This window comes from Ascaphus truei, chromosome 5 (genome assembly GCF_040206685.1).
Source record: "Ascaphus truei isolate aAscTru1 chromosome 5, aAscTru1.hap1, whole genome shotgun sequence".
NCBI classification, from domain to species: domain Eukaryota; kingdom Metazoa; phylum Chordata; class Amphibia; order Anura; family Ascaphidae; genus Ascaphus; species Ascaphus truei.
This window is the reverse complement of record NC_134487.1, coordinates 131,266,892-131,338,980: the sequence shown is the minus strand read 5'-3', so window position 1 is coordinate 131,338,980 and position 72,089 is coordinate 131,266,892. Positions and strand designations below refer to the sequence as shown.

At 45.4% G+C, this 72,089-nt stretch overlaps 1 protein-coding gene across 1 annotated transcript; it reads right to left on the bottom strand.

Annotated features, from left to right (window-relative positions):
* Positions 1 to 36,230: 36,230 nt before the first annotated feature.
* Positions 36,231 to 54,105, bottom strand: FGFR4 (fibroblast growth factor receptor 4). Its single transcript, XM_075600813.1, has 18 exons — positions 53,354 to 54,105; positions 50,687 to 50,857; positions 49,021 to 49,284; positions 48,608 to 48,703; positions 47,275 to 47,441; positions 46,771 to 46,894; positions 45,308 to 45,498; positions 45,034 to 45,172; positions 44,343 to 44,536; positions 43,733 to 43,878; positions 43,521 to 43,642; positions 42,159 to 42,269; positions 41,714 to 41,904; positions 41,148 to 41,270; positions 40,510 to 40,580; positions 38,492 to 38,629; positions 38,012 to 38,117; positions 36,231 to 37,383 (listed from the first exon to the last, which is right to left on the bottom strand). Exons 2-18 carry the CDS (start codon positions 50,823 to 50,825, stop codon positions 37,222 to 37,224), a joined length of 2,484 nt encoding a protein of 827 aa, XP_075456928.1. The 5' UTR covers positions 50,826 to 50,857; positions 53,354 to 54,105; the 3' UTR covers positions 36,231 to 37,221.
* Between the last annotated feature and the right edge of the window lie 17,984 nt (positions 54,106 to 72,089).

Sequence of the window (72,089 nt, the reverse complement as noted above, 5' to 3'; positions counted from 1 at the left end):
GGAATAAGTGCAACAAGTAAAGGACAACCTAAGGCAAAAGCTCCAAAGAGCTTACAATCTAAGTAAGTCTATTCATAATGACAACAATCTCATGATCCCCGGGGTGTATCTGTCTGGCAGTCAGAACGTACGTGCGCTCCACTAACATTCCATGGATTTCTCCAAAGGAATGAGATATACTTTAAACATTCTCCTAGAAACTCAAAACTGAAAGTTAGGTGATATATAAATATATCCGCATATGTAACAAGAAATCCAAACAGGGACAAATAGCCGTATTCATTTAAAAAGGCTTTAAAAGAAGCATTTCTTCATTTTATCCATTTGGCTGAAGAATTAAGTATACTAATCAGTTTGGTCGCATGTTGTATGAAGAGTTTATGAATGTCCCATCTAATCACTAGTGAAGTATGTTTAATGCCCAGTGACTAACCACGGGCTCCCAGTGATATTCGTGGAAGTGGAGGGGGATTCACTTATCTTCTGATTGCGTTGAATGTTTCGATTAAGCAATGAATGCGATCTCCCCCTAAAAGACCAGCATTAATTGGGCCCCATGAACGCAGAGAACATCATAAGGGAACCTACGGGTCACACACAGTTACATTTGTTTACGGAAGACAAGGAAACTGTTGCATTCTTTACAAAAAGTTTGTTTTCTTTTTGCTAGGTATCAGGGATTGCACCTGCATTGATTGGATTGATATTCTGCATTGATTTTTTTTATTTTATTTTTACTTTTTAAGTAATGTTCTGTGATTGCTAAAAGCAATGCCTTGCAGGTGGATTATTTCAGCTATGCTCTGCAGTGATTAATGGAGCAAGGCTCTGCAGAATGATTATAAATGTAGTGTCCGGGACTGATAACTGAAGCAATGAGTCAGTATTGAAGTGATCCTGTCTGCAATAATCATTATTAATTCATTACTATTATTATCTCCAGTAGTTATTAAAACAATAATCTGCATTGATAAATGGAGTGATGTTCTGAGCATCCCTTTAGCAGTGAAAAAGGGGATTTTGTCACTGCAGGGGTCAGCAGTGGTGAGGCGAGGAGGAGGGAGTCTTCACGCTTGCCAACCTCTTGCTCTGCCCATGTTCTTGTGGCGAGGGGAGGGTGGGCTTTGGGGAGTGGGAGCAGGTGGTTTGTGACATAGCTGGGGGTGCATTATTTGTCTTGCACATGGTGTTAGTGAAATCTGAAATCTTTTCCCATCCTTGAAGCGGTCACAGCTGTGGGATCAGTTACAGGTCTGTGCTGCTAGCAGAGGTCATGGTTACTTACTGTAACAGGGGGACTAACTCACAACAGATGTGCTGTAATACACACACTGTGGGCCTGTGCAGAATGTGATACACGGGAACATAATGTAGCAAGGGCTGTGTGTGTGTGTGTGTGCGTGGTGGCATGTGTATCTGGCACGAAACTAATATCAATCTGTGTGGCAACCTCATTAGTCCAGTCGCATATGTTAAACAACAAGTATGCGCCGATAAAATAACATTCAACCATGAATGAAAACAAATATATATATTTCTGGGATCAAATTGTATGCACAAACACACAGTGACATAGATATAAGGCTTATAAGGTTTGATCCACAAATGTATTTGCTTTGCATTTTGAAATTCTACAGGGGTTGGGTATTGAACTATGATAGTGCTAATTGGGGCACTATCGCACAGAAACTCCAGTTGACGTCAGTGGGAGTTTGCGCGGTACTGCCCCAACCCAAACTGGCACTATCATAGTTTAATGAATAACTCCTAGATGTCTGCCGTGTGGAGATGATCTGAGCTGTAAATTTAATGCAACAACATTGTAAAAGTCTATATTTTGTATAAAGTAGGGACTTTTAGGGACTTTTTCTAACATTATGATGTGGAATGTTGTTGTTTTTGTCTTTTTAACACAAAAAGGGCCTCTGAGCCTGCAGAATACAAGACTTCACATGCATATTTTTATTTTGTGTAATTACAGAGTTAGCACCATTTTGGAAAATGGCAAAGCACCACATTTAACCTGCAGCAGTTGCTTCTAAGCAGAAATGCTTTTAAGTAGAAATCTTTAAAGTAGTGTGGAAGTTTTTTTTTTTTTTTTTAAACTTTGATTTTATTGGGTGCAGAGATTTCGGGCTTCCGTTCTCCCAGTTCTCCTGGTGATTGTGCTGCTCCTTGGGAATTCCGTGGGTTTATATGTATATGCCCCTCTGCCCAGCGCTCTGTGGCTCTATTTGATCCTTCCCTGTTTCTTATTATGGCCGTTGACTGGCGCTTTCACGCCCTCTCCCCCTGTTCTACTGTCTTTCTCTTGTCATGGATCACTTTCGTTACCGGAGAACGCCTTTCTCAGCTATCATTGCAATATTGTGGCACTATCTATTCCCGGGATGTCCGTCTGTTCCAGCCAGGGCGACCAGACTTTTAGATAATTTTGGCCGGTGTCGTTAACCATACTTGTTAGCTGTTCCATCCGGCAAACAAACCAAATTCTATTTCTAATCTTGGGGATGTTTGGGAGTGTTGGTTGCTTCCATAATGCTGCAATCTCGCACCTGGTGGCGGTTGCCAAAGTGTAATTAGCTTATTAGTAGTGTGGAAGTTTAAAAAAGGAAGTTCAAAAAGAAGTGGAAAAATGGACACCATCTACTGCTTTTGATTCCTGCATGTGAACTACGCTGGAAAGGAGTATATCATCCCACACTGCACATCTCAACATATTGCTGTGATGCCGCCTTTACTTTTTATATTTGCTGTAACCTCACTTATTTTCAAATTATGCACTTCCTTCCACCAGCCTCATCATGTCTCTAACTCTATTCATATTTCGCCATCTCTCCTTACTTCACCACTTCTCAGTTCACATGAACTCCTCTCTTACCTGCGCCCTCTGTCACCATACAGCTATACCTCCTGCACTAAAACACACCCCTACAAATCATCCTCACACATTCTCTTTCTGTACATGCTTCTCCTCCTCGCTTCTGGGGATATCTCTCCCAATCCTGGTCCCTGCCTTATTTCTACTTGCTCTCGTCCTTGCCTTCCACATGCAACTTCTACTCCTTCTGGTGTAAACCCCTCCAACCTCATACCCATCCCCTGCCACCCTCCCGCCTCTCTCCCTTTCTCCTGTGCCCTTTGGAATGCTCGCTCCCTCTCTAACAAGTTCCTCTCTGTGCATGACTTCTTTCTCTCTCACTCCCTGCTTCTCTTTGCTATAACTGAGACCTGGCTCACTCAGTCTGACTCTGCTCTGGAAGCTGCCCTCTCTTATGGTGGCCTTTCCTTCTCCCACACTCCGCGCCCTGATGGCAGGGGTGGAGGCGTGGGGCTCCTGCTCTCCTCTCTCTGCCCCTACCGAACCGTTCCTATTCCTCCCTCTCTTGCTTTTCCCTCCTTTGAGGTTCACACAGTCCAGATCTTCTCTCATCTCCCGGTCCATGTGGTGGTCATCTATCGCCCACCTTCCTTTACTCGTCCCCCTTCTGCCTTTCTCTCTCACTTTGAATCCTGGCTCTCTTTCTTTCTCTCCTCAGACTCCCCTGTTCTTCTCCTTGGGGACTTCAATTGCCACATTGATGACCCCTCTCTTCCTTGGGCTTCCCGCTTTCTTTCTCTAACCTCTTCTTTTGGCCTTCAACAGTGGACTGAAGCCAGCACCCACAAGGATGGACACTACCTAGACCTGGTTTTCACTAAAAACTTCTCTATCTCCGATTTCTCCATTTCCCCTTTTCCTCTCTCTGACCATCACCTCATCTCATTTTCGCTCTCTCGCTTCTCTCCATCTCCATCTCCAAATCACCCTCGTTTTTGCAGAAACCTTCGCTCTATTAACCTACCAGCTCTTGATTCCACTTTACGCTCCTCCCTCTCTTCTTTCAGTTCTGCTTCAGACCCTGACAACCTGGTCAGGAACTACAACTCTGCCTTATCTTCCTCTCTTGATCTTCATGCCCCGCTTTCTCTCTGCCGTCCTCGCCCTTCTAACCCCAGACCCTGGCTAAACTCCCACACACGCATGCTGCGTTCCTCCACTCGTTCCTCTGAACGCCTCTGGAGGAAATCTCATACGCTCGCAGACTTCATTCACTACAAATTTATGCTATCCTGTTTCAACTCTGCCCTCTCTCAGGCTAAACAAACCTACTTTTCATCACTAATCAACACACACAAGTCTAACCCACGCCGTCTCTTTTCTGTCTTTGACTCTCTACTCAGACCACCCTCAGCTGCCTCCTCTTCTTCCTCCATCTCACCTCAGGACTTTATAATAATACAAAAGTGGAATAAATACCTGGCGCATACAAATGGTGATAATATTAACAATACATATGTTAATATTAATAATAATAAATAATTAATGTAAAGGATATATCAGTGAAGTGAAGTCTTTTTCAAAGTCTATGAGTGAAATGGACTCTGTCCTTGACTTGGGTAGAATAAAGTCACTCTCCTGCAGCAAGTTATATTCCTATTGATTGAGACAAGAACAGAGACACCACATTGTGCAGTATTGACTTAACAGCAAATGAAGTTCTCCCTTGTATGCCTCTAAATGAAATGCCCACTTACTAGATATAAAGTGGGTCTCATGCAGTTGAGAGAATCTGTATCCTTGTTTCTTCAAATCCAGACGTTCACAGGTTAACCCGAACCCCACGTGTTGATTCTGTCTCCCCTGGATCCTTGAAGAAACTCCGTCTCTGGAAAGTGCTTTCTCCTTCTGTGCTGCTCTCCTGTATGTGCCTCCAGCATAGGGGTATACAAAATGGCGTCCCGGCAAGATCCGCGGGAAGAGCTGAGGAAGAAGCGCCAATTCAGAATGGCGGATGCAGTTTGGGCGCGAAAGCTGGGAGCTCCGGGCAGCTCCACCCCCGAGACACACCTCCTTCTTCAGCTGCGCGCAGGCGGTTATGCGCACTAGATCCGGCGGATGTCAGGAGGCGGTCCTTCGCTGAGCCCCGTCGCAGGGGAACTGACGTCAGAGACAGCGCCTTCTAGCTGTAATCTCTGCAGCATTTCAGTCCTGTCTCCTGACCAGCCAGCCTCTTTTGTCTAGCGCTAATTTAAGTTATCTTTGTTAACACTATACTCACCTCAGGACTTTGCTGACTTTTTTAAGGAAAAGGTGGAATCCATAAGGCAGAACATCCCATCTGTTGCCTCCTCCCATCCCACAATGCTTCCCAACTCGCCTCCTGCCTTTCTTGACTCTTTTTCCGCTATCTCGGAGGAGGATTTATCACTGCTGATCTCCTCTTCTCCCTCTACCACTTGCCCTCTTGATCCCATTCCCTCCCATCTCCTAAAACCTCTTGCTCCTTCTATAATCCCTATGCTCACACAGATCTTTAACTCTTCCCTCTACTCTGGTACCTTTCCATCCTCCTTCAAGCATGCAACCGTTATACCATTACTCAAAAACAGCAAGCTTGACCCTACCTGTCCTTCTAACTATCGACCTGTCTCCCTCCTGCCTTTTGCCTCCAAACTCCTTGAACGTCTTGTATTCTCTCGATTGCTACACTTTTTCAACACCTAATTCTCTCCTAGACCCTCTACAATCTGGCTTCCGCACTGCTCACTCTACTGAAACAGCCTTCACTAAAATAATTGACGACCTCCATGCTGCCAAAGACAGAGGTCATTACACTCTGCTCATATTACTCGACCTCTCTGCAGCATTCGACACCGTGGACCACCCTCTTCTCCTTCACATTCTCCATACTCTTGGTATTCGGAATAAAGCTTTATCCTGGATCTCCTCTTACCTCTCCCATCGTACTTTCAGTGTCTCTTTTGCCAACACCTCCTCCTCCTCTATTGATCTCTCTGTGGGGGTACCCCAGGGCTCTGTCCTGGGACCCCTTCTCTTTTCTCTTTACACACTCTCTTTAGGTGACCTAATCACATCTTTTGGGTTTAAATATCACCTCTATGCTGACAACACACAAATTTACCTTTCAACCCCTGACCTTACACCTGCTATACAGACCAAAGTTTCTGAATGCCTCTCTGGAATATCATCCTGGATGGCCATCCGCCGACTGAAACTTAACATGGCAAAAACAGAGCTCCTTATACTTCCTCCCAAACCTGGCCCTACAACCTCCTTCCACATTGCTATTGGAAATACGATCATTCACCCAGTATCCCAAGCACGCTGCCTAGGGGTTACACTTGATTCCTCTCTCTAATTCTCCTCTCATATTCAAAACGTTTCTAAAACTTGTCGCTTTTTCCTCCGCAATATCACAAAGATACGCCCTTTCCTCTGTTACTCAACTGCTAAAACTCTGACTCAGGCCCTCATTCTCTCACGTCTCGATTACTGCAACCTCCTGCTGTCCGGCCTTCCTGCCTCTCACCTGTCTCCCCTACAATCTATCCTAAACGCTGCTGCCAGAATCACTCTACTCTTTCCTAAATCTGTCTCCGCATCTCCCCTCCTGAAATCCCTCTCCTGGCTTCCGATCAAATCCCATATCTCACACTCAATTCTCCTGCTCACTTTTAAAGCTTTACATTCTTCTGCCCCTCCTTACATCTCAGCCCTAATTTCTCGCTATGCACCATCCCGACTCTTGCGATCTTCTCAAGGATGTCTTCTTTCTACCCCCTTTGTATCTAAAGCTCTCTCCCGCCTTAAACCTTTCTCACTTTCTGCCCCACACCTCTGGAATTCCCTTCCCCTCAATACCCGACTAGCCCCCTTGCTATCCACCTTTAAGACTCACCTTAAGACACATCTGCTTAAAGAAGCATATGAATAGCACTGGATAATCATGGACACATGATACATAGAGCTTGGCCCCCTGCAGACGCACTTACTAGAATTCCCTCCTACTGTCTCTGTTCGGTCTCCCTACCTACCAATTAGATTGTAAGCTCCTCGGAGCAGGGACTCCTTCCTTAATGTTACTTTTACAGTATGTCTGAAGCACTTATTCGCATGATCTGTTATTTATATCATTTGTTATTTATATGATATGTATTACTACTATGAAGCGCTATGTACATTTATGGCGCTATATAAATAAAGACATACAATACAATACAATACAATTTACAGAGATATCAACTTTCGGGGCTAAAATGAGTGAGATTTGGGGATTTTATATGTTTAAAAAAGTGTTTTCAGGGAAATGTGTGTTTTTTTTATCAGTGGGGCGCTACTGATGCCTATGAAAGCACTGGTGTCAGTAAGGCTCATAGAAAGTCAGTGGGAGTTGACAGGTCTGTATTAATATATAAATCTAATATTGATAAAGGAGACAATCTCAGTTTCCGATTGTCCTTCATTATCATTGTCAAGACTTTCGCTTTAACATGTCGCTAATGCTTCAACATAAAATAAAATATCATGGTCGCTGGATTATTTAAAGCTTTAGCCATCACCGAACACATGGAGGAAACACATCATTTATCTGCTTGCAAAGTTGTAGATTGGCCACATAAATAACAGTGAATGAGGCTCCTATAGTTAAATAGAAAAAATGATCGGAAGGGGGTGCACTGCTAGGTGATAGTATTTAGACTACCAAACGCAACTTGATGAAAAAAGCCAATTTATTAAACATAAACAGAGGTACACATGCACAAACGAAACTCTGACGCTTTTCGCTCTGGTAGTAACTTTGTCAAAGAGTGTTATGGCTAAGTGCTCAGCTGATCCTCTAAATAGCTCACCCTATTCTCTGATAGGGTCAAATCTGATAGGTGTGTGCTCTTAGGCTGCACTTAAAGTCCCGGCGACAGCGAAGCGACGTCGCATCAAAACAAATGCATTGCCGCCGTCTCGTGCGCTTATAATAAGCGCGGCGCTACGGCTTGGTCGCGATCGCTGGAAGTCATCTCAATTTGATTTTTCCAGCGACCGCAGCCTGACGTCGCCGTCGCTGGCACTATAAGCGCAGCCTTAACACACACCTGACGCTTAATATATTATGTCTCTGCTGCTAAGAGAAGAGGAGGATTGTAATTTAGAGGATCTCAAAGAGCACAACAAACATATAAAAGATACAAAGCAAACCACAAACAAGTAACTATTGTGTCAAACTGCAAAACACAGTGATACCAACAATTGCTAAATAGCAACATTAACCTGGATACACAATAATAAATAAAACCAAAAGAACCTTGATATGTATAGAAAAGCAATAATTGACTATAACCAAAAATCTAATATCAGAAATATAATAATATTGATAAATGTAACTAGAGATATAAAATCCAGATAAATAAATCTCAAATGGACTTATAAAAGCAAGAATATAAAGTATGAAAATATATATAAAAAAAATAATAATCTAATAAACCAATCCTATAAAAGCATATAAATATAGATAGCAAAATAAAAATACCATTATTACCACAGCCAACCTCTCCACATCGAAATATTATGACCATGCATAATAGACTATCATATAATAATATGAATAACCATATTTCTTGGTGCACAAATTGAAGTGCATAACTATCTTAATATCTACACATGGTTATAAGATGTATGAGAAAGTGGCAGGTAATTGTATATAAGAGCATGAATAGACAGAATCCTGAATTGAAAACATTATTTGTCCAAGATATAATAATCATAATTAATTCAATCAATCATGTATAAACAAAATGTGCAAGTTTAATAAAAAAAAGAGTCCACCTTATAAGAAATGTATTGCAAATAATCGCATCTTAAAAGTCCTGTGTAAGGGAAACTCAATCTGTTAGAAAATGCTTGCGTTCCCAATCAGTATTAATTCCGAAAGGGCTAAGGGTATAAATCCAATACATCTCTTTTTTGTTTAAAATATTTAATCTATCCCTCGTGGATGAGGTGGAATATGTTCGATCCCAATGAATGAACATTTTTCAATGCCTCCCTGAGGACAAGATGAAAAGTGATGAGAGACAGGAAGTGAGGTGTCTGTTACGCCGATGCTCGCCACAAACCGGGACCGGACCGCGGGGCTGAGGTGGGGTTATATAATCACCGACCTTAGTCCACGCAGACTGATCCGGAGTGCGCAGTTCGTAGTCGTACATCGCAGGGTCAGGATTGGAGAAGGCAGCATCGTCGTTAATGAAGCAGGCGTTTGGCAACAGGAAGTCAGGAGTTCCCCGCTTCAGCTTAGGAGCGTGAGCGCGGGGTGGCTTCTGCGCAAAGAGCGGCCTCGGCCCATGACGCCGATCTCAGCAGGAGGAGACAGCAGGCTGGCCGAAGTTCACCGCAGGGCAGCGTCGGGAAGAACCAACGCTTCAGCGCAGAAGTCCAAGGCAGGCCACTGCAAGAGGATAGCCTCAGGCCGCAGGAAAGGAAGGGTAGCCACTGCTAGGAGGGAATGCAGCAGGTACCAGTGCTGGCAACAACGCTTCAGCACAGACGTTCAGGACAGGCCACTGCAGGGGAATAGCAGCAGGCCGCAGGAACAGAAAGGGTAGCCACTGCTAGGAGGGAATGCAGCAGGTACCAGTGCTGGCAACAACGCTTCAGCACAGACATCCAGGGCAGGCCACTGCAAGGAGATAGCAGCAGGCCGCAGGAAAGGAAGGGTAGCCACTGCTAGGAGGGAATGCAGCAGGTACCAGTGCTGGCAACAACGCTTCAGCACGGACGTCCAGGAACAGGCCTCTGGATACTCAGGAACTTGGAAGGTAAGAACACTAGGAGAGAGGCCTGGGTTGGTTTGTGGCAGAGACAGTAACATAGAGGTAGGAATGGTTATGCTCGGCACTGGTTCAGTGCCGACGCCTAGAATATAAAGGGTGGAGATCCAATCACAGGAGGAGGGTGTGTGAGTATTCCTCCAATGAAGTAGCACAGGGCAGAAGCTGCAATGAGAGGCAGCACATGTGCCTTAGATTGCCAGGGGAAGCTTGCAACTGCATGATTCTGCAAGGCTATAGTCAAAGCCAGTAGTGGATTCCTTACAGTACCCCCCCCCCCCCTTCAGGTGAGACCTCCGGACGAACAGGAACCATCACAGATTTGGGGGACATGGAATTGTTCCTAAACCTCCTTAGGCGAGAGGTGGCGTTGAAAGCCCATAGTTTGTTGGGATTCCTTACAGTACCCCCACCACTGGGTGAGAAGCCTGGGTGGACAGGACAATTCATAGGTCTGGGAGACATTGAGTTGTTCCTGAAGTGTCTCCGGCGAGAATTAGGTCCACAATCCAGGTGTACATTGGCGAGTGCCATAAAAGACAGCGGTGGCACTGCAGTTCTTGGTACATGGACAATGGGACCTGAGGGCTCCGGAATGGGAACATCAGAAGGACAGTAGCCAGGTGTCCGGTGCATAGTAATAGTCCAAGAGTACGGGACACAGGACACAGATTGTCGGACAAAATTGGCAGAGGGATCTTCAGAGAAGGCAATGTCTTTAGTGAAATCAGCACGGAGGAAGTTGAGAAAGTCTTTAGCTTCCAAGGAAATCCGGGTGATGGTTAGCGAGGGAATGGGGCGGGAGGGTTCACTACACACTATTGCAGCGGTACTTTTGATACAAAACAGGGTTGCTATTCTAGGCAATTTGCAAGAGTCTGTAGCAGTGTGTATGCAACCCGTGGTCATGGTACTGGCAGTTGAAGAAGGATCCGCTTCCTTTGGTTTGTGATCTTTAGAGAGAATCAACTCCGAAATTGTGGCCTTGGTGAAGGACATAATAAGCATGTCTATACCCATAATGGACCCATAGAGAATAGGGACGGACGCTTCAGGTAAAGCGACGAGGTCCAGTAAGGGTATCCTCGTTTTAGAGAAAGGCCAAATGCCATCCAGAAAGGGTACTTTGGGCACCGCACAGAGACCTGCGTGTAAGGAGTCTGTTTGAAAGGTGAGAAAACAGATCTTATCCAAAAAAAAAGGCAGGCGGTTAAATGGTGCATCAGCCTTAGGGAAAAAAGTCTTGGGGTTAAAACTGGGTACCTCCAACACAGAGAAAGAAGACAGAGAACTAGAGCTTGGCTTCGGAGTGGAGGTCCCAGGTACCCAGGTTTCACAAGATACTGTGGGAGAAGCAATGCAAATTGTTACTGTTTTAAACATAGGGTTTTTAACATCGGTAGCTCCAGGCACCTTCTTGAGAGGTAACCCTAGTTTTGGGACAGGACAGTCAATAGCAAGTACCCCAAGTATTGTGGAAGACACAGAGAAATATAAGTCCATCTTAAAGACAGGATCTTTTGAAAAAAGGGAAAGTTCCAAATGCGATACCCCTGAGTTCGTGGTAGTAGATATACAGTGAGTAGTGGATACCCCGAATACTGTGGGTGAATCAGCGTGAAACAGTATTATTACAGGAGTGGGCATCCCAGACTTAAAGTCATTTTTAATGATCCCGGAGGCTGTGGCATGATCCGTGAGAGAAACTGAGGTAGACTTTCCAATAGAAACAAGGGACATCTTGCTTGTAATGAAAACAGAAAACATAGCGCTTGTTTCAGAATTGGGTCACAGAGAATCCCTAGTGAGGGCATCAGACTCCATGGGAAACTTAGTGACAGGGTTTTCGGAACCAATTAAAGAAATTGCAGGTATCACAGAGTTAATAGGAGAAATACCTTGCAAAACAGAAATTTTAGTAAAGGTGATAGGCATCACAGAAAGGACAGACAGAAGTAAGCTAGGCAAGATTGCTTCTATAACAGAAGTTTTTGCAGCGGCAGAGCTTAACTCAGCGGCTGCTTGAGAACCTTTAACTACAGTGAGAAGGGACTGCAGGTTTACAAAATCAGGGATAAAGGGAGTTTTACATTTGAAAACTTGATCCTTCAAAAAGGGGAACCCTGACTGCAATTGTTCAAAGGGAGCAACAGCAGATATGCTGATCTCAGAAGGGGTCACTTGGAAAGGGACATAATATGTACTGTTCACTTTAAACCCTAGGATTTGAGAAAAGGGAACCACAGACAGTGCAAGTGGGGCAACCACGACTGTGCTGGTCTCTGAAGTGGGTATTTTGGAAAGAGTGTCTGGGACATCAGAAACGACAACAGATTCCACGAAAAGGGGTCTATGCTCAGAAGCAGGGGTTTCAGCTTTCTGAGTGACAGACGGGGTCAGTGAAATACCTAGGAGTAGGGATTCTGTGAACAGACTTAGAGAAACAAACGGCTCCAAAATACTCTTAACTGGAGCCAATATTATTGCCGAAAGTTCAGGGGGGGTAGCCCCGAGAATTTTAGCCGAGTCAGAGGACATAAGGGGTTTATCCTCTGAAGCTAAGGAGGTGTCCTTGACTGACGAACTATAGGAATTTAACAAGGGAGGTTCATAAGGCTGACCTGTAGGGGTTAAATTACTCTGTACCTGAGAATCAGAGAAATAGAAGCTAGTCTCTGAAAGTGGGGTCATAGGGGGTTCTGCTTCTTGCCCTAGGGACCTAACATTAGACTGCGGAATACTAGGGTTAGCAGTAGGAACCTCACAGAGCAGACTAGCAGGGGTTAATACAGAAAAAACCTCGGAAACAGAGCTTAGAATCTTTGGTTTAGAAAAAGAGGGCAAACAGGATTCATTCTCTGGTGCTAGGGAAGACACACTGACCTGGAGAATGCAGGGATTTACAGTGGGGGACTCATAGGCCTGACTAGCAGGGGTTAAGACCGGAATAACCTTGGGGACAGAACCCAGGGAGGTTAACTCAGGATTAGGGAGCGTGGCAGCTTCTTCCTTAGCGGGTAGCGACAGAGAGATGGTTTGACCATTCTTAGGAGAGGGAGGTACCCCTACAGGTTTAGCAACAGGACTGGCAGCATAGAGAATCTGCCAAGCAGCAGCGTAGCTGGCAAGGAGGGGATCCTGTTCTATTATGTGAATGTCTAATGTTGAGGAAAGTACATGGAGTGTATCTTGAGACTGAGCCAACATGAGGAGGGTGCCCTGTTCTACTAGGTGAATGTCCAGTGATGAGGCCAGAAGGTAGAGTGCCTCTTGGGCGTCGGCCAGTTCCATAGGGTACACGTTATCCCAGGATAAAGGGGAATCAGGGGAGCGAATACAAGCGGCCAGAGACTGTTTTAAGTTCAGGATGCAGTAAGCCTTAATAAAGAGATCACAACGGCATTGTCTTTGCAAAGGGGTTAAACCTTCATAGGTAAACATTTCATCCATCAGGGGTATTACTTCACACAAATACTGGCCTTCAGAGTGGGACTGGTGCGCAGGCCGGGACATAACTTCAGTTGGTAAATTGCCATCCCCCGCCACGGCGCGGTCCGGTTTTAAAGGGCCGAGCATACTGTTACGCCGATGCTCGCCACAAACCGGGACCGGACCGCGGGGCTGAGGTGGGGTTATATAATCACCGACCTTAGTCCACGCAGACTGATCCGGAGTGCGCAGTACGTAGTCGTACATCGCAGGGTCAGGATTGGAGAAGGCAGCATCGTCGTTAATGAAGCAGGAGTTCGGCAACAGGAAGTCAGGAGTTCCCCGCTTCAGCTTAGGAGCGTGAGCGCGGGGGTGGCTTCTGCGCAAGGAGCGGCCTCGGCCCATGACGCCGATCTCAGCAGGAGGAGACAGCAGGCTGGCCGAAGTTCACCGCAGGGCAGCGTCAGGAAGAACCAACGCTTCAGCGCAGAAGTCCAAGGCAGGCCACTGCAAGAGGATAGCAGCAGGCCGCAGGAAAGGAAAGGTAGCCACTGCTAGGAGGGAATGCAGCAGGTACCAGTGCTGGCAACAACGCTTCAGCACAGACATTCAGGATAGGCCACTGCAGGGGAATAGCAGCAGGCCGCAGGAACAGAAAGGGTAGCCACTGCTAGGAGGGAATGCAGCAGGTACCAGTGCTGGCAACAACGCTTCAGCACAGACGTCCAGGGGAGGCCACTGCAAGGAGATAGCAGCAGGCCGCAGGAAAGGAAGGGTAGCCACTGCTAGGAGGGAATGCAGCAGGTACCAGTGCTGGCAACAACGCTTCAGCACAGATGTCCAGGGCAGGCCACTGCAAGGAGATAGCAGCAGGCCGCAGGAAAGGAAGGGTAGCCACTGCTAGGAGGGAATGCTGCAGGTACCAGTGCTGGCAACAACGCTTCAGCACGGACGTCCAGGAACAGGCCTCTGGATACTCAGGAACTTGGAAGGTAAGAACACTAGGAGAGAGGCCTGGGTTGGTTTGTGGCAGAGACAGTAACATAGAGGTAGGAATGGTTATGCTCGGCACTGGTTCAGTGCCGACGCCTAGAATATAAAGGGCGGAGATCCAATCATAGGAGGAGGGTGTGTGAGTATTCCTCCAATGAAGTAGCACAGGGCAGAAGCTGCAATGAGAGGCAGCACATGTGCCTTAGATTGCCTGGGGAAGCTTGCAACCGCATGATTCTGCAAGGCTATAGTCAAAGCCAGTAGTGGATTCCTTACAGTGTCTTTCTTTTTGAGAAGGCGTACATGTTCAATAATTCTTGACCGTAAAGGTCTTATAGTATGTCCAATGTACTTCATGTGACAACCGCACACTAAAAGGAAACTATTAATGCGGTAACTGGATATGCAAAGTTTGATACATTTAGTAGATCTGGAATATTGACACATGGAACATCTACCCCAGATAAAGAAGCCTTTAAGTATCCCTTGGATTTTATTGCATGAACCTCTGGAGACAAACAAACTGGGTGTTTAATGGGTAGCTAATGTTTTTTTTTTTTTTCCAAATTTTTTTATTAGGCAAATACTTATTTCACAATGTACATGTCATATATGTTAATACAGCCTAATACAAGTTTTCTCCATTTTTTGGTTAAAGAAACCAGAGAGAAAGAGGAAAGCTCATCGCCCTCCTGGCCCTCCTGGGGTTGTGAGGGGGGCGCGAGTATGGAAACAGAGAGTAAGAGTATGAAAAGGGGGGGAAGGGAAGGTGGGGAGGTGGGGAGGGGGGGAGGGGGGGATACTTGTTGCTTATTACGTCCTCAGAGTATTTCTACTGGAGTTTCTAGACTCGTTCTTTTTACTTTTCATCTTTGGGTTAGGGACGTGGGGGTGCCATATGGGTTAGCCACGGGTCCCATGTTTTATTAAAGGAGTCCGTGGATCTTTTCAAAAAAGCAGATAGTTTCTCCATGTTCATTACCTCTTGTATCCTATTTTTTATCGTTTGTTTTGAGGGGGGAGACACTTTCTTCCAGGCGGCTGCCACTGCACATCTAGCCGCTGTTAGGATGAAGGAGATTAATTTACCTGTTGGTCGGTCCACATTTTCTAGGGGCCTGGCCAACAGGTAGGTCAGCGGGTCGACAGGGATTTTGAGGCCGGTGACCTCTTCTATTAATTTTTGAGTGGTTCCCCAGTATTTTTGAATTTCCGGACATGTCCACCAAATGTGTGCCATGTCCCCCTTTTGACCGCAACCTCTCCAGCATAGATCGGACGCCTGGGGGTAGATTTGGTTTATTCTAACTGGGGTAAGATACCAGCGGAACAGTATTTTATATATATTTTCTTTGATTGTGGTACATATGGAAGTTCCTGAGGCATTCTCCCAAATTCTTTCCCAGTCCTCTCGGTCTATAACTATGCCCAATTCTGCTGCCCAATGCAGCATATAGTCATGGGTGGGGGCTTCTATAGCCCTTTCTAATACTGCGTAAATTTGTGTTATAAGACCTTTCTGGTGGCCTGTGGGTAGCTAATGTTTTAGTCTTCCTAAACAAATGTAGGACCCTCTTGTATAACCGAAGAAATATCTTTGTCTAAGGACAAGGTATTCCAATGTTTGCGTATGATGGCTCTGATCTCTTGTGCCTGTCGATTAAATGTAGTTATGAACATAGGGCAATTGGCATCATCCTTCCCATATTGATGTATTCTAGTTTTACATTTAGAACATCTCTGTGCCTGGTGTATAAGATCCATCCTATTCAAAGAATCTGCATACATAAGGGCTTCTCGAACATCTTGGAGCCTGTAACCTCTTTCAATGAAGCGTCGTGTCATTTCCCGGGATTGTATATCAAAGGATTCCTTATCTGAACATAGTGAGTAGAAAATATTGGGGTAGAGCCCCAAAAATAACTAGTGCTACAGAGCATATACCCTTGGGTTCAAAGGGAATATATTGTTGAATTCACTGCAAACCGGAACACATAATGTCCTTTGTGCATGCTTGGAGCTTAGGCATTAACCCCTAGATGAACCACGGTTTAGCAGGGGTAAAGAGAGTTGTATGGGGGATATCCTAGGACCCCCCCCAAACCTCTAATGTACACCCTGAACACAATATACCGATGGTATTGGGGCAGCTCACTTTAAAGCTTATATATATAGCACTTTTGACGAAAACCACTGTTGCCTTGTAGTAAAAACACTGACCTCTAAAGGGGAAAAATCGGTGCCCACTCCCCTTGTAACCTTGGACAACTCAGTTTATTTTTCTGGGCCATATTGGCCTGTCAGACTGCAAACTCTGTTCATTGTAACCTCTGCTACCCACTATATAAAACATATTATCTCCAGGGCACTGAGCACTGTGAGCAATTCCTGATAAAGAATTCTCTAATAAGGACTTGATGTTGAAAATGATTTGTCTTCTTATCAGTCTACATTCATTCCTTTACATGCTAAAGTCCAAGTGATGTTTCAAATATCAAGGTAGCATACCACAGTAGCACAGACATTAACACTTTCAGAGCATTGCTTCACCTTTTCACTGCCAGAGGTTTACTATTAGTTATTATTATTATTGTTCATTTGTAAAGTGCCAACATATTCAGCAGCGCGGTACAATGGGGGGAGGGGAGGTGTAAAGAAAGATGTCAATTACATAAACATGCACAAACAGATACAAAAGGCAATGAAGATCCTGTTCGTGAGAGTTTAAAATCTTATATACTGTATGTGGACCTCCTGTCCATTAGAATCTCTGCCAGTATATCTCCTACATGATGGTGTGAGTAGGTATACTGGCTAGGCACTTCTTTAACCCAAGCAGTTCTGAAACGCTGTGTAATGTGGCAGGCATAAGCTTATAGGGATCCATGTTAAAATGGACCAGAAGTAAAAAGGTGACACTGTGTGCTCATTTGCATGTCATTACCCAGAATCCCTGGCTGCAGTGGAAGCACTGTTTGCTGAGCGATAATGGGGAAAGACAGGTTTGCAGACCTGTCTGAGACATGCAAATGCACCACAAGTTGTATTTTCATTTGCTGTACACTGTATGGTGGAGGGTTTTTGTCACTTTTTGTTACCCATCATATCTTATTTCATGTCTGGCTAAATGATGGAGTACTTCCTGACCAGACTGAAGGAACAGCATCAGCCAGTGTGTTTTTTTTACTCTGCTGTATAATCTCTCCAACCAAACTCCATGTCACTACGAGATTGTAGTCCAGTCCTTGACCTTTAAACGTTTAGATCCATAGCAATGCAGGACTATTGTCAGCAGGAAATAGTAACAATATACAGTGTTCGACAATCCTATACATTTACACGCCCGGGGCGAGTGGATTTAACCCCCGGGCGAGTAAATATTGGCCCAAGCAGCACACGTGTTTGTTTTTTTAAATTTCCCTGCTCGCGCTGGCTGAAAAAAAAAAAAAATCCCCCTACCTGACTGCTGATTGGCGCGCGCTTCCAGGCTTTGTGGGCCCGCCCCCAACGAGCGGCCATTTTTTCTGGCCGGAAATATGTTAGAGAGTAAGTACTCTCTAATCCTCCATCCTGCGGCCCCTCTGCTCCTTCCCTGCCTCCTAGGTGTTCCCTCTTAATCCCCGCTTCTCTCCTTCTCTCCCCGGTCCCCGTGCCACTTCCCGCCGATACCCATGCGGGGCGGAGGTGTTCCTCCTTAATCCCCGCTTCCCACCGATACCCGCGCCGCGGGGTGGGTGATGGTAGTGGGGGTGTTCCCCTGCTTCTCTCCCCAGTCCCCACGCCACTTCCTGCTTCCCCCGATACCCGCACCGTGGGTGATGGTTGTGGGGGGGTGCCCCCCTTCGCTATCCGGTCCCCGCACCACTTCCTGCTTCCCCCGATACCCGCGCGGGGCGGAGGTGTTCCCCCTTAATCCCCGCTTCCCACCGATACCCGCGCCACTTCCTGCTTCCCCCCGATCCCCGCGCGGGGCGGAGGTGTTCCCCCTTAATCCCCGCTTCCCACCGATACCCGCGCCACTTCCTGCTTCCCCCCGATCCCCGCATGGGGCGGAGGTGTTCCCCCTTAATCCCCGCTTCCCACCGATACCCGCGCCACTTCCTGCTTCCCCCCGATCCCCGCGCGGGGCTGGAGATGGTAGCGGGGGTGTTCCCCCCTTAACTCCTTGGTTTCCGCTTCCCCACGGTCCCGTGGCTGCCCACGCAGGGTGGGAGATGGTCGCGGGGGGGCGAGCGGGGCAGTGGTGGTGCTCGGTCTCGCGACCTTTCCTCTTCTTCCCCCTGTTGTGTGTGTGTGTGTGTATGGGAGAGTGTGTGTGTATATGTGTGTGAGAGTGTGTGTGTGTGTATGGGAGAGAGTGTGTGTGTGTGTGTATGGGAGAGTGTGTGTGTGTATGGGAGAGTGTGTGTGTGTATGGGAGAGTGTGTGTGTGCATGGGAGAGTGTGTATGTGTGCATGTGAGTGCATGGGAGTGCATGGGAGAGTGTGCGTGTATGTGTATGTGTGTGCATGGGAGAGTGTGTGTGTGTGTATGCATGCATGGGAGAGTGTGTGTGTGTGTAGGATACCAGAAGTGTCACGTCAACCCGTCACCCCGTCACCCAATCACTCCGTCACCCAATCACTCCGTCACCCAATCAAGCCCTCTGTCTCTCGCCCCCTGTCTCTCGCCCCGTCTCTCGCCCTCTCACCCTCTCTCTCCATCTCCATCTCTCTCACCCTCTCTCTCTCTCTCACCCTCTCTCCCTCTCACCCCCTCTCTCTCTCTCTCTCACCCCCCTCTCTCTCACCCTCTCTCTCTCACCCTTCTCTCTCTCTCTCTCACCCCCTCTCTCTCTCTCTCTCTCACCCTCCCTCTCTCACCCTCTCTCTGTGTCTATCTCACACTCTGTTTCTGGATCTCTTATTTACCCTATATATCTTAACTGCCCTATACTACACCGAAATAACCTATACTGCTTTCTGCCAGATCTGACTCAAGCTTCACATGGAAGACAGGTAGGGAACACATCCCCTCCAATGTATAACATTGCGGGAATGAGGGTACCTGGACAGTGAGGGACTGCGGATCAGGTAAGATCCCAGGCGGGATTGCTGCTTTAGATATTGTGAAGCGGGGACATCCAGACACTGGTTAAGGGGTTCAGGAAACTAGTCATTCACACCTGGCTTTTATTTCTAGATCCGACATTTACACACACACACGTAACATGGACTAATTGTAGTATAATGTAATACAATAAATACATTTATGTCAAAAACGAATGTTGTTCTGACTAGGAATTTATTAAATGTATTTTATTTATATATTTTATTTTAAGGCGGGGTTGGGGGCGGGACTAGGTGATGAGTAGATTTTTTGGTTGGGCGAGTAGATTTTTGGGTGATTTGTCGAACACTGACAATATATATAGTATCACTGTTAGAATTTAGCAGTCTCCGATACCCAAGCTGAAATCGTAAGAAACCTGAAGAAGACTGGTATGCTATCTAAGAAGTGGTGGGCAGTCGTAACACAGATGCAGTCAGCTTTATCTCCGCCCTGCCGTGTGCTTGGGGGTGAACCGTGGCCCAAGTGCGGCCTGATCACTGACAACTGCAGAGCAGGGAATTTTCCATCAGGATTAAGGCTGCATCCACGCTAGCGCTGAGCGCACAACGCTTGCCCAGTTTACTTATTGCAATATTAATCCTCACGTTCCCACTCACGCGGCTCGTGTGCATCCACGTAAGTTCTCCCAAGCTTGGTGCTTGGGGAGACAGTTCAATTTGATTTTGGAGCGCAGAGCAGGGTCACATGACCCTGCTCTGATCAATGGGGAGAGAGAGGGAGTATAGGCTGAGCGGAGAGAGGTGGAGGGGGGGGGAGGTGGAAGATGGGGAGAGGGGGAGAGAGGGGAGCGAGAGGGGCAGGGGTGATGGAGAGGGGTGCAGGGGGGAGAGAAGGGGTGAAGGAGAGAGAGGGGAAAGGGGGGAATGGAGGGAAGGGGGAAAGAATGGAGGGGGGTGGGGAGAGAGAATGGAGGGGAGGGGGGGTGAGAATGGAGGGAAGAGGGGATGGAGGGACACACACACAGAGACACACAGACCCAGACACACAAACCTAGACATACACACTCACAGACACACAGTCCCGATCCAGCCAATGACACACCCCCTCCCTTAATAGCCATGCCCCCGCTCCTGCTCAAATCATTGCAGGACAGCGATCGTTCATGCTTGGAAAGTTGGTAACGTCACTGCTCTCAAGCATGAGCGAGGTCAGCAGCAGCGTGGCCGCAGCCTAATACAGTGGGGGTCCCTGCTTCTGAATGGGATGCACATTTCGTTAATCCTATCGGCACGCCGCAGTCTGGAAGATCTGCGCAGTGAGAGAGAAGGAATCAGTCCCCCTCCCGGCACAGCTCTAACAGGCGATCACGCTGTTCTTATTTTATTTTAATAACAAAGTATTGAAGCAGGGGGTCGGTCTCCAGAGCTGAACCGCATTAATTTCAGGTCTGGGGACCACTTGCTTCCCGAGTTACAGGCCCCGGCATGGGGAGCCGGTACCTCCTGCAAGTTTAATTCTCCCGCATCACGGCCCATGTGACCGGGACATTTAAACTTACAGGAGATAATGGCTCCCCATACCGGGGCCTGTAACTCGGAAAGCAGGGTTTCCCTGGACCTGAAATTAATGCGGTTCAGCCCCGGAGACCCCCTGCTTCAATACTATGTTATTCAAATAAAATAAAAGCAGCGCGATTGCCAGTTAGAGCTGTACCGGGCGAGCATTGTGAAGGAAAGCCGACCACGCATGTGCAAGCGGCAAACGCTGTCTCCCTCCCCCACAGGGTTCCTGCAGATTGGAGATGGCTGTTGCCTGCAGTTCGACTTTCTGGAGCATAGCAAGGTCGTTATCGTCATCAGCACTAGTGCGTCCGCCCACAGCTTTGAACTTACCGTCCGGTCAGTGGACACGTCCATGCTGAGAGTCCTGAATATGAGCAGGGGTGCCGGAGGCTTGCCTGGCAGATTCCTGGCCCAGATCCGGTCTGGGATGCCTGACATGGCACCTCCCTTCCATTCCTGTTCTGCTCCCCCTCTTCCATTCCTGTGCTGCTCTCCCTCTTCCATTCCTGTGCTGCTCCCCCTCTACCATTCCTGTGCTGCTCCCCTTTTCAATTCCTGTGCTGCTCTCCCTCTTCCATTACCGTGCTGCTCTCCCTCATCCATTGCCGTGCTGCTCTCCCTCATCCATTGCCGTGCTGCTCCGCCTCTTTAATTCCTGTGCTTCTTCTTTCTTCATTCGTGTGCTGCTCCTTCTCTTCCATTCCCGTGCTGCTCTCCCTCTTCATTCGTGTGCTGCCCCCCCCCTCCCTGCTGACCCCATGTGCTCTGAGGGCCTTGTGACTGCTGGTTGATGTCTGACTTTGGGTTGGGTTTTGCATATAGAGAGGGTGTTTATTTAGCCCCCCAATCTGCTTGCCCTGTAATCTAAAGTCTGTGTGCAGGAAGTGGGGGAGAACACACACACACACACACAAACGTACACACCCCATCACACTTCATGTATCTATATGTGTCCAGAAACTTCTCTGTATCTTTGTTTTCCCTGTTCTGAAGCAGCCATTACTCAGTGTAATGTTGTTACATTGTTGCTTCCCTTTGGCTTCCCAGCCTGTTGCCCTGGCAACCCCCCTGCATGCATTTCTTAGTCAGGTAAACTGTTCCTGGCTCCCCCTGCTAGTTGGCATACTCCTTGCCTTATTTCCTGTTAGCCCAGGCCAGCATGCTACCTCTTTAGTTCCAGCAGCCATCTTGAGCAGTCACTTCTCCTATCTACTTTGGTAAAGTGATTGCAATTGACCTATCCCTGCTATTAAGCCATCCCATTTCCTAGCCTTTTCCCACTCCCTTTCTAGCTCCCTTTCCCCTCCATTGCTCCCATGCCCCAGTGTTTTTCCCTCAGTACCTTTTCGCCTTTTTATTTGTATTGTTGTTGCCCCTAAATAAACACTTCAGCAAATAAGAAGATTATTTTGCTTGGTGTATGGGATTGAGTTAAGCTGCCTGTCTCTACTCACTTGCCACAGTGAGCTTGAGTCAGAACAATATGTGCACACACACTATTCTGTATGTGTCCATTCGCACACATGGCTCTGTATGTGTCTATATGCACACACACACACACTGCTCTGTATGTGTCTATAGGTGCACACATACATACAATGCTCTGTATGTCTATATGTACACAAACACACACACGCAAATTGTGTGTGTTACCATACATCTGTATATTTGTGGCTTTTTGAATTGAGGTCGCCGTCCTGGAGGAATTTTGAAATGTATAAAAACATCCGGAATGTCCGACCGCGCATGCGTGAGCGATGAGCACCGACCACGCAAACACGACGGTTGTCCCGGTTTGGTGCCCTCTTTTTTGAATGGTAACCCTAACATACAACATAATGTCATAATGGACACCAGGTCCAAGTTGTAAGAAGCTTACAATATAAAAGAAATGGGAGAGTGATGACACAAGGATTGGTGGGAGTATACGGGCTGCTCAGCATGGTATTGAGCATAGAGTTGTCGGAAGGATGTTGAGGAGGAGAAGCAATTCACACTGCATTAGGCATGGGTCATGGGGATATTGAAAATGTTGACATTGTAATAGTGGGGTGAGAGCACATAGGAGGAGTAAGGGATACAGTAGAGGCAGAGAGAAAGAGAATTGATAAGAGAACAGTAAGGGGGCAATATATGTGAGCGATACCAGGACTTATTGTTTAAAGTTCTAGAGCCAAATACTTTCCAGTGCAAAAAGTTACTGGTAGCAAACAGTTGCCACCAAAGGCTGCCACTAAGCATGGCCAGGGTGGATTAGGAGAGGCACCTGTTAGGGTGCTGTGCTGCAATCAGTGTCTATACTTTGCATTTTCTTATTATGATTGTACACCACATTGTGAAACCCTGCTGTAACTTGTCATTTTAGATCAATATTTATTTACAAATACATTTTAGGGGGCTTTTTAAAGTGGCCTCCATTAGTCTGCATAGAATTGGGATTTTTTAGAAAAAGCTAAAAAAAAAAAGAATCAGAATCCCATTTCAAAGACTGATATAGCGACCCCTGTACACAGTTATATCTATGAAAAAGGTATCACAAGTTACAGCTACTCTACATTTCCTGAGAACCAGTGCAGCTCGTAGAACTTTGCATTAATGTGAAACTAAAGTAGAAAACCAAAATGCTAAATATCTTTGAGTCTTTTAATTCCCAGTGGTTATCTCTGCCATATCTTATTTGGGTGGGGGAGAGATTGCACCTTTGAAAGACCCTTCATTGCCAGGGCGGCAGCGGGTCATACCCAACGCACCAGCGGGAGAAGCGGACATTGTTTTGAATCAGCTGCGCGAGAAGACGGGACGGGACGGGCTATCTCTCCATTCCACTCGTGGGAGCGCCCCACGTGTTGCAATAACATTGGCTACATCTGTCATGTTGCAGGTACAAGTGGCAGCAAAGAGGTTGAAGTCATTACACTGTGGGGACATTTCTAAAGAAACGGTCCACCCAGAGTTGGCAAAGCCAGATGCAGCCTCTGTCCTGCACCAGTCCAGCGCCCGATTCTCTGCAGCTGGATACTGGAATCCTATTCAGCTCGAGATGTTGGGGGGGGGGGGGGCGGGGGGATTTCTGTAATTGTTGTGTAATGATCAGGATTAGGGGAAAGGCCTCGCTCTGCTCCTCCAATTACAAACATGATCCCTTTTGAAAGGTCCACCTGATTCTTATCTCGGTGGGACAGGAAGGAAGGGAGTGAGTGAGGGGGAGGGGGCTTTGTTTGTCCCTGTCTCACACAGAGCAGACTGGGGCTCAGGCTGTGTGCGCGCGCGCGCTTGATACACAGATCTGGGATTAAAGTGCATTACTTCTTTCTCTTGTGGCAAATAAATGTATTTAAAGGAGAAATGCTCATTTACTGTCTCCATACTATGGAACCTGAATATCTCTGCAAGTTTAAATAAAAGCTTCAAAGCTGCTCATAGCAAAAATACACAGGACATTGTATGTTTACACTGTAAGCTGCTCGGAAACAAATTCCTCTCTCTAAATATATATGGCGGCATTTAGGCTGATCCGACATCCATATTGTTCTCCTGGACGACAATAAAATATTGTGAAATATAAATGTTAGTGTGTCATGAAACATTAATGTTAGTGTGTCGTGAAACATAAATATTAGTGTGTCGGGAAACAGGGGGTTCCTGGAGCTCACAATAATATGTGTTGTGTCTGGGTGTCTTTGTTTTTCTCCCCAGTTGCAAAACCAGTGCAAAATACAGCACCAGACTTCTTAAACAAAACAAATCCCTGTGAAAGTAGTTGGAGTTGCCCTCTGATAAATCTGGTGCAATTATTTCCCACTAGTTTTGCCTGAGTTTGCAGCCAGAAGACTTTAGTAAATAACCCCCATGCGTGACTCAAAACTGAATAGATTCAAGTTGACTTTTCCTGCACAATGTATGCATGGTATCTCAAACCCTGTCACGGGAGACTACAATGTAAAGCTTTGCAGGACAGTGGCTTGCGTGTGCCATAGAGAGAAAACAAAAACACAGCTATTCACGTCATCCTGTTGACGTGTATATGCCGGGGGAGGAGTGACTCACACGATGAGGCACTGCATGGGGTCAAGGCTCTCTCTACATGTGACCTAGGGCATGGCCTTATATCTCCCGTGTGGTAGATACCAAAATGAGATATTAGATTGCAAATTCTCTAAGGTTAATAGCGTCCTGGCTGGAAGTATCTGCCACATATTATTGGCTAGCCCTGATTTTTCTGCCTTGTACAGATGGATATACAGTTCTTGTGACACTCTTAAAATAAATCTGTTCTGTACTATGAGAAAATATTTTTTTTTAAACTCTGAATTACATTTTTAACGTATTTTAATGTAACAAGAATTTTTTGCTCTATAGCAACCATTTACAAAGTCACATCCCCTTCTCTTCTGAAACAGGTTCTGACACACCCCTTTTTGAGTCCTGTCCTCTCTCTAGCAGTGCACCAATTGTATCTTGTGGCGGCCTGGTCACATGATCTTCCCCACAGAACTTTGCATCTTTGGTCCTCTTCTGCTGCACTGACATTTAGTGAACCCCGAGTGAAATCTTTGCTGATTGATCACAGGAAAACGGATCGATCGGCAACTTAGCTAATTACTTATCAGTGTGTGGATTGTATTCATAGACATATTAAAGGGGAAAAGTAAAGTAAAAAAAACCGGCAATTTAGACTGCTGCTTTAAGGACACACATGGATCACCAGGTATCCCCTGAAGTCACATAGGTGTCACCACGTAATACGAGAGGTGGAGCCTGAGAAAAAGATACAGCAGACAAAACTGATGAACGCCAGAGGCAACTCCATGGTGTCCAATCTGTCTACAAAACGACTCAACTGTGGAATATACCGGTCTTGCCCAAATATAAAAAAGGTTTTTTTTAAATGAAGTTAAATTGAAAAGTACATACTCACCTTATAATCGGGCCCCACCCACTTTGAAAGCAAATCAGCAGTTGGATCTATCAAGGAGGAGGGTAAAACGCAGGAAGCACCAAATTATTATTATTTTTTTTATAACTGCAGTTTTTTCTGCTGCTTTAGGCCGCGTTATCGCGACCGCGAGCGTGGCACAATCAAAGTAATGTGACTCTATGAGGCTGTCTTTAGAGCGCGTGGCCGCGAGCGCGACCAGAAGCGCTGGCGCTTGCGATGCGCCTCGCACGGCGGCCGTGTCACGTGAGCGGTTCGCCCAATGAGGGGCAAACCAGCTCCGTGACATCACAGCCACGCCCCCGACACGCCTCCCCGTTGCGTCTACCCAGGCCACAGATCGCTGAAGGTAAATGCGCGCGTTACATCATGCATACGCGCACGGTAGCGCGCACTCACACCATGGACGCGGCCTTAAGCAACAGACATCACCTCAGACCAAGCGGATTTTTGCCGTAGAGATTGTAGGGCGAAAAAGTGACGCACCAAGGCATACAGTTTGTTATATATCATTATAATCTGCGCACTATGTATGCCCTGCCAAGGAGCAGATCCAGACCCTGGTCCAGAAATCACTTGCAGTCCTCCCAGGTCTCTTCCTTGTCCCGCAGATGGGAACTACTTGCTACTGTGGAATAGGACAGAGGTGCGCAAACTGGGGGGCACAAGAATTTCTGGGGGGGAGGGGGCGCGGCGGTTACAGAGGCCCCGCGACCTTCCCCTAGGCATTTAAATTAAATGCCTGGGGAAGCCTCTGTAACTCCATTACCTGCTTTCTGCCAGCTCTTCAGCGATGCGTCGCCATGGCAGCGCGCGTCAAATGACGCTGCGGGGTCACATGACCCACGCCGTAATTTGAAGCCGGGTCCTTGGAGGGAGGGCTTGAACGTTGCGGCCTCCAGGCAGGGGGGCACAGCTCAGGAAGTTTGCCCACCCCTGGTGTAGGATACGTCCATTATCTTAAGTATAAATATATTCTTAAACTGAATACAGGCCCCTCCTTATGAGCCGGTCTGTCAAATTCCTTGCTGAAGGGGTTATCTATCTTATAGGGTGCTTCCCTAACTAGGAAAACAATAAACACGGATAATACTTTGAAAAACTATATACAGGTGAGGTCCTCCCCTCCCTTCCCCCCCTCCCTCAGACCCCTCCCTTCCCCCCCTCCCTCAGACCCCTCCCTTCCCCCCTCCCTCAGACCCTGACGTCTCTCTTGGGGATCTACCTGCAAAATGGTGGATCCCCACCGGTTATACCCAGGGGCGTGGCCAACATTCTGCCCCAGTATCTGGGCAGAATATATGTTGCAAACTGGTCACACCATATGCATGTGACCATCTAGCAATTTCTAGAAGGAACACAGTGCCAGACATGTGCCTTGAAAGTGCAACATTATAGTAACATATTAATGTATCTCTCAGGCCTTGTGAGGATTAAACCCCTACACTGCCTGCAGGGACCAAAACTGACTGCAGGGATTCCAAAACTTTAGCAGGGTGCTACACAGCCATGAGACTGTAATCCACAGCCCCCTATAGATCACAGTCTCCTGACTGGAAAACTGAGACAAAAAAACAGGGCACCAGATTTATTAAGGAAAATGAACACTGAAATTAGGTTTTGACTGCATGTCTATTACAACTATCTCCATGATATCCCCAGCAGTTTTCTGTTTTACTTAACAGTGAACAACTGTGCATTTCTCATAGAACTGCTCTGGGCCCGAGTCCTTTGTCCCTGTGATGTTGCTGGGGCAGTAGCCTCCTTTCCTGCGTTGGGTGGAAGCCCCTAACTAAAAGCTGCCTTCACTGTGCTCTCAGATTCCTGCGTGCCCACCACAACTTTCACAGGGGTCCTCTTACACTTTTTAACGGGCGGAGTAAAAAGGGAGCCGCTTTATGTGGGAAGGAAACAGAAATGCAGCACACACGCATCTCAGCGTTTATTTGAATTTATTTACGTCTCAGATTAAAACCGCATTCCCACTGTTCTTCCCTTTCTCCCATTATCCAATAAAGGCCTCATTGGTTGCTCTCCATGTTACAAGTGGTAACACGACGCTTCCACAGGAACAGTGTGGTGCCCGGGATATTGGGTGGTTATTATTTTTCTTAACCCCTGAGCTGCCAGAGGGGGCCAGGAGCGCAGTGCAGGGAAAGGACACCCGGGCGCTCTTTATAGCCGAGCAGCTTCCCGAGCTGGAGAATTCTCCTGTTCAGATGTGTCACTCATCTCTCACGTTAGTACCATAATAGGTAGCACATCGTAAACCCGTCTCTAAATCAGAGCTTGAAAGCTGAGCTCTCGAGCATGGTTGCCAGCCCTACTTTCTCTACTCCCACCCAACCCCCCCCTTTTTTTTTAAACAAGTGTCCCATCAAGAGCTGGAGAGTGCTTACCCTATTTTTACTTGCAAAAAATCCCTATGCTCCTCACCCGCCTTGTTATGACAAATATTTGCAGTCCTCCTGCAGTCCAGCTTTACGCTCCTCCCACAGCTCAAGCCTTAATAATAATAATATGTTCTTGTATAGCGCTGCTAATTGTACACAGCGCTTTACAGTGACATTTTGCAGGCACAGGTCCCTGCCCCATGGAGCTTACAATCTATGTTTTTGGTGCCTGAGGCACAGGGAGATAAAGTGACTTGCCCGAGGTCACAAGGAGCCGACAATGGGAATTGAACCAGGCTCCACTGCTTCAAACTCTCAGTGTCAGTCAGTGTCTTTACTCACTGAACCACTCCTTCTCCCTTGTTGAAAGCATTGGACTTTGTGCAGTGTAGGGGCTTGGCATAGGATCGTGGGGGGTATTTGGGGCCAGGAGCCTGTGGTGAGGTGGTGGGCAGGGGGAGCCTACACTCAGATTCCCTGGTGATCCCTAGATGCCCCAGTCCAACATTGGGTTAACCTCTTTGGTATTGTTGATGGTTTTCTTGCAGCTCATTAACAGATGTGACTTTGTTATACTATGCTATGACAAATGGGATCTCCAGTGTGGCAGGGGGTGTGCATCTAATTAAACTTTGTGCAAGGTTAATTTAGATAGAACAGTGTTTCTCAACCAGATTGCTTTGTCACCCATAGGTGACTCATACTAACTAAAACAGTTCTCCAGATCAAATTGAGATGTGACTTGGTTGTGTGTTGGTGATAAATGATTGTGCAGCATATTTAATATAATATAAATAAGACATTTGTGTACCTCCATTTCCTCTCTTCGAGACCAGTTCCTGCGGTTCGCACCTGTGGGACTTAGCACTTCCCACCGGGAGCTCTATATATTCCCTTATAATGTTCTCCACTTCATGTTCTCCTTTAATCAGGGTTTGTCTCCTAGCAACAAAAAATAATGATGGGGGTTATTCACTAAACAGTGATCAGAGCACTATCCCCCAGAAACTACCAATCGAAGTCAAAAGGAATTTCCTGATCGGCACTAACACAGTTTAATGAATAACAGAACATATATACATATACACTGAACATATACACATATACACTGAACATATACACATATACACTGAACATACAGTATACACATATACACTGAACATATACACATAAACACTGAACATATTCACATATACACTGAACATATACACATATACACTGAACATATACACATACACTGAACATATACACATATACACTGAACATATACACATATACACTGAACATATACACTGAACATATACACATATACACTGAACATATACACATATACACATATACACTGAACATATACACATATACACTGAACATATACACATATACACTGAACATATACACATATACACATATACACTGAACATATACACATATACACATATACACTGAACATATACACTGAACATATACACATATACACTGAACATATACACATATACACTGAACATATACACATATACACTGAACATATACACTGAACATATACACATATACACATATACACTGAACATATACACATAAACACTGAACATATTCACATATACACTGAACATATACACATATACACTGAACATACAGAAGTATAACCTGCGTACTGCCGGACGTGAAGAAAAGGAAATGGCGGTTAGAAATGTCTTCATCCCTGTGTCCCACGGCAGTACATTCCAGCGGGATTTTCCACAGCAAAAAATTATTCAAGGGCAGGATGAATGGATAACCTGTGCTGAAGCAGGGATATCCTGAAAAGCTGACCTGTTGGCGGCCCTTGAGGACTGGAGTTCCCCACCCCTGAGATAGTGGGATGAGTGTAATATCTTGTGGGGCTTCTTCCTGGTGCCTAAATATGCTCAATGTATGGCTAATCTTAGCCCCCTGGTTAATGACACATTTGAAATGGTAACCAATGTGTTTGTCTTTCTAAAGTCCTTTGTTCTATTCAGATAATGTGTAAATTATCTGACTAAATGCAAAGTGAGTGTGCCATTGTTCTCCATAGAAGTTACAAGGATTTGGGCAAAATGATGGCGAATTCTGGTCACATTTTCTGAATACTGAAACGGTCTCATGGGAAATTCTGGCCATGGTACTATGTCTATGTCTTTGTTTGTTTTTGTGGATAAGACTGCTGCCATTAACCCAAGTACTGCCATGAATTCTCTCTATAATAATTCCCATTTGAGTCTAATAAATTATGCTCCTGGTATCAAGTGTATGTTTCTTCTGAAAGAATGATCTTACCTTGTATCCTCCCCCATATTAACCCTAGAAATCATATCACTTGGGTAAGGATGAAACAACACTGGTTCCATCTGATTATCCATCCATAGTCTTGTAGAAACTGCATTACTGTCTGAACGTGAGATTGTTACTGGGATACTGATTTTTACTTTAACCAGCAGTCCAGATAAGGGATAATGGAGATTCATTTTTGGCAAAGATGGACTGCCATAGCTTGCACCACCACCTTGGTGAATGTTCTTGGTGCTGAGGTGAGTCCGAGTGGAAATACTGTGAACTGGAAATAGTAAAACATGCCCTGTACTGCTTCCATTCTTAAATGCAATTATTTATAAATATTTTACTGGAGAGGGAGTGGCTCAGTGAGTAAAAGACACTGAGTGGCACTGAGAGTTTGAAGCAGGGGAACCTGGTTCAATTCCTGGTGTCGGCTCCTTGTGGCCTTGGGCAAGTCACTTTATCTCCCTGTGCCTCAGGCACCAAAAACATAGATTGTAAGCTCCACGCGGCAGGGACTGTGTCTGCATAATGTCTCTGTAAAGCGCTGCGTAAAACTAGCAGCGCTATACAAAAACATGCTATTATTATTTCAGAACCTGATTTACGAATTGTTAATTGAGAACTGCTCTGAACTGCTCCCGTTACTCTGGGAACCAAAAATAGATTAGTAGGGAAAAAAAATTATTCTGGAACTTAAGTTACGAAAATCTATTTTTTGCCCTTATAAAGTAAAACAAAAAAAAAAGTTGTGATGGCTTTTACCATTGCCAATGGTTTTTCTTCTTTAAAAGGAAACTGGGTTGGTAGAAATCCTGTTTCTGATGGATCTCTATAGAAATATATTAATGGGAGAGCCCCTTTGCCTGATGTCCTATTTTGCCAATTCAATACAGGTTGAGAGATGCCCACCCCCACCCCCATTAGGTTTCCGATGTGGTGCCAGAAATCCCTGTTTCTTAAAACGGATTAAAAGGATCCTCTTTCCCCTCCCCCCCCCCCCCCCCCCCCAGGCTCTCTTGGGTGAGATATCTTTCTCTGACTGAGAAGACTCTCTCACTCTCCTCTAATTATTCTTGCTGGGTACGATGGATAGCAGTTTGAGCCTTGAAACGACTGTCAAAACGGGAACCTGTGCCTCCTGCCCTCTTCCACTAGACAATATTTCAATGAATTGCTCCAGCTCTAACCCGAACAAAGAAAAACCTTCAAACGGAATCGCACACCACTTGTTTGTTGATGAGCTGTCTGCTATCCAGGGTTTTAGCCATAAGGTTTCTTTGGCTGCCACATATTTTTTTGATCTAGCTGCCAATTTATTAATATCAAAGATTCATACAGGAAATCAGTAGCCATCTTGATTGTGGGAAATATGGAATTAATTTTATGCCTGGAAACACCAGATATGAGATCATCTCTACTGCCACTAACCATGCTCTCAAAATGCATGCTGATGCTATTGCTGGTTTAAAGGGAACTCCTGTAGATACAAAAATCTCTCTTGAGAAATATTATATTTTTCTATCTATAGGGGCTTGAGATGAAGAACTATCTTCCAAAGCAATGGCTGTTTTTCTTGCCATTTTGGAAACTGGCAGATGAATGTTTGGAGGAACTCCCATGTGGATGTATCTTCTTGTTGAAAGGGATACGATTGCTGAAAGTGTTTTGAAATGAGAGATTTTCTTGCTTGGATTCACCCATTATTTCTGTGTTACCTTCTTTATGACGTCATGCACTAGAAAACATCTAGACTTCCTTTGAGGACCAAAAAACATTTTGGCCTGCTTCTTTAATATTTCTTTAGCACTATCAAATACCCTAAGCTGCTCTCATGGTTTTCAGCATTTTTCCATATCTGATGGTGCGAAACATGAATATTTCTTTCCTTTCTCCCTTTTCTTCGGGTGACATTTATGTTTCTCCTAAATATTCTCTGAGTCCTCTAAAGAAAAAAAAAAGCTGTGTGTGCTGTGCACGCGCATAGTAAGTGAAACTTCTTTGACTTTTGTCACAGAAATTGTATTTGTATTGGTGATGTTTTAATTAAAAATCAAAATACAATTTCATTGACAAAACGCAAATAAATTTGACTTAGAACATGCGTACACATCCCTTGTATTTGCACTAAGCGTGAATTCCTCGTGTGTGCGTGACTGTGTGTGTGTGCGTGACTGTGTGTGTGTGCGTGTGACTGTGTGACTGTGCGACTGTGCGTGTGACTGTGCGACTGTGCGTGTGACTGTGCGTGTTACTGTGTGACTGTGTGTGACTGTGCGCGTGACAGTGCGTGTACGCGTGACAGTGCACGTGACAGTGCGTGTGCGCGCGACTGACTGTGCGTGTGACTGTGTGTGTGTGCGTGTGACTGTGTGTGTGTGCGTGACCATGTGCGTGTGTGTGTGACCGTGTGCGTGCGTGTGACCGTGTGACGTATGCGCAGCCCCCCTGCACCTCACACATCCCCCTAACCTATTCACAGTCAGTGTGTGTATGTCAGTCAGTGTGTGTGTATGTCAGTCAGTGTGTGTGTATGTCAGTCAGTGTGTGTGTATGTGTCAGTGTGTGTGCATGTGTGTCAGTCAGTGTGTGTGTATGTGTCAGTGTGTGTGCATGTGTGTCAGTCAGTGTGTGTGTGTATGTGTGTCAGTCAGTGTGTGTGTGTGTATGTGTGTCAGTCAGTGTGTGTGTCTGTGTGTGTATATATGTATGTGTGTGTGTCTGTCACTGTATGTGTGTCTCTCTTTCTGTGTCCTGCCCCCTCTCTCCTGACTCCTCCCCCCCCCCCCTCACAGACAGGCAGAGCTGCGGACTCGCGGCGGCTCTGCCTGAGACTCTCCTCCCTCCCCTCCCCCCCTCACAGACAGGCAGAGCTGCGGACCCGCGGCGGCTCTGCCTGAGACTCTCCTCCCTCCCCCCCCCCCCTCACAGACAGGCAGAGCTGCGGACCCGCGGCGGCTCTGCCTGAGACTCTCCTCCCCCCCCTCACAGACAGGCAGAGCTGCGGACCCGCGGCGGCTCTGCCTGAGACTCCTACTCCCCTCACAGACAGGCAGAGCTGCGGACCCGCGGCGGCTCTGCCTGAGTCTCTCCTCGCCCCCCCCCCCCCCCCCCGGCGAGACGCGGCCACACCGGGCACCGGGCAGATACCTAATAAAGGCCCCCCCCCTCCGGAAGTGCTGCGTGGGCAGAGGCAGTGTCGGCGGGGAAGGGGGGCAGCGTGTCATCGTCAGCTGGAGCTGGCTTGGTGCTGTGGGGAACGCAGCTCACTCTACCCCCCCCCCCCCCCCCCCCCGTTCCATGCCTCGGCCGAGGGAGGTCAGCAGGAGTGGCGGCAATTAAATTTTGAGGGCTGCCGCCGCCGCATGTCAGCGGGTGGGGGGAGCAGAGCTCGTTATGAGCTGCGGCGGCGGATACCCTCCATGATCCCTGGGCTCCTCTCCTCGACCCCGGCGGCGCTGAGTCAGCGGGACGCAGGAAAGCGGAGGTAGGGAGGAGAGAGGCTGCGCAGCATGTCAGCGGCCGTTAGGAGCGGCGGCTATCGCCGCCGCATATGTCATGGTGTGTGGGGGGTGTGGGGCTGGGTGGGGTGTGGGGGGATGATTAGGAGCGGCGCCGGCGGCTATCGCCGCCGCCGCCGCATCTGATTTGTGGAGCGGGTGTGATGTCAGTGTTGGGGTCGGGCTGAGCCAGAACACAGCCCGGCCTCAACTGCCAGCACTGACGTCACATCCGTTTCATTTCTGTCTCCACAATTCTTTTTTGCCCCATCACGAATGAGGTGCCACTAAGGAAGTTTCACTTCAAAAAGTTCTTGTTGATACCCTGTTGATGAGCCGTGTGGATCTACCAGAGCCTCAGGTGTTTTAAAAGTGCTGGTCATGAATTTATGCCACTTAAGACATCTCTTTAAATCGATTTTAAATTGATTCTTCTGCTGCAATTTGCTTGAAAGTCAGCACAATTTTTTTTCTCAGGTACAGGTTGCTTACATATGGCACATGTAAGATGCTTTGTTTTGGCCTAATGCCTTCTTAGGTTTCTAGCTAATATTACTATCACCACCAAGTTCTTGTTTATTTTCACATACAGAATAAATATATAATTATCTAGAACATACACATTTAGCTGGCAATAACTGTGCCCAATACTCACTCAGATTAATACTCACTGTGCCCAAGACCGAAGTCTACAGACGCCGAGGTGTTCTGTAACCTAATGGCAATGTTTGTGCTGTTAAAGTCTTGGTGGATGAACATGACTTAACCCAACCTTTGGTATTTTGAACACAAATATTGGAAGTTGCAGTATTTCTGGACTCGCGGTCTCTATGAAAGAGACGCTGCTGAATACAGCGGCCAAGTCAGGAGCTCCAATAAAATCAGAGATGGCCCCCTCAATGGATAGATGGCGGTTTTCCTTGCCTGACGCTGCCATGGAGCTTGACCAGGCCCACATGGAGGTTCCCCAAGGTACAAGACTTTCCAGCCTTAGATAAAATAAACATGTCTACTTCAAGAGAGGACAGAAACAAACACTGAAGGAAGTGAAGCAGCTTATAAGGGAGCAGTCAGCTTGTTGCTGTCCTACCTCATCGGGAAGAAGGGGCTATGTCCCCCACAGGCGTGGACCACCTTGCGACGTACAAGCAAAATCAGACTTTACTTTTACATTTATGAACTGTGGACCCTTTAAAATAAGATAACAGTTCCATATAGCATGAATGTGACTCAGATTCTCCCGCATGGGAAAACATCTCCATAGCATATTAAACATGAGTCACAGACATTATGTGTGTAACATCTGATGCACCCATGTACAATTTGTATATATCGTGAAATATCTATAACAGCTGGTGTAATGTCTCAGTAAAGAGATATATAGATGGTAGACATTATAAATAAAAACATGTGTAAGGTAAAATATGACAGCCACTTCAACGCTATTGGACCTGTTCATCTCACAAAGAGGGAGGGAAGCCCAAAATATATTGAAAACCTCAGCTGTGTTTTTGTCAAATATTCGTATTGTTGTTTGGTAAATCTGTAATCCCCCTGCAGAGTAAATGTATGTGTTTGTGAGGGAGAACAGGTGTGTGTGTGTGTGTGTGTGTACAGGGTCCTTTTCATTAAGATGCATGGGAGGTGGGAGGGGCAGCATTAGATAATGTGTAACAGACTCCCCAGGCTTCCAGGCCAAACCTTCTGGACTCAGGACAATACGGTGGAAGGCAGTTGCTTCACCCTCAGGGCAGCCGCTGCCTCACCAGGTATACAATGAATGTCCAACATATTAACAATCAAAAGTCTTGAAATGGCCAGAGGGGGGCTGCAGATCAGTGAGTGCCCATTTCACTCTCAGAGGTTCTTGCAGATCAATGAGCAGCCCGGTTCCTCCCAGAGGGGTCTCCAGATCAATCAACAACTACCCTGTGGTGACTGTCCAAGCCACAGAATCGTCAGGGGATTCTAAAGATCAATGATTAATCCCATGTCCCTTAGACCAGTGTTTCTCAATCTTTTTACTCCACTTTACCCCAGAGAACAATTGTTTTGCTTTTGGGACCCCAATTCTTTTAATGTTAAAGATTCTTTTTTTTTTTTTTAATTATTATTACTTAGTGGAATATATTAATTGGTTTATTGATGCAGTCAAACTGTCTTCTATATGTCACTATGACTAAAACTATGCATGTTTTGTCTATGTCCTCCTATTTTCAAGTGTATATGAACCCACTTGTCACACTCAGCCCCCCATTTAAGTTACCTGGGCCCCCAGGAGGTGGCCATTTTGCCCAGGTTGGGAAACACTGACTTAGACAGGAGATGAGCAATGGTTAGCCCCTTCCCGCTATAAATTATTCTTCCAAACATAGAAACAAATATACACTCACAAGAAAGAAATTGCTTTTGATATAACTTAAGTCTTTATATTAAAAGTAACTTTTTTTTTACAATATATAAAATAGAAAAGAAATATGAAACATTTGGTAAATTGCAAGAGAGCAACATTTCTCTGTTTTAAATATATCTTTAGTGTATAAAAGCATGTATGGCTGGTTCATTTTAAGGGATTTTTTGAGGCCAATGTACCTTTATTTTAAAAATAAAAAAAAGGGCACGGAAGATGAATTATATGGCTGCCAAAAGAGCAACTAATTCAAAAACAGGTCAAAAATCTGTTAAAATAATTATTCTCTGCTCTTCCCATAAAGTAAAAATGTAAAAAAAAAAAAAAAAAAAAAAAAAAAAATGACCTATTACAGTATATGCACCAAAAAAAAAGAACATAAATATTTCTTCCACAAAATATTTACAGAAAATTGCCGTAAAAATTGCAGGCACTGTACGATAACGTGTGAACCCCGTCTGCAACACGGGGTTAAAATTGCAGAGATACCCAAATGCTTGTGACATTACTTCCGTTGCCGTGAAGTTTCTGTCCTCTTCTCTAAAGGGTTGTAGCAGCACATTGCTGACCCTGTGCTTCCGCATGTATCCTGAAACGGACGTGGGAAATACACACCCCGCTCTGCAGTAGTCCTTTAAATCCAGATAATAGGATTCAAAAACAAGACTGAAGCAATGGTCACATCTGCGAGTTCCTGTCATGGTCTGGGTTTACTTTGGCCTTCATGGACCCGCCGCGCCAGTTAGAGGCTCCCCGTGCTTTGCATCCTTTGCGCTGGTGGGTTGATGCTTGAGAAGCACCCGTTTAAGTTTTCTCCCCAGCACAATGGGAAAGCAGCACAGTCTTCACCAGAGTCTGGAAACCAGACACTGGCCATGTCTCTTTCATAAATTAGATTTCTGTAAGGAGTTGGGAGGGGAAAATACCCAACGTTTCACCATGCCCATGTTCTCCCGCCCAGGGTCTCATTCAGTCACTGCTCCCTCAGGTCCCCAGGTGAGTACGGACATTGTGGTAATTGAAGACACAGGGGGAAGACGGCACAGAATCGTGGGTAAACACAGAGTCATCAGAAGAGGAGCACGTACTTGCAGTGTCTTCACAAGAGGGTGAATACTGTTCAAAAGGCATAGACAAGTCCAAGTACTGCAGAAAAAAGGGAAAAGAGTGAGCTTCACATAGAGCAGTTACACTATCAACAGGCAAAATCATGTCTAAAGTCACCCTAGGAACAATGCCTTCAACATGGCACATGTCCACGTGACCCTTACGCCTCATCCTCCCGCATGCAACTCTCCAGTGTCAGATACGCCTGCAACACGTGGCACTGAGCCTCTAAAGGCCCTGACACTGTAAACCTGGTTATCTAGTCAAAATGCTCTATTTAGCAAAGCTCAAAACACAATTATATGGCCATCACAGGCGATTTCATGTAATGAATGGTCAGACGTTGGGCACTTTGATTCAGATTATTGTCTTGATTTGGATGGACATGTTCATGTCTTTACAGCACTTAGGATTCTCCATTCCCCCACAAATCACGAAGAGATCAGCTTACATGCACATTTCAAACTTGCACATTTTGATTCCCAGTTTCTGATTTAATAACACTAGTGGAACTTAAGGTATATGCAATAATAAGTTCCATCCCTTACAAGACTCCTGTAATTCAGAAGGCTTTAGCTTCATTACACTAGAGGCTGATTCCACTAACCCTCTTACTTAGTACAGGGTTAAATAACACCCTCAGCCACCCCATGAACAATGACCTTACCTCCTCAGACACAGCTGTCAGCACCCTGTCGAGATTCTCCACCAGCTGTTTGAAGGTAGGTCTCTGAGATGGGACGGCATGCCAGCACTCTCGCATCAGCATGTATCTACAGAGAAGGCAAATATGGAATCAATAAATCCACTAAGAAAGTGGGTACACAGGATCTCATTTAACACCATTATGGGTCACTAAGGTGGTTGCACATAGGGGTCATCAATGCACCATTCTGAGTAAACATACTCTTCTTGTGTCTGGTGTGTTCAGTATCACTTAACGCCACACACAATCCTCACCCATCTTCAGTGGTGGTCACTCAGCAATACACAGTATGACCATATTCATTCAAGCAATATCATTTTTAAAACAATACTGAAAGACTGAAATAAGTGGGGGAAAAATAAGAAGCGAACTAATAATCCCCGATACACTACATTCCCCTCCACAAAACCAAGAACCAGCACTGCTTCGCGTGATACTTACAGCTCATGGGTACAGTTTGATGGCTTGTCCATTCGATGACCTTCCCTCAGGAGTTTAAATAACTCTTCCACTGGAATGCCAGGGTACGGAGATCCTCCGAGAGTGAAGATCTCCCAGGTCAACACTCCAAAGGACCAACTGCAAGAACAATTCAGAAGCCAATGAGACATGTAGTTCATGTGCTTTCAAGAGCCGTCTGTACCTGCTGCGTGTAACTTTTAAAATCATTTTAAAACACCGATTTTTTAAAAACTTTTTTTTCAGTTGGAAAATACATTAATTGAAAACCTATTTTGAAGACGATACGTTTAAACAAAATTACAAGTAGATATATTTTGGGGGTGACAATGCCTGTTAAAAGGTTTCATCAACAGAAATTAAGTGAGTTCTGTGATAACAAATACACGTCAGTACTTTTCTTATAATTGTGCTTAACCTGGAAAGTTCACTACAGAATATTTGAAAGCAACAATCCTGCCATTTTTACCCACTTTTTGTTTTTGGTACTTACTGGATGGGGTGGGGGGATGGGGGGAGACCTGAACCGCGCTGTCTACAGCTCCGGTGACCCCTTGTTTTCCTAGATACTTACCGGTGAAGTTACCGGCATTAGTTACTGCTTTGTTTAAGGGATTTAAATGGCCATCCAATAGCAAGCCACCACCGGTAACTTCACCTGTTAATATCTCAGGACCCCGGTGCTCCCCCCGCAGTTCCCAGAACACCAGCTATAAAAAACGAATAAAATAAAAGGACAGAGCGGGAATTGCTGCTTTAAGAGTTGAGTAATGAGTAAACACCCCAGCATTACATGTGCCATATTACACGACCAACCTTTAATTAAGCCCTCTATCTGCAATAAATATAGCACTGTGCATTGTATAACTGCTCTAGCACACACTGATCATAGCTTTGTTATATCATTAATCATGTACCAAACAATAACAGTAGAGAGAATTGTCAAAATGCTCCAATACCTAGCTTGTATTAAAAGGTAGTGAGTCCCATAGCATAGGTAGGTGTATACAATATACAGGTGAGTAGGTCCACAGCCAAATATAACCAGAGTTCCCTGAAAACTGAGAGTGAATGAGATGAACCCACCACTCACAATTTCATTGGGAATAATGAGGCAGTAAGGCAATAATAAAGGTTAGAACTCACGAACACCTCCTTGTAGGGAAGACGTGCTGCTGCTGAAGTAATCCAGATTGAGGTGAGAAGAGTAGAGCACAGCCAAAAACCGGGAGTCAGGAGAGGATCCAAAATACAACAAATCTTTAATGGAGTGACTGCAAAATGCTTTATCCCAGGTGCTGTTAATTTCAGTGGGAATGGATTAACACCACCTGGGATAGAGCATTTTGCAGTTCCTCACAGTTTTGCTTCTTTTATTTTTTGTCCATTGTAGCGATCCGTCACTGCTCTGCCCCTGGGAAGCTTGATGTACTGACTGAACTTTCTTCTGCAGTTGGATGCGTCATGACATCATCACGTTTTTTTGGGCGGGAAACGGATGCGGATCAGCAGTGCTCAAAAGGGGACAGATCTGCACTAGTTCTTTACTCCTTGATAAAGAACAAGGCGTTCGAAACGCGTAGGAGGTGCTTTCCTATGCTGTATTCCCTCCATTAAAGATTTGTTGTATTTTGGATCCTCTCCTGACTCCCGGTTTTTGGCTGTGCTCTACTCTTTTCACCTCAAACCAAACAATAACAGTAGCAGTATGCATTGTATATCCATGACACAGGTATTGGTGCTTTCCTATGTTATGCTTTTTTGTTGTTTTATTATTATTATTATTACTACAGTATTAATAAACACATAAAATAAATGTACGAGACGTTGCATGGCTAGGGGCTTTCACTTTGTTGTTGCACATCAAGGGTATGTTGCGAAGTGGCATTGCATATTTTAGCCTCTACACAATCCCAACCAGCATTCATAAATCCTTGCTTTGTTGCACATTGCTTTACTTGTTATCTGCCTCTCGTACCCTCCCGATAAACTGCACTTACATGTCACTCTGGTGTGTATAGACCCTGTCGAACAAAGCTTCTGGAGCCATCCACTTCACAGGAAGCCGGCCCTGTTTGGAAACACAGCTTGGATCAGTCTACATTATGACAGACTCTCCTGGTCCCACACTCTGCTTCTTATTACTGCTTTCTAGCCCTGTCACAGCAGACAAGGCCAGCAACGCATTGCTCTGAAAGAGCTGCTGGACACCCCAGCAGGATAAGGCTTAATCGGCATCCTCAAATACTCCCAAATACCACGTTTCAGGGTAATAAACACAAGAACAAATGATCATTTATGGAAGTTGGGCGGTGAGAAGAAGCTTGAGAAAGCACTTCATAACTGAAAGACCAGTGGATGCATTTAACCAGCTCCAAGCATAAAGAATAGGGACAAAAACAACAAAGGACTTCAGTCAATTGTGGGTGAGACACAGGAGAACCCGGTTAGAAATGACAAAGCAAAAATCTAACACCAAGACCAAGGAATCACATAAAGTAAACACAGAGGACTAGAGGACTAGGTGTTCCAAATGGCTATTGTCTAATGTTAAACGGGTGTGTGTTTCTATCTAACACCTTTACCCCAATTACACAGGGCAGCCTTGGACCAGGGGGCAGAGCGGAAAGTTACTCACATTGCTGGTCTTCTTGTAGTAATCAATGTCGTACACCCCTCGGGCCAGACCAAAGTCTGCAATCTTCATCACACTATCCTCTGTCACCAGCACATTTCTGGCAGCTAGATCCCGATGTATGCACTGCAGGGAGGTACATGTTAATAGCAGTCTGCAAAAGCCACAATGTAACTCTGTATATTTAATGCTTTGTCACAATAATCCCCTGCCTGCACAATACTGCTTACTCAACCCTAACCCATAGAACTACTTCATTCACAGTGCTTGTGTACAGTGTATACGAGAGTGTTTAAACAGAATATCATTGGATAAAAGGACAAAGAAGTGAGAGAGAGAAAGCAAGTGCATTTAGACAGAAACACAGACAAAGAGATAGAAAGCTGCTGCCACAAACCTTTAACATGCCACAGAACCATTACAGGAATAAAATTATACATGAGTTGTTTTGCCATAGTATATGTAACATACACATTTCAACACTAAAGATTAGCTGATGCCAATTTAAATCCTACTGTGCAGTAACACATACGTAGCTGTATAGAGATTATCGTGCCCCGTCTGCTTACCCGCCTAGACTCTAGGTACTCCATGCCTCGGGCAACCTGGTAGGCGCAAGACACAAGGTCCTTGAAGGACAGCAGCTCTTCAGGCACCTTGGTAACATCAAAGGCGTCTTCTGGTGAGGGCGGCCGCCGGGCACGCAAGAACTCACGCAGATTTCCCTTTGAGGCATATTCAACTATAACGTATAGAGGCCCTGAGGGGAGGATTGGGGGAGGGAGTTGGTGGTTAAATTACACTCCCGGGTATTACTCCTCTTTATTCCACTGTGCACCCCCCCCCCCACACACACACACAAATGCAATCAATCACACACCCTATCCAAGTAACACATTCCTCCCTGAGCGCTTCCTACACACACACTCCATTTGTGGGCTTCCCTTTCTTTCCAATCTCAAGTGGCCACTCATACATTCCGCCGCCCTACTGCCCCCCACATCGCACACTCACCTTCCTGAGTGCAGACGCCAAGCAGGTTGATTATATTCTTGTGTTTCCCGATCAGCTTCATGAGCTCCATTTCAGAGATAAGATCTGACAGGTCCTTGTCAGTCCCGTTATCTGCAGGCGGTAGAAGGAGGCATTGAGGATACACACAGGCAGAATGTACCAGGATACAAGTATCATCTCACAGGGTTTTGAGGAGATTCTGTTAAGTTTCTGAGCTACTGAAGTGGTCATCGTACCCCCAGGCGGGGTTTACAAAAATGTTAAAAACTTAAGAGCCAGTTAGAATTTTAAGGACTAAAGTTTTTTTTAGGATGGAGGGGGTCAAACAGGGTGCGGCTGTTCGGGTCTCCTCCCCAACACCCCTCACTCAACTCCTAACAAATCCCGTTCAATCCCCCACACACACACACACGCCCCCGTCAGTGGCTGTATCAATGTGTATCCTTATCTCACACACTGATCCCACTCTGACACACACACACCGATCTCATGCTCCCCCCTCCCTTAATGACACTCTCAATTCTCCCCCTACCTCACTGACACTTTCTCCCCCTCCCTCACTGACACTCTCCTTCCTACCCTTCCCTCACTGACACTCTCTCCCTACTCCCCCACTGAAATGAACCTCACTTCTCAGCCCTCCCTGAAACGGAAATCACTCTTACCCCTCAGTCACTGAAATAGACCTCACTCCTCCCCTCCCTCACTGAAACGAACCTCACTCTTCCCCCCTCACTCACTGAAACAGACCTCGCTCCCCCCCCCCTCACTCACTGAAACAGACCTCGCCCCCCCCCCCCCTCACTGAAACAAACCTTAACCCTCCCCACTCGCTCACTGAAATGGACCACACTTCTCACTTCTCCCCCCCCCCCCCCCTCCTTCAGGGAGAGCAGGGGTGGGCACATTGCTGATGTTCTCTGCATCTGTCTCTCCCCAGCATCGCGGGCCTCGGCAGACGCTCTCAGGTCCTTTACTCTCCCCCCCACCCCCCCTCCCGGGACTCAGCGTAGCAGCTCTGAGTGACCAGTCAGTCACAGTTGCTGCCGGCACCCGATGCTGCTTTGATGTCAGACTAGTAAAGCAGGATCGGGCGTGCTCTGAGCAGCTGTGGCACAGTGACTGACAGGTCACTCAGCACCACAAATCCCAGGCGCAAGGGATGACATATTTTAGGTGCCCAGAAATGTCCAGTCCTGCCCCCAGGTATAAAATCCATAACTTATTGTACAGCGTTATAGTACATACATATGGAAAGAAAAGTACATACTGTTAAAAAAAAGGTGGAATTACAAATATCGAGAAAGGAATTCCTGAGCTTAAGATCTATCCAGCTAAAGGAGTGCATTTGGTTCACCTCACCTTTTAGCATCTTTACTGCCACAGTGACTGGTCTTTCAGGTCGATTTCTATCGATCCCATATCCCTCTGCTCTGACCACCTGCCCAAAGCAACCCTCTCCTAGAGGCTTCCCTAGGACCAGCCTGAAGGGGGAGAAAGCACGGTTAAAGTTACTCCAGTTTTCTGGCAGGGAAAGTAGGGTGCAGACATCACATGCTAGGTGGGAGACTGACCTGTCTCGGGAGAACTCCCACTTGGCATCCAGGGGTAATTCTACCTCCATGACCCCAGCGAGCATTGGGGTACAGCTGGAGGAGAGGCGGGTGATGCGGATTAGGGGGGCGCCGGATTTCCCGGATGAGCTGGACTCCAAAGAGAACTATGGGAAGGAGGGCACATGAAAATATCAAACATCTGGTGAGATGTCACAGAGCTGGGGCAAAGGATGATACATCAAGGCTGTAGTAATGCAAACAGAGAACCACACGGTGCTGCTAGGAGAAGTCACGGATACATCACAGAGACCACACAATACAACGGATGTGCTCCTCAGCCATACACACACTATAGCTCTGTGCTGAATATGAAACTCAGGAACACAGGGTATGGAGGCTGTTTGTGATGGCTGTGTATGTTTATAACTGTCATAATACCATGCATTTGAGCACATCCATTCAATTCCACTTTGGGAGGAAAAAATAAATATACATTTTTTTTTTTTCACGCATCAACTCTAATAATTTAGTATGAAACATTCGGCAATAATGTACAGAACAATGCACAAGCGAGAGAGACACAGGGTGATTAGGGCATGGAGCATGTGTAACAGAACGGGTATCTCACCTGACGTATGAGGGGGAACCTGGCCAGTTTATGGACAGCGGGCGGCTGTAGTTGCTGCTTGTTATGCGGTGTCTGCATGCGACAAAGGATCACAATCACGACCGCCATGGCTACAGCCAAAAATCCCGAGGTGTATATAATGATGTCCATGTATCTGGACTCTGCCGGCTCAGCCTCCTCCAGGAAATCTTCCTCTGTGGGGGAAGGAAGCAGAGACAGGGGTCAGTGCTGCAGCTGTGACCTTGACCTTCTTTATGGTCAGACCCTCCCCTCTCTCAGCCTGTCCCATCTGTTCTTCTAATCCCAATATACACAATAACTCCATACAACTGCACAGTTCACAGAATCTGGGATGATAAGCCAAGGCTGCTTTTACAGATGTGCATTGTTAAGTATATCAAGTATTGCTCGAGTTGGGTTACCACTGCCAGAGCAACAGGTTTGGGATTATATGATGTAAATATGGAACAATATTGTACTGAGCTGAAATTATACAGATGTTACATCTGTGTGTAGCTATATGTATGCCATGAGGAACAGCCAATTATCTAGTGCTTGAGGCAGCAGCACATAAAGTAACTTGAACAGCACTCTCCTGCTTCAAATACCCTTATTTTTCACTAGGCCTTGTGTCCCCGAGTATGCAGCTCCTTCTAATGAAAGTTGTGAAGAAAACATGCTCGGCCCTCACTTGGTAGGACAGTTAGCCACGCCGATTGGTGTGAGAGCCCAATAGAGTTCCCGGCCAGGCACGTGTACTCCCCCGTGTCATCCATTGAGACGTTCCGCAGATGCAGCACCTCCACCTCTGAGGTGTTAATATCTGCTGTCTGCAAACAGTGGGGGGACAAAAAGATGGAGGCACGGTGAAGCAAAAGAGGCAAAAACAGAGACAGAAAACGTTTGAGACACACACACATTGCAACAAAGTGTTACTGCTCAGGTTGTAGATACATTTCTCATACCTTCAGCACTTGTACATAAGGAGAGTCGTCAGGCCCGAAGCGGCTCCCGTTCACTTCAATGTGTTTAAGCCACTGGATGTGCGGTTGTGCGTCGCTGTACACCTTGCAGAAGAACTCCACGTCACTGCCGACACGAGCTGTCACGTTAGCAGGAAGGCCGGCCTGAAGGATGGGACGGTGAGAGGACCTCTCTGCATAAAGAAACACAGCAGGGACTCAGGCAAACAACCAAAAATGCCACTCTGCGCATTGCAATATGTTTTTTTAAGAAATACAATTACATTTAGAGTGCTGGCACTGCTTTCAATGTAGCCAACGCTGGTACATCCCTTACATTATACTATAAAAGTGACGGCATATTTACCAAGTGATGTTATGCCGTTAGACACTTTTTGGCAGCAGAAGACATATTATGGGCCATTCAAATGAATATGTTCCCACGTGTATTATTAAAAAAGGCTCATTAGAATAGACAGAAAAGAATGAAGCCTCACACTGGTTTCCCAAACGTGTTACCCTAAAACATCAAGCAGTGTTTAAACGGCAGATATCCAGATTCTGGGCTCTCACATTCAGGTGTGCACACTAACGGAGGCTACATAAATGATACAGGACTTATAAAAATGTATTTGGAATCCGATTTTAGCGGTGAAGGCATATGCATGTCTAAAGTCAGCATTAGAGGCACAAACAACATAGGGTCACACAAAGACAAACACAGACATGCATACAGATCTACTCTGTGCAGACAGAGCAATCTCAATTATCCTGGCTATTCGTTTGCAGACAGGTATTTGCTGGATACAGCTGTGGCTGCACAGAGCACATAATGACCCTCATTAGGTTTATGGCCCTTACAGTATCCAAACGACTTTGAAGTCCCAGAAGTTTGGAGCAGGTCAACTACAACCTTTTTTTTGGGGGACGCCACTAATCCTTGTCCTCACATGCCAGTTTGCCTGTTAAGCACCCGCATTAATACTACACCTTATTGTTAACTCACATCATCCAAACTATAGAGAGTATGGGGCTATAATCAACCATCCAACCTGGGTTGATAATAATTGGGGACTCCAAGAGCCTAGGTAATTTCAGCCTTGGCTACAACTTGCCATCCATATAACATGGGTGTAAAAATGTAAGATTTCAGGCCTTGATCACGTACACCTAATTGTGTAACAAATGTAGGAATGAAAGACTTATTTTACAGATCAATGTTGAAACAGGGCAGAATTATAAGGGACATTTCTCAGGGATCCTTACTGAGCCCAGCAAATAATATTTGAGATCACATTTTCTCAGCAAGCAAATAAGCACTGGAGGAATTAACAATGACATACGTGATCATGATGATAGAGTGTAGGGGTTACACATTTTATTATGAAGAGACAAGCAGAGCTATAGGACTTGGTTAAGTTTTTATGTAACCATGCCTCAGTTTGGCATGTGGGGCAGGTACTCACCAAGCACATCCAGTAAGTAGGTGTAGATGATGCTGCCCATCCTGTTCTCCACCACACAGGTGTAGTTGCCACGATCAGATGGGACCACACTCTCCATGACCAGGCTCCAGTGCTGATGCCGCAGCTGTGGGAAGTGGGAGCGAAGCCCTTCATGCACTGAAGACATTTCTCTTCAGAGCCCTAGGTTGTTGCCATCTTTTGGGATATGTCATGCAGCTAATATGGCAATAAGGCACCTCCGAAGTGGTTTATATAGCAAATCACCCCCTCTTGAGGTTTAGTAAGGCATTGGGCTCTTTGGGGTTTTAATGTCTTATCTTTGTGTGGTATAACTGCCACGTATGTTAAATTCCCCATCTGTTGAAAAGCACGGCATGCATGGTTGCAAATAATAATGATGATTAAATAATGTCTTAATAAAACTGCGCCCCACCAAAACACTTCGCTGGATTACAAGCGGAATGATGATAAAAACACATTTAATAACAGCTGGTGGTGCCTTACCTGAATCCCTCCGATCCGGTGCTCCCCTCGAAATTCTCGGCCATTCTTCAGCCAGCGGATACTGGGAGTGGGGCTCCCAGAGGCCGGGCAGCGGAACTTCACTGTGTTCCCAGCAGGCACCGCGTGCAGCTTCTTGTCCATGCGCTGAGGCTGGGTCCAGTAAGGAGCTGAGAGGCACATAGAACAGGGCGGTGTCAGACGTCAAGTTCCAGAGAACCAACGAGACACAAATCATCAGCACACCAAGGATAGCCAGTGTGCCACTTTGCAATGAGAAAGGGAGACACAGACCCTGCGGGCCACAGCTCACTTCTGTCTTTGTGTCAGAGTAACATCTTGACAAAGGTCCTAGGAAGGACCGACACATTGATCCTACATTAAACCTTCACATGTTTTTCAAGACCTCTGGAGGGCGGACTGTTGTCTTTTTATCTGAATGCCACGTTTCTGTGGATGCCCCAGCACGTGGGGCAGTTTGCAGTGTTTATACGGGGGGGTGCTCCTTTGAAATCACCAGTGCAGCAGGTGTGACAGATGTCTGTGTGTTACCCTACAATGGGAGGTGTGAATGTTTCCTTTCTGTGGCAGAATGTAAATGTAGTAAGCCACGTGGCTGTCTGTGGCAGAATGTAAATGTAGTAAGCCACGTGGCTGTCTGTGGCAGAATGTAAATGTAGTAAGCCACGTGGCTGTCTGTGGCAGAATGTAAATGTAGTAAGCCACGTGGCTGTCTGTGGCAGAATGTAAATGTAGAAAGCCACGTGGCTGTCTGTGGCAGAATGTAAATGTAGAAAGCCACGTGGCTGTCTGTGGCAGAATGTAAATGTAGTAAGCCACGTGGCTGTCTGTGGCAGAATGTAAATGTAGTACGCCACGTGGCTGTCTGTGGCAGAATGTAAATGTAGAAAGCCACGTGGCTGTCTGTGGCAGAATGTAAATGTAGTAAGCCACGTGGCTGTCTGTGTCAATCTGACCAAACTGCATCAGTCTTGCACTGCCAGAAAGCACAGAATTGGTCGTTAGGTTTCTTCTATCTCTGAGTCAATCTCTGGTGAGGGTTAGTTCTATTGAGCAAAGCTCTTTGCAGTCTATGGTGTTGTGTCACCCTATAGTAAGCAAAGTCAGGCTCTGTTTTGTTTATCTCCTGTCCCCGGGGCATAGGTCAGAGGCCTCCACTCATCTCTCAGGACATCATAGACTGTCTGGTCTTTGGATCTGGCGTTCTCCACATACCAGACTGTCCAGCCATGTAATTACAGTTTATAGCTTTGATGGGAGGGGATTGAGGGTCATCATAACCCCTAATTAGCAGTGGACACAGGAGTCCACTCACCTTGGTACAAATACACCGGCTCCTCGCTTATATCACCCCGGGAATCCTCCCTACGTCCATCCTCATCATCTTCTTCATCACCAGAGGCCAGTGAATCTGCAGAAGAAACAGGATAGTGGGTCAGAAGAGCAGAGACTCGCTCACAATGATTTTTCTTTGGATCCTATCTAATATTATTATTAACCACTTATAATTACATGGGGAATTACAATTACGCGTCTAAAAACTACAATTCACAATGCCATTCTGGTCTGCATGTAGGCTGTTACAGGAAGGTAACATGAGGCATATTTGTGACATGTCCACACACAGCCTCTGTAGCTATAATCTCACTGTACCCAAAACCCGGTATTCCAAACCAATGCTGAACCATTGTGCCCCCCGTCTGCCTCCTCTACGCTCCGTTCACTTACCAACAACAGATATGGAAAACCTGCGCAGGACTTGGCCTGTTCCCCGGACCACGCACAGATACAGTCCCGAGTCTTCATACGCGACATCAGACACCTCCAGCACGCTGCCCACCATACGAATCTTCCCTCCAGGCAGCAGCCGCGCTTCCTCGCGGTACCAGTTTATGGTGCTGCTGTGGTTGGTATCACAGAATAGGCGCAGAGCATTGCCAGGGTCCAGCAGGAGGTGTTCTTCCAGCTCAGCCAGAGAACTCTGCGACTCGGCTAGAGAACAGCAACAGAGAGCACGGTTAATGCGGAGTGAACTCTGGAGTCAATCACTGCTCTAAACAGAGGGAGAGGAAAGGCACCGACTATGGAGATGTTTGGTCATTGTATCTTAATAGTTGAAGCTTATGTGAACACCAACAATATTCCTTCATTAAATCTGATTTCATTTTTCTTTTGAGGAGTCTCACATCATCAGTAGATCATTAAAATCAATTATGCTTAAGGTATGAAAAAGCCATGACACTTTTGACCTACTGTGCGCTTAATTCAATTTGGAAATGTGATTGACCTGTTTTGCCGTTAGTAATCAGACAGATTCATATTTTCCAGGAGTTTTCCAGCACCCTTATTTATACTTATGTACACAGAGCCAAATAGGAAACCCAAATGTTTTTTTTTCTTTTTTTCCCTTGCTCGTCTCCCACGGGCGATTTAATTGCCAGAAAAATCTCTATTTTTAATATATAAACAAACCTGCATATCTGTGGATAATTCATTTGTGTTAGAAAGCTCAGCTGTGGACTCCAGCAAGGCATGAACAATGCTCAGGTTCTACTATGCAGTGATCATGTAACTAGCTTCATTTCATGAGTAGCTACCCCTTGAAAACAGTCACAACTCCGTTACTTCCAATTACATGGGGAGTGAAAGTTTATCATGTCATTCTCAGCCTGCCCCACCACTACAATGTTGGAGGAAGGGAGATTATCCACTACAAGCTAAAAAAAAATTAAGTGTGAATCTAACACCATATCCTTCCTCCCCCATTAATTGCTCTTGTGTTTATTTAACCGGCAGTTGAACTTTATATGTGTTTTTGGGGTTTTGGTGTGAGGAAGACACACTTCAGGGTGGTGTGATTTCTGTCACCTCTTTCAGTGACAGCCCCCTGAACTTGTATTTTGACCCTGATGCCAACCTTTGACATCTAAAGACACCCCACCTCCACTCCCTGTGCCACCAGGGGACCAAGGATACAAATGATGGGAGGAGGGTCGCAGCATATTACATACATTCCAGACCATCATATGCACGTTCGTCTCCCAATAGAAACAACCCTAATCACAGAGGAATCAGTAAAGCCACTTTATAGCTGTAAAGTAATGTTAAATGTTTTTGAAATATTTGTAAAAGTGAAAGGATAACATGTACAGCAATAATGGCAAATACGGAAATGTATGACAAACAACCTACAGCAGTCATCATGTAGTACATGAAATGTATATTTACTCTACTTTACAATATATTGTTTCATTTGCTATCCACTGACCGTTCCTAAAAAAGGATGCACTTACATGCAAGATGTACGAAACACTAGCCCAGCAATGTTACCACATAGCATACTAGTGATATGTGAATGAGAGAAATAGGTTTATTCCATCAACCCATTCATTACCTTTCCAATTGGTCCGGTCTTCGGGTATCGCTGGTCTGCATGAGGTCAATGTGGCAAGAGCCAGGAGACACAGCGGGAACCTGGCAAAGTTCTGCATGGTGCTGCAGTCTCTTGTAACAGGTCCAGATAAGACTGGCATGGGTCCCTGGGCTGCAATCACGTGTGGGCAGACTGCAGGAGAATGATGGAGAAGGCAGAGCTAGTGTTAACACAAATCACACACATATAGGCACAGCATACCGCAGGACAGAGGAGCCGAAATATGTAACGCTCAGCAGAGCAGATAAATTAGATCCTACACACAACTCGCCTGTAATAACAGTGCTGGAGATGCTTAACTCTTCAATGAGAGTAACGCATTTCAATGCAGTATCATGTGTACCTTCCCTCCCATAACGGGTTAATGTGGTGCGTGTTATGTCTGCATGTGTGACTTTTCATGAAACCGCACACAAATCAAAGCCTGATCTTACTAATACTCAAAGATTATCCTGACATTTTTTAAATCAACAATAGAAGACCAACCAGGACACTAAAAGAAACCAGATATCAAAATTGTTGCCTACTAGTCTCATTAGATGCTTAAATATTGCTCTTCTGCCTGCCAGGGACCTTCACTTCTCTCCAGTCAGGAAGGTTTAAAAAGAAAAGCACATGTTTGATGTTTCGCATGGAGGAAGAATGGTAAAATTAACCCTCGAGAGACACTGTGGTGACAGGATCCAGTCTGTGATTACAATAAAAGGCCTTTGTCAGTCTTTCAGAAGATGGCAATGAGGCACTGCATTTAATTCGTTATCATCAGAATAGTCTCAATGGCCAAATGTAATGTTTTAAAATGAATCACACTGAAAAGAAGTAACTGGATGGCAAATAATTCAATTTTCTTCTTTAACTGCATATTCATAGGTCTTGAGAGCCTACCCAATATCTTATCCTTAAGGTCCCCACTGTACCTACTGCTACATTTGTCTGACCAAGCATCCACATAAGAAAAGATGACACACTATGCAAACAATATACACTTCAGCTAGCCAAAAACAAGGTATGTGTTCTGCCTAATTATCACCACTACTTGATAACTGGTTATAGGGACTCCCATGATCAAAACTGTATCCTTAGCATGCCATGACTTTAGCCATTGACCTAAAATCGAAGAATAAATAGGGAATAAAGAATAATAGGGGGGTAAATCCCTTCCATCCCCCTCCCCAACTTTGCATGCACATTCCAAGGGATATCAATGTGTAACTAGCTGCAGGGACCCAGGGCTCCAGCTTAATCTTTGAACACAGAGCGACAAAGGCCTTTGTGTGCCAAGGCTACCCTGGTTATAGATTTACAGAATACCTATGGTGCCAGAGGGAGAGTTTACACAGAGCAGCTTTGCAATCACAAGAGATAAGGAAGGAGTCAACAAAAATCCATTGCAGCTGAGGCAACCAGAAGATTCTACACCCCCCAGATTATTCCCTGTATGCTTAATGCACCCACCAAAAAACTCCAAAATTATATTATACTCATCCCTTCCTAAAATAGAATCCCAGTGTAACCCAAATCACAAATCTGGTTATTATCCATAATAAAAAACAACACACCCCCTAGTTTTTCTTTCATCCAACCATGCCCACTCCTCAATTTCTCCACTTTTACTCCTCCCACAAATAAACCCATGTTTATGTAGTCCAATTTCTGGGGCACTCTTTCTATTGACCCATAACTAACCAAGTTAATCCAAACGCCTACATAACTGATTACTCGTGTATTTTGCATGTCCAATTCTAGAGAAAATGAGAATACAGAATGCTCAATGTTTCTTCAAGAATACAGCACATTCAGACCATAATGTGTTATCCTATGGGAAATGCTTCGGGTTAGTGTGAGAAACAATGTAACACACCCCCTCGCCTCTTCTACATAGGAACTGACTGAGACACCCCAGAGTTACACCATCTTCTGCTTCCATCCCACCCGTGCCATGAAAGAAGCCTTCTCTTGCACTGCCTCCTCGCCCACCCCCCACACACGAAATTCCTTCAAATAAATGTCCTCAACCTTTTCGGTGCCATACACCAAACAATCAAACCCCCAAGGTTAGTTTTAAAAGGAAAGACTAGTCCCCTACAAGCAATGTCTCCGTCCAACTAACAGAAACAAGCCAGCCTCAAATGAATGAGATCTTCATTCAACATAAAGACCTCCGAGGTGACCCCCAAGGTCTTGTTTACAGTGAGAACATAACATTCTACTGTGGGATCTGGGTGAAGCCTCCTAGCACCTAATGCACACATAGGCACAGAGGTCGGGGTGGTCAATCAAATAGTAGTGGTCATGTCCATTAATAATGGTACAATAACAAGAATCTGCATATGTTGAGCACTTGGAGAAAGCTCTCTGTATTATCTTGTAGAAAGAGAGCTACAATGTGTGTGCTATAACCTCAGAGAGGGGGGAGTTTCCAAAATAAAACCACATTCTTTTTAACGAGTGGTACTCATGATCTAGAAAATATATATATATATATAAAGTTAGTGGTGCTTCTGGTTTATAAATAAAAGTGGTAGTATCCCGTACCCCTCAGGAACCAGCACACAAACCACATCTCTAGTCACCACCCTACAGAGACCCTCAGCACTGTGATCTGCCCCCCAAGTCTCCAGTCCTCACCTCTGATAGTCTCGGGGTCTCAGTTACAAGTGTCCTTGGGGTCTCTCCATTCATACGAGCTTCGGGTGCAGCTCAGATCTTCTCCGGTACCGGTAATCCTGAAGAAGTTATCTCTGATATCCAGTCCCCAAGACACAGCTCCGGCCGCCGTGCCTCGTCCTCTTTTACACACCAAACATCCTGCAAGGCAGTCTTCTCTCCAAAATATCAATCCAGAAAAGGGTCCAAATCCACGAGGCGATGAAGACACTCAGATCCCAGGTGACTGGAGGCTAGAAAACGGTGCCACCCAAGGTCCTCTGCTGTTATCACATAAAACTCAGTGTGAGGAAATGCAGCTTCTTATACTGATCCAAGGCTGTGCAAATATAGTCCCCTTCCACTGATCTCAGACTGTGTGTATCCCTAGAGCTACTCCTTCCAGTGATATACAGTAGGTATAGTGTGTGTATGTGTTTCAGGGCGACCTTAGCCCTGGTGTGCTGCAAGGTCAGTGTGTATATGTGTGATGGTTGCAATGCCCTGGGTTCTCTGTCACATGTACCCTATGTGTGGGAGTCTTTGTGCCTCCGAGCTGTGTGTGTGTGTGTGTGTGGATGGCTACCCCTTTGCACTGGTGATCCTATGCTCTGTGTGCTGGAGTGTGAGGATGGCTCGCCTCTCTCTTTCTCCCTCTCACACATCCCAGGCTCTGTGAGAAGTTTCTCAGGTTACACTCTACAGGCTGTCTCCTCTCCCTGCAGTTCTCTTTCTCTCTTTTTTTTTCTTTAACAATGGACTATAAAGGGTGCAATGCTGCAGGGAATCCCACCACAAACACCGCCCCCAGGCGCTGCTCCCCCTCCAGGCTTTTTCTCTACCCTCCCTCCCCCCTCCAACTCACCCTTTCACACTCAAATTAGCTAACTTCTCCCCCAGCTTTGTGCGGGAGGATTAAACTGCTTCACTTTGCTGCCCAGCTCAGCTTTCTGCATCTCAGCAGGAGCCTCTACCTCTCTTAAGAGATTTCCTCTACCTAATAATGACATTGCTACCAGCCACAGGAGGAACCAGGATGTCCCCTTTGTAATGTCCATTTCTATCTGCCAAACATCTTCATGGTGTAGTGAACACACAACATATGCTAAAAGTACACACACACACACACACACACACACACACACACACACACACACACACACACACACACACACACACACACACACACACACACACACACACACCATATTTATCAAATAACCAACAACGAATCACACTTAAAACAATTACATTTTTAATTGATGCATGGTGTGTTGATATTACAGTAGTTTTTCACAGTTATGCAGACTGAGGATTAACCTAGTTTAATAACACTATAGTATAGTTCAGTGTTTTTCAACCAGAGTTTCACGGGCATCCCTAAAGGGTTGCGTGCAATTTTCAGGTCATTTGAAAACTGTACCAAATAAAATACTGAAGAATTTGCAATGCATCTGATGTCAGTCGCACTGCAATTAGAAAGGGTTGGGGGTCCTTACAATGCGTCTGATCTCAGACTCGCTATTAGAGAGGGTTGGGGTTCCTTACAATGCATCTAATCTCAGTCACGCTATTAGAGAGGGTTGGGGGTCCTTACAATGCGTCTGATCTCAGACTCGCTATTAGAGAGGGTTGGGGTTCCTTACAATGCGTCTGATCTCAGACTCGCTATTAGAGAAGGTTGGGGTTCCTTACAACGCATCTGATGTCAGACACACTATTAGAGAGGGTTGGGGTTGCTTACAATGCATCTGATCTTAGAAGCGCTATTAGAGAGTGGTGGGGTTCCTTAAAATGCATCTGATCTCAGATGCGCTATTAGAGAGGGTTGGGGTTCCTTACAATGCATCTGACCTCAGACGCGCTATTAGTATTGAGGGTTTCCGCAGAATTTCACAATATAATTATAGTGTTCCTTAAACAAAAGAAGTTTGGAAACCGCTGGAATAGTTAATTTCTAGGAGCTGGATTAGTCCAGGAGAAAACGGAATTCCTTTAAGGTTACACTACAATTGTCAAACCATTGCAAAATATTATTCTTATCCCTTGTAATAAATAAAAAAATTTACTATCACACATGAACAAAAGAAGAGACTTAAAAGTGTGAATACAAAGATCTATGCATAATATTTCTATTGTTACAACAACAACAAAAAGGTACCACTACCTATGGCTAAAAAGACATAATAGTAGTATTATTTCACTTAAAATGGATAACCCCAGTCTTGCCCTGGAGCAGACATTTGTTCTATATGAAAGCTAAAACGCTGTCTGCTATACCACATATTGTGTCTTCATTTATTCAATCCCTTCCTTTTTTTGATGTGCGTTAAAGTTAATTAGGTGCTTAGTTAAAACAATCAGAATATGGTTGTGAAAGGAAAGCACACAATTACATACCCCCTGCAGTCTGGTCTCCACACCCTCACCTTCCAGAAAGGGTCTATTCTAGGTGAATAGTTAAAAGAGGGTTTGATTAGATAATGGGGGGAGATTGTACTCCCCATTCAGGAGACAGAAAAGAACACACATCATAGGATGAGTTGTCATGCTAAAGTTTGTTTATGTTGTTTTAAAACTTTGGGGCCTGCAGGAAAAAAATGTAACCAAACATACCAGATTAAATCACAAAAATCACTCACCCTTGTGCACTGTTTAGGTTCTATTTGAATGCCTTATAAAATATGCCTGTATCAAAATCCCCAAGCATCCTCTCGTTACCTCATTACTGAAACCATTTCATCTTGATTAGGGGGCAGCCATCTTTAAAACGCTTAGACATGGTAGATTGCCACGTAGCCTGTTGCCGAAAAGGGTGGGGATGCGTAATAAGCAAAAAGTCTGCAGTTCTGAAAAACACCAGAATTACTAAACATGAAACATTTCACAAAATCTTCCTTTTTTGTTGTTGACTGTAGTGGAGTATGAGAAACTGGTGGCATAAACTGGTTTACGGAGTTATGGTGCACCTGAGCCCGGTGTGATCTCTGTATGTGTGAATAGCAGGGACTAGCATTTCAGAGAATTAGAAAAATAACACCTCAAATCTCAATAAGACTACACTGCCAGACAGGCCTACAACCAACAGGTAATAAAGAAACCTCCATTAGTTAGTAAGGACAATGAGCAGATTAAGTCGTTAAATGCCCCTCATCTGCTCTCAGCTTGTAAACCCCATGTTCAGTACAGTGAGAAGTCATGTAACACACTTGGGCCTAGATTCACTAAAGGTTCATATTCATAAAATTGTTACATTTGATTGTTAAAATTTGGCGTTCTGAAGAAATAGTATTTTTTTTTTAGAATCAATGCTGTATTCACCAATAATTATTTATGCAGTCATGGGTAGCAATATTCTCAATGTTCATCTCAATTTGCAAATACTAACAAGGTGTTAACTCTCGGTAAAAAAGGCCTAAAGATGCAAATACGCGATAACTCAGAAATCAGCTACTGCTTGAGGCTATACATGCATTACCAAGAAATGCCTTCATGCCCCAAAGGGGTTAATATACAACACAAACACCCCACAAATAATACACAAATAGCATAGTATCCATATGTGCAAATATTAACCCTTTAGTTACCCCACATGGCCAGCTAGTCATGGGTTGACCTAGCTGGCCATTTGGGCTACGAATTGTTTCATATATTGATGTTTTCTGCAATGTTAATATGGTGTATTTTTATAACCTATTCTAGGTTGGCCAGTCTTATCGTGCATATATCTATAGTGGATATTGCAGTATATACATAGATAAGATAGGCCTGGGATTGGTGATAAAAACTCTGCAATAGTTTTTGGCAGTAGCCCGATATTGGCAGGTATCAGAGACGAATGAATATCATGTGAATAAGTCATTTGGGGATAACTACTATACAGTACTCATTTCCATGCTCATTGGCATATGCTGCATTAAAAATAATAAGCAAAAAGTTACTGGTGAATATTCAAACGGCCATTTTGTTTATCTGCAGGAGATAAACGCCGGTACCCTCACCATGCCGTCCAACTATGCTTATCTAGCAAGTACACTACAGGATTGTGGCTCCTGTAAGATCAGCTGCACCTATTACACAGAAAGGACTTGCATAGGGAATTGCTTGGAAGTGTCCCCATCCAACGTGAGTAGAGCAACTACAGTGCTACCTATGTTATACCCAACACGTGTCAGAGGGTCTGTCTTCCCCAGTATGTCTCTCGGGGGCCCCCAGAGGTAAAAGTAGTGTGGTTCAGCAACAGGGACCCCCAGTTCCCAGCCGGGAACAGGGCTAACGGGCCTGCTGCTTTAATAAAGAGCCAACGTGCTCTGCAGTGCAGTGGCGGTAAAAGAGAATAACAATAAAACATAGTGGAAATATTACAATGTTATGAGATTTACTGGTATGGTTGGTAAAGAGGTAGCTCCAATTAAGAGCTTTAGGCCGCGATTATAGTGCCGGGCGATGGAGCGCGCAATACCTTAATCCAATGAAGGCGCACACAGTGCGCGCGACTGCGTTTTGGAAGGACAAAATATTTTGTCTTTCCAAGCGACGTCCGCGTGACGTCCGCATCACGTGAAGCGGTTCAGCCAATGAGGGCGAACCGCTCACGTGACGTCACGACCTCCGCCCCGCCTCCCCATCGCATGAACATCGCCCAAAAGCAGAGTTCACATTTGCGCGAGCGACAGGCGTGCGGTTAGTATAATCTCAGCCTTAGGTGGGCGTTATATGCACTTGCTGAATATACGTTCTCAGGTTTAGTCTCCTTTTCAAAATGCTTCATTTATCATGCTGCATTAGGCTGCGCTTATAGTGCCGGCGACAGCGACGCGACGCCGCATCAAAACAAATGCATTGCCGCCGTTCCGTGCGCTTATAGTAAGCGCGATGCGACGGAATTGACGGCTTGGTCGCGATCGCTAGAAGTCATCTCAATTTGATTTTTCCAGTGGCCGTAGCCTGACGTCACCGTCGCCGGCTCTATAAGCGCAGCCTTAGAATTAAAGCTGATTCCACTGCCAGCTTCCTATCCCATTGGAAGAAAAATCACATCTTTATAAATGTATTTGCTATATTACTCTTCATTTTAATTGCTACACGTATTTATTTATTTATTTATTTATTTATAACATGTTTTACCAGGAAGTAATACACTGAGAGCTGCCTCTTGTTTACAAGTACGTCCTGAGCACAGAGTTATGATGAGAAATACATGGTTACTAATACGTGGGTACATTAAATGAACACGGTGATACATAATATTTAAAGACACTGGGAAGGTTTCTCAATCTGTTATTTAGCCTCATTTCCATGTAAATAATTAGAAAACACATGGAATAAATCCTTCCTTAGAAAACGTGAAATCATTTAGAGCATTTTGGTCAACCTATGCCAATAGTACCCTTTCTGTCTGATAAATAACCCCATGCTTCTCCAAACCTTTCACTATCTGTACCTCTCAATGTCACTTCCTCCACCCCCTCCCCTGTGTCTCTCTTACTTACTCTATGAGGCAGGCTTACGTCCCCCTCTCTGAAAGGCTCCATTCAGGTTTTGTTTGCCCACAACTTATATACCAGGCTGAGTTTTTTTTTTTTCCACCAGCGGAGCACGAAGGAAAGAAATTGAATTTCACATAAATTATCCAGCGCCAGGAACACCTCAATCAAACCACACACACGCACATGCACCCCAGCCTGAAGTGACTGGAATACACAACCCTCTGCAGAGAATTTATGTGAGGGAAGGTTCTTATTTATGAATAAACCATTCACGGGACCTGCAATACTTTGCAGAGTGATGTGAAACAGCGCCCACCAGCAGTGCACAGGTTAAAAGGCCAACAGTTCCCTCTTTCATTGAAATCTAGTAAAGCCCACTCAATATAAAACACTTAAAAAAAAATATATATATTTTAAAGTACTTAACCCTTCCGTTGCCAGAAGGGATTGTAACAATGTATGGCAGGACCCTGTTGTCCTCTTTGGCATTGAAAGAAAACCAGTTTTCAAATTTTGGGGGAGAGGACGAGATCACAGCAAATAAAAGCTCTCTCAAAATATTAAACATTGTGTTTTTTTTTGTTAATTCCCCTTAATTAACCATGGCAAAAGACCGAATTCCTTAAATCTATCATTTCTGATTCAGGTGATGTTGTGGGTACGGAAAAAAAATAGAGAAAAGATAACAGCAAAATACCAAAAGCTAGAGACTACAACTTGATACAAACAATCATTTAGAAATCACTGTGAAAAGCTTAAAATTGCTTCACCCAAAAAAGAGGGGGGGGGGTGATTTGACGATCTGTGACGCGGCCTGAGTGGGAAACATGCAAAAAAGTGGATGAAAACCCACATATCAATGCATCAGAGCAAAACGTGAAGTAAAGTCCAATCAGTCTTCAATATGATAATTCATCAATCAGATTTAGAAAAAAGGATACAGGCATACCCCGCATTAACGTACGCAATGGGACCGGAGCATGTATGTAAAGCAAAAATGTACTTAAAGTGAAGCACTACCTTTTTTCCACTTATCGATGCATGTTCTGTACTGCAATCGTCATATACGCGCATAACTGATGTAAATAACGCATGTGTAACAGGCTCTATAGTCTCCCCACTTGCGCACAGCTGCGTTACAGGTAGGGAGCCGGTATTGCTGTTCAGAACGTGCTGACAGGCGCATGCGCGATCTGCCGTTTGCCTATCGGGTGATATGTCCTTACTCGCGTGTCCTTAAAGTGAGTGTCCTTAAACCGGGGTATACCTGTATGAATCTTGAGCTTTCCTTAATTTAAGTAATATGAAATCTCCAAATGCCTATATATCATATATCAGAAATAGCCACATCAAGCCAATGAGCCACAGCATAAAACTCAGAAGCACAGCATACGGAGGGGATCGGGACATTAACCCCCAAACGGTGGACGCCGGAATAGGATGTCCCTGAGATCAGGTAAGTCCCCCCCCTCAGATAATGGGCAAATGCAGAGTAAGCCGAGTGTGCAGGCAAAAGGCACGTATGGTAAAGGCAAGGAGAGAAAGTACTCACAAATGAAGTCAATAGGGAGCTGAAATGTGTGCGTCCGATGACGAAGAAGTCAGGAGCAAAAATTGGAGTGAGCGGAGCCCAGCATCAAAGAAAAGCAGCCAGACTGGACTCAAATTTGTGTTCCTGACTGGGAAACATATACAGTATGTTGGTGACGGTGACAGGGAGAAAAGACGTCACCAGCCATATGCCTGGCAGACCTATGTTTAGTTTTGCAGTGCAGCAGTGACGAGGTTAAGTTTCAGGTGAGAGGGCTGCTTAATTAGTCTGATACAAGCTGCCTCATCAAGGTGTTTTAAAACCCCCAGGCTGTCCACACATGCAGGCTAGCTGGTCAAGAGAGAGGACTGAAATGCTGAAGTAGATTACTGCTATGAGGTCTGTCTTTTTGTATGCTGTCTGAAGCAGGGAGATACCCTGACACTCTGGAGAGAACAGCTTGATTTAAGGTCTGTTTTCAAGATACATGTTTGATGAGCTGTTTTGTTTTTGAATGCTGAAAAGAAGCTATTTTGTTTTAGTGTGCTGTATTTTTTTAAGGCTCAATAAATAAGCCTTATCAAGAAACCCTGCGTGTGGTTGCATGTACCCTGCAACAGTGACACAGCCAGGCTGGTGAATACATATTATTATTCTTATCATTTATTTTTAAAGTTGCTATATATTCCGTAGCACGGCACAATTGGAGTACAGAGTTCTGTAAATTACAAAAACAGAATGATATACCAAATAAGGACAAGCAGATACAGACGGTAATGAGGACCCTGCTCGTGAGAGCTTACACTCTACAGGGAATAAGGGGCAATGTTAAAACAAAAGGTAAAATGGCTGCTCATTTCAGGACGGAGTATGCCTTAGGATGGAATGGAGTTTGGTTCAGTTACACAACTGATCCCATTAAGGTTTGGGGGGTATTGTTAGGGGTATTAGCGTGGAGTTTGGTCCAACCGCATAGCTGGTCCGGATGGTGGATATTGAGGGTATGCCAGATAGGCATCTTTGAAAAGGTGAGTTTTCAGAGAGTTTTTAAATGTCGAAGCTCGGGGAGAGTCTGATGGTGCATGGTGGGGAATTCCAGAGAGAGGGGGCAGCACGGGAGAAGTCATCTAGGTGGGAGTGAGAGGAGGTAATAAGGCAGGAGGGAAGGCAGATGTAATGGACAGAAAGTGGGGGGTGTTTAGGCTTATATTTGGGGATTAGAGCTGAGATGTAAGGGGGGGCTGCATCGTTTAGAGCTTTGTAAATCCGAACTAGGATTTTAAATTGTATTCTAGAGGATATGGGAAGCCATTTTAGGGATTTGTGTAGTGGAACAGCAGACGTGGAGCAGTGAGTGAGGTAGATGAGTCTGGCAGCAGAATTGTGGAGGGATTGGAGTTGGACAGGCAGAAAAAGGTGAATGCCAGCTAGGAGAAGGCTGCAGTAGTCAAGGCGGGACAAGATGAGTGAGTGAAATAGGAATTAAGCTGCGTCATGAGTGATAAAAGGGACATCTTAAGCTTCAGGTAACATTGGGACATCCAGGAGGAGATGACAAAGAGACAGTTGGTGACACGGGACAAGAGAGAGGGGAAAAGTCAGGGGGGAGAGGTAAATCTGAATGTCATCGGCATAGAGATGATACTGAAATTCAGAAGATTGTATTAGCTCAAAAAGAGAAGAGGTGTAGAGTGAGAATAGCAGACGGCCAAGGACCGAGTCTTGTGGGACTCCAACAGAAAGAGAAGGTGAAGAGGAGGACCCACCACAGAAGGAAACACTGAAAGACCATCACGGATGCCAATGGAGTGGAGAGGGAGAAGAGGTGCAGGTGTAGGAGGTGATTAACAGTGTCGGCAGCAACAGAGAGATCCAAGAGCATTAGTATGGAGAAGTGACCATTAGATGTAGGTGTGAGTAGGTCATATAGAATCTGTGACACTGCCAGGGTAATAAATACATACAGAATCTGTGACATAGCCACTCTGGTGAATACATATAGAATCCATGACAAAGTCATACTGGTGAATACATATAGAGTCTGTGACAGGCAGGGTGATAAATATACGTGTATAACTGATGACCTAGCCAGGCCCTTGAACATTCCCATGAATACAGCAGTATCTATATATATATATATATATATATATATATATATATATATATATATATATATATATATATATATATATAACTTTTGTATTGATCACTTTGATATGCACGTCCTCTCCAAGCATGTTGAGCTACTCCCCTGAATTGGCTGGTTCTGTCCATAGAGCTACTCTCCATAGTAACAAGGAAGATTGAGACAGTTTCGACTTTTCAGTCAACTATCCTAAACTTTTAAAACCTGTCCTGAATGGACACCTCAGGGTTACCAGGAGGAGCTATGTGGTATTATACTATAAGTCTTGCAGGTCACCATCTGGCTTCTAGGAAGAGCACTAGAGACACAGTAAGACAGCTGTGCACTTAGTACATCAACAGAAAAGTGTCATGTAATCAGTCAAGTGGGGTGGTACAAGGGGGTACAGAACACCCCCTCCTTCTTATGTCAAAGTCAACAGTACCGCTAGTTTTGGTCACAAACCTACAGTTTTTCCCACTGTTTATCATGTTTAGAATTGCTTAAAGACAGTTCACAACTTATTTGCACTACTTACATCTGAGCTCTGGGGGCAAATAGGTTTACGTCACTAATAAAAAAAAATGTACCTGGACCAGGATCTGATCTGTGAACCAATGGAAGTCAAAGTTCCTGAGTTATTTGAGGGTTTTTGTGCTAGCATGTGACACACAAGAAAACTACAAATATGGACATGGGCTCACCAATAGAAAGTTACAAGTCCATCTTCTGACGTCTTTGTAACTTTCTATTGGCGGCTGGAGCAAGCCCAACCCCATGGTCATTTTGTGTTCACTGGGCAAGTATTCTTGGCTAGTGCGGGTATCTCATGGACCTGGGGATTCACAGAATGTGGCAACTCATGGTTCAAGTAATAAAAAAACCTCTTCTTTGAGTCTGGAGTCAAATGGCAACCTTATTTACAATGTGGACCCGTACCTTAATCCATGTGCCTTTTATTATCATGAAAGGGATTGGCAGATTCTAGCTCTCAGAACACGTGTCCTACTCCTGGTGGCATTTCAGAGGACAGTGAGAGCAGGAAGGCCAGGACTGTCTAACCCCTCTCCCTAGTGCCTGCACACAGGTGGGTTACACTATATGTGCCACCCAAAAACTTACCATTTTCACGTCTTTTGTTAAATAAGAATGAATGTTTTCCAATTGAAAACTCCCCTTCTGCCTTTACAGCATAAATATATCACACACCTGCTCAGTAGATCTCAATCCCCTCGTTTAATGGTGTTACCCCCCACCCTAAGAACTGTCACAGTGCTGCAGTACCACTCGCTGTAGTATTAAGAAATACACGATTGAGTCCATTTCTGATAATCTGTACTACAGTACATTTCTGAGAGGCAACCCCCCGGGCAGATATTTGACGTGAGCCAGCAATATATTGGGGCTCAATATTGCTCTAACAATGTAATATGTGATAACTTTATTTAAAATACTTTGTATTGGCGATTTTAATTAGTCTTATGCTGGCTATAGTTAATCTCAGACATCTCAACTCTCCCTGATTTTCTGTTAGTCTCACTGATTTCGAGTCAGCCTCATGAATAGTTAGCATCAGCGGTCTAGTAGATGTCAATGGAGCATCACTGATAAAAGTCACTATATTTCCATTAAAATACAATGTTTTTTGGTCCAGGACACTCAAATCTTACTGATTTGGGTCCTTGGAGGCTCACACATCTCTTGTATTATCGACCTGCTCGTTCTATTCTGCAGACCTGTGCAAACCAGGACATTTGGCAGAGCTTTAAATATACAACCAAATGACTGTCTTCGTAACATATACCGGGAACGTGCGTCTTGCTCTGGCAGAGAGTGATTGAATCCTAAAAGGACACCCCTGCCACATGCAGAGTGTTAGCCATTCAAGCTCCTCATTAATTAATCCTTTCAAGGCTCTGCTGTGTTCAAACAAACTTTACATTCCAAGGCGTCCCCTAATGAAAAGAAAACAAAAAGGTTCAGCTGATTAAAATATTACACTTATATTACACTCCCCCATGCACATCTACACCCCCCCCCCCCCCCTGTCAGTGCCAGAGGGAAATACCTCAGGGGTATCACATGTAGGGAAATATGCTGAAGCCCTAAACAAAGAAAGTTGATTTATATGTAAACTAACATGAACTAATTCCAATTTGAAATAAAAGCAATTATAGAAAAAACATCCATCTACTCCCAGTTAGAATTTCAGCCTGATTTCTAATCATTTCAGAATGAGTATAGACATTAAAAAAAACTTATGGAGGGTAAAAAAGTAACAATAACCCTCCACCGTTCAGTGTACAGTTAATAAAAATACCACTTGTGATGCATTTGCATGTCTCAGACAGGTCTCCAACCCTGTCTTTCCCCATTATCGCTTAGCAAGCAGTGCTTCCACTGCAGCTAGGGATTCTGGGTAATGACATGAGTGAGGCCATTTTAAATGGATAAAAAGTAAAGAGTGACTCACTGTGCTCATTTGCATGTCATTACCCAGAATCCCTGGCTGCAGTGGAAGCATTGTGTGCTACATGATAATTGGAAATGACAGAGTTGCAGACCTGCCTGAGACATGCAAATGTACTCACACATGGTATTTTTATTTACCATAATTAGTATATGAAGTTTCCTGTAGATCCCTATAAAAAAGGTGCCCAGAACTCAATTCCCCCACAAATACAAAACTGGGTATGAATAAAGCACAATTAGGAAGCATTGTTTGGAGTAAATGAAATGCCAAGCAAATGGGGTCTTGCTCTGAAGAGAGAGGCAGAGAGAAAGTAGATCTCAGATTGTGCCTTTTAACTAAAAGAGCTGAGATGTCAACACCCAAAGACCAAAATCAGAGATATTTGGGGGTTTGGTTCCCAAAAAAAGGATGTCATTTTATGGAAAAGCATTGACTTTTAACAATAAAACTCCATTGAAGTCTATGAGATGGAAAAATAGGGTAACCCCAATTATCGAGGCCACTACCAGGCACTATGGAGTGTGTTTAGGAAAGAAGGTTTGACGCCGGTATATAGGTAATGCAGGTAATAAGGCAATATATGGGTATCTCCGATACTAACAAGGGGAGTGGGGTACTGGAAAACCGGTTAGAGGTACAAGGGGACACCTCCCAAGGGGGCGCCCCCAAGTAAATCACGGCCCGGCTACCAATATATCCTCACCTGTCTCCCCTGTGTATCGCGTGGAGGTCCCTTGAAAGCCGTTCCTGTTTGCGGCTGCAAGCTTGATCCTGGAGGCTCTGTGTGCTGGGATTCTGCTTGCTGGCGTCTGCGTGCCCCAACCGGATATGACGTCACAGGTGAAAAAACGTCGGAAGCAATCTCCATTTTTTTCACCTGTGAAGTCTATGAGATGACTGGTGCTACATATCACTTTGACAGATCTGTAGTAGTAGATGTGAACAGTTTACCAGCGGGGAAAAGTAAAAGGTAAAATCCCAAACCGGAGCAAAGTAATAAATATATTTATCATGTATCATGTTTTCAAGACCTCCCAACAGGTCAGGTTTTCCTGATATGTCAGCTTCAGAACCGGTGGCTCAATCAGAGGCTCAGTCGAAGACTGAGCCTCTGATTGGGACATCGGTGCTGAAGCAGGGACTGATGGAACCACCTGTGCTGAAGCAGGGATATCCTGAAAACCTGACCTGTTGGGGGGTCGTGAGGACTGGAGTTGAGCCCCCTGCTATATTGTATTGGACTCAATCATTTTCAAATATCTTCATTTACAACCAGGGCCCTAAAAATAATTGTACTTGTCAACTTGTTTCCCTGCCCTAGTGATAAGATAATATTACACATTCCCCTGTCAGTCATAGTAATAGTAGACATGGTGGTAAGATAATAAATAGCTAGGGCAGAGATGAGGGGAGCAAGACACTAAACACTAACATTTAAGACCAAATGTGTATGCACTTTTTCAGGATGGCCTTTCAGAGTGATTAAAGCTGTATTCCAGGCAATATCCTCTGTGTGTGTGTGTGTGTGTGTGTGTGTGTGTGTGTGTGTGTGTGTGTGTGTGTGTGTGTGTGTGTGTGTGTGTGTGTAGCATTTTTTTAAACACCTCTGAATTACATTTCTAATGTATTATAATATAACAAGCATTTTTGTTTTTATAGCAACCATTTACAAAGTCACATCCCCATCTCTTCTGAGACAGGCTCTGGCACACCCCTTTTTGAGCCCTGCCCTGTCTGTAGCAGTGCACCAATTGTATCTAGTGACTGCCTGGTCACATGATCTTCCCCACAGAACTTTGCATCTTTGTGCCTCTTCTGCTGCACTGACAGCCATTTAGGGAACTCCCGAGTCGAATCTTCGCTGATCGATCACAGGATTGATCTACAACTTAGCTAATTACTTATCATTGTGTGGATTGTATTCATAGACACATTAAAGGGGGAAAAAAATAAAGTTTAAAAAAAAAAACAACCGGCAGCTTGGACTGCTGCTTTAAAAAGATACTAATAGTGGTCTCCTTTTTAACTGCACTAATCACCAGGGTTGACCCACTGTGTTGCTAGTGGGGCCGACAGTGAATTACAAAGCAAGGGGCAATACTTATAAATGTATCACTGCCGTTAGTTCTACTTGATCTTTTTGTGAGACTGGCCAATGAGAAATAAGTGCCAAAGATGAGCGGTTGTGCAAATAAAAAGGGTTACACGCTTTAGTTTACTTGACCCTTTTTACGGTTTTTGTTTGCATGTGGAGGTAACATGATAGTCTGAAAGCTCTGTACACAGCAATCTATGAGGAAAATATAATATCGGTCCATTGAAGGGTATTTAATGGAACCTCAACCCACCACCATCTTTTGTTCCATTTCTTGTTTTGTAAGAATAATTGGTCTGCATTAAACATCACATGCCCTTTTATGTTCATAGGTACTATATAGTATAGTATAAAGTTACCAACTTTCAGCAAGACCCAACCAAGACAATCTAACGTGAGCCAGCATTATTTTGGAGAAAGAGCAGGAGGTGCTATAGAAATGCAGCCTTGGTAATTTAAATAAACCCTTTATGAGCTCTACAGTTATTCTTGGCCTATTTATGTTTACCACAGGCCTATGTAAAACCTGGACATTTGGTATCTTTGCTTTTACTACCCTTCTTCCAAGATACTATTAACCACTATCTAAGGGTTACGTGTAGGCAGTGCCGTCTTAACCCATGGGCTCGCTGTGCAGTTGCCCGGGGGCCCCATGCTAATCTATGCACAGACCAGAATTTAACACTAATTTTCCGATCACCCGCCTCAACATTCAAATCTCCCGCTAACTCGGTAGAAGGAGAAACATTACGACTTGTAGCGGAGAGTTGGCATGGCCCAGTGCACTGCTTTGCCTGGGGGCCTATAATGCAGTTAAGACGGCCCTGCATGTAGGGACTGATACTTGGACTGGGATACCTTTTAATGGACCACCATATCAACCAATGCATATGTTGATCCATTAAAAGGTTCCACGACTTTAAGTATCTTACTCTTTCTGGGACCAATACCGGCCACAACCCTTCAGTGTAGGGTTTTAAAATGAGTGGAAAAATCTACTGGGTTCTTAGCTCTTGTGGTGCATTTCAGGCACATCTGGCACTGTACGGGTTAATTAAGGGATTATTATTTAAACCTTTATCCCCCGCTTCACCTCCCATCCCTTCTTGTAGATTTCTGCTTTGCATTTTGTGCTAACTCGGCCACATTAAGTTACTGTTTTCTTCTTCTGGAGGGGGGTGTTGGCCAGAGTAAAGTCCCTGTGTGATTAAGCTGTTCCCCGTTGCTGTTATTTTTACTAATGGGACCAAGCTCCTTGCAGCTCTATTGAAATTGAAATGAGCCCCAGACAAAGGCAATAATCAATGCTGGGTGTGGTAAGCAGATCAGGGAGGTGGGGGAAGGGGACACCAGACTTGGTTCTGCCAACATTTTGGGGGTCACTTGTTTCAGGAATTTCCCTGATGGGAACCTGCAAAAACAGCACCAGGTTTATCAAAGAAAAAAAATACCCGCTGACGTCAGTTGTAGGAGAAATATCCGTTTTCCAGAAGTATTGCACTGAGAGACTTGGCACCATAGGTCTTATATGAAGCCTCAATTGTCTGAGTAGTACTTTTGGCATGTTCAGGATTATTTGTACGTCTTGATAAGATTTTTTTTTATGTCTAATAAATAAATGTTAAGTAGGCAGGAGCTTAATGTCCTGATACACCGAGGCTCGTTACTGTTTTATTCTACGTCCAACTTCCCCACACATGAAGAATTTTCTTTATTTGGTAAAAGCAGGAGTGGGGTACAAAACAAGATGAGGGGTGAGGTTAGGCGGGTTACAGAATAAAAAATATGGGTTAGGGGATTGGGGGTGGGATGGGGTACAGAGCACAGGTTTGCTAAAAAAAAATAAAATACAGTCTATTTAATGTATCCGGTATGTCAGCAATAAATCTGACCAGTACCTCCCAGACAAACAGCCTGTGTGTAAGACTTCTAGTCCTTTGCATCAGAGACTCCCTGTAATAGATTACAGTAACAACACTGACCTATCAAATGTTGGGGGGTTATGTTTTACGACTCCAGGGTCCTACACTGTGGTAAGTCTATCTGCTGTGTCATTGAGCCGGGCTGTGAGTTTCTCCATACTCATGATGTTAAATATTGAAACTATTATCGGGGACGGGGCCCCGCCAGTCGGCTGCAATGCTATGTACATTGTCAATTGCCGTAAAACTGACCGGTCTCTATTAAAAAAACAAAAACACATTACTGATCTGCATAAACACCATGACACTTTAGCAACTTGTACAGTAGTAGCAAAGTACGGACTGAGCAGGTTTGAGAAAAGCAAAAACACGACACGTACAGCAGGCTCTGCCTGGTGGTGTCATTTGTGCTGAGCGTTTTACCTCCCAATATCACGCTTGTCCCTTTTTTTCCTGTATCCCATATATCGCATATAAATAAAGAGCTAAAAAAACAAACTAGCGCTCTGTGCTACAGGAAATATTTCTCTGTACAAAGTGTTCACAAGGTGGGAGCTATTATATAAGAAAAACAGGAGTGTATTAAGGCATGGGACATTTTGTTGTGACCAATCCCCGCTGGCGTTTCGCGACAGTGGGGAAAGTGTCCCGGGCCTGGTGGCGGCAGGGGGCCCAGCCGGCCAGCGTTGGAAGTTGGACACAACCTCAGGCCAGGCCCAACTTCTTTACCCAGCTGCCGGTCCTGTCGTTGCCGCCGGGCTCTGCTCTGCCCAGCTGTGGCCTCCCTCACTGACACTGTCCTATGCCAGGCCTCTCTCACTGACATTGTCCCATGCCAGGCCTCTCTCACTGACACTGTCCCATGCCAGGCCTCTCTCACTGACACTGTCCCATGCTAGGCCTCTTTCACTTACACTGTCCCATGCCAGGCCTCTCTCACTGACACTGTCCCACGTCAGGCCTCTCTCACTGACACTGTCCCATGCCAGGCCTCTCTCACTGACACTGTCCCATGCCAGGCCTCTCTCACTGACATTGTCCCATGCCAGGCCTCTCTCACTGACACTGTCCCGTTCCAGGCCTCTCTCACTGACACTGTCCCACGCCAGGCCTCTCTCACTGACACTGTCCCATGCCAGGCCTCTCTCACTGACACTGTCCCATGCCAGGCCTCTCTCACTGACATTGTCCCATGCCAGGCCTCTCTCACTGACACTGCCCCATGCCAGGCCTCTCTCACTGACACTGTCCCATGCCAGGCCTCTCTCACTGATACTGTCCCATGCCAGGCCTCTCTCACTGACATGGTCCCATGCCAGGCCTCTCTCCCTGACACTGCCCCATGCCAGGCCTCTCTCACTGACATTGTCCCATGCCAGGCCTCTCTCACTGACACTGTCCCATGCCAGGCCTCTCTCACTGACACTGTCCCACGCCAGGCCTCTCTCCCTGACACTGTCCCATGCCAGGCCTTTCTCACTGACACTGTCCCACGCCAGGCCTCTCTCACTGACACTGTCCCATGCCAGGCCTCTTTCACTGACATTGTCCCATACCAGGCCTCTCTCACTGACACTGTCCCATGCCAGGCCTCTCTCACTGACACTGTCCCATGCTATGCCTCTCTCACTGACACTGTCCCATGCCAGGCCTCTCTCACTGACACTGTCCCATGCCAGGCCTCTCTCACTGACACTGTCCCACGCCAGGCCTCTCTCACTGACACTGTCCCACGCCAGGCCTCTCTCACTGACACTGTCCCATGCCAGGCTTCTCTCACTGACACTGTCCCACGCCAGGCCTCTCTCACTGACACTGTCCCACGTCAGGCCTCTCTCACTGACACTGTCCCACGCCAGGCCTCTCTCACTGACACTGTCCCATGCCAGGCCTCTCTCACTGACACTGTCCCACGCCAGGCCTCTCTCACTGACACTGTCCCACGCCAGGCCTCTCTCACTGACACTGTCCCATGCCAGGCCTCTCTCACTGACACTGTCCCACGCCAGGCCTCTCTCACTGACACTGTCCCACGTCAGGCCTCTCTCACTGACACTGTCCCACGTCAGGCCTCTCTCACTGACACTGTCCCACGCCAGGCCTCTCTCACTGACACTGTCCCATGCCAGGCCTCTCTCACTGACACTGTCCCATGCCAGGCCTCTCTCACTGACACTGTCCCATGCCAGGCCTCTCTCACTGACACTGTCCCACGCCAGGCCTCTTTCTGATGTCTGTGCACACCGGAAGCTGGCCAGCTAGATAGGAGTAGGTGCTGTTTGTATGTATTTGGGGGAGTGGGGGGGCTGTATGTATTTGGGGGAGTGGGGGGGCTGTATGTATTTGGGGGGTGGTTGGAGGTTTGAATTATTTGGGGGGGGGTGTGTTTGTATGTATTTGGGGGGTGGGTGTGGGTTTGTATGTATTTGGGGGGGAGTTTGTATGTATTTGGGGGGTGGGTGTGGGTTTGTATGTATTTGGGGGGGAGTTTGTATATATTTGGGGGGGGGGTTGGGGGTTTGTATGCACTTGGGGCGTGTTTTTTTTGTATGTATTTGGGAGATGGGGGTTTATTTGTATGTATTGGGGGTGGAGGGTTTTGTATTGTGGGGGTTGTATGTATTTAGTGTGGGGGCGGGCTAATTATTGTGGGGGCTATTGTGTGTGTGGCCAGGGGGGGAGTGGGATTGAGTGAGAGTGGGGTTATTGATGGAGGGTGAAGGCGAGAGGGGGAGTGAGTGAGAGGGGGTTAAGAGTGAGACACGGGAGAAAGAAATACATGGGAAGAGGGGGGGGGGAAATAGAGGACAGGGCTCGCGAGGTTTGAAATGGACTCGCAAGACCACAAACACGGGGTGGGGGGGCGGCCTTTCGTAAGTCTAGTCCTGGGCTCTGGGAAATCCGTCGGCGTCTTTGCGTCCGCCGCAGACACTCTGCCACCAGCCACTTTGATGAGAAGGTACGTTTTAGGGAAGGGGGTTAGTTTTAGTGGTTACGGTAGGGGTTAAACTGTAGGGGTTTCAGTGGTTACGGTAGGGGTTAACTGTAGGGGTTTCAGTGGTTAGGGTAGCGGGTTAACCTTA

Coding starts and splice junctions, on each gene's coding strand:
- FGFR4 (XM_075600813.1), bottom strand. CDS start 50,825: ATGCCAGTCTTATCTGGACCTGTTACAAGAGACTGCAGCACCATGCAG. Junction 49,285..50,686: donor AGACCGGACCAATTGGAAAG/GTAATGAATGGG, acceptor GCTGTTCTCTAG/CCGAGTCGCAGAGTTCTCTG. Junction 40,581..41,147: donor ACTACAAGAAGACCAGCAAT/GTGAGTAACTTT, acceptor GTTTCCAAACAG/GGCCGGCTTCCTGTGAAGTG.